The 72,089-nt window shown below is 34.0% G+C and overlaps 1 protein-coding gene across 1 annotated transcript; it reads right to left on the reverse strand.

Annotated features, from left to right (window-relative positions):
- Positions 1-26,254: 26,254 nt before the first annotated feature.
- On the reverse strand, positions 26,255-29,478 carry LOC120354680 (cyclin-dependent kinase 9-like). Its single transcript, XM_039442083.1, has 2 exons — positions 28,726-29,478; positions 26,255-26,336 (listed from the first exon to the last, which is right to left on the reverse strand). The coding sequence occupies exons 1-2, from the start codon at positions 29,476-29,478 to the stop codon at positions 26,316-26,318; spliced, it is 774 nt and encodes a 257-aa protein (XP_039298017.1). The 3' UTR covers positions 26,255-26,315.
- Positions 29,479-72,089: the final 42,611 nt, after the last annotated feature.

Genomic DNA, 72,089 nt, shown 5'->3' on the forward strand with positions numbered 1-72,089 from the left:
CTCAGATCTCAGACTATTGAATTCGAAAACTTGTTCCAAATAAGCATTAGTCTCAGAGCGGGGATCATCAAACCGCTTAATCAATGATTGCCAAATAACTTCATAATTATTAGCAATGGGGGGGCAAATGACGAGCAACAAAAGCAGCTTCTCCTTTCAGCTTACTTACAAGATGTTGCACCTTGTGTTGATCTGAAATCGATTTGTTATCATGGATCATTCATTTGAACATTTCATAAAATAGATACCATTCCGACTGATCACCGTCAAACACAGGAATTTTTATTTTCGGTAAAAGATTTGTAGAATCATTAGTCATTGCAGGTTGAATAAGGTTAGATGCAGGTACGACTTCACTACGTTTTTTCAATTCCCCAACAACAGCCTCAATATATTCATACATTTCGATATTTGAATTACTAAATTTAGGTACAAATGCTGGATCATTTTCCATTTCAAGTTTCTGTATTTCCAGCTCAATTGCCTCATATTGGTTAATACTTGTTAAAGTGGAACTATAAAGAATTAGAAACTGCTTAGCACTTGCTTCTTCTTTCAACGCCCTTTTAGAAAAATCATAAGTATGTTGAATTCGTGTAAAATATTGTTCAAGCTTAGCTCGTTTGAGCTTCAACTTTCTGTCACTCATGATTGGATAATATTTAATTATTTTTATTAATCATAATGAGATTACGATAACAAGAATGTACGATTTAGAACGAGAACGAAATTATAATCATAGTACAACGATTGTACAGAGAAATCAAAAATACAAAGTAAGAATAAGTGATAATTTTATCTGCAGTGCTGAACAATCAGTTTCTGTTGAGCAAACAGATAAGCACTGCTGCTTTGCAAGTAGTTACAACACAAATGCACAGTCCTGTCTGCAATGCAATGACTGGCATGATAACGATACATATTTCAGGATCAATTTTACAATGCAAATTGAATTGAATATATTGAAAAATGAATGCCAAAACAAATGTATTTTACAAGATAAATGAGATGATGCGGTCCGGTTGACCAGAATGGTACATAAATACTGGTTCTTTAGATTTAAATAGCTCAAAATACAAGCTTTAATTACTCTGATGTGGACTGTATAAAACAAATCAAATCTTAGAGCTGAATAATATATCCATTCAGGAAAACTACATACATAGAACATAGAAAATCAGAAAATGTACTCACCAAATTCCAAATCCAATATGTCATAAATCGAATTATTTGCCTACTTCTATTTGAGGTGAAAGGTGGACAGTTGGTTAGGATAGATGAGAGGAAAAAGATAGGTGAGATTATGCAAACCGAAGGGTGACTATTAAAGTTGGTTCCTTGCTGTTTCCCGGTTCTAGGATGGAATTTACTGTCTGGATATTTAACACTAAGATTTGAATATGAATAGAAACAAAAAACTAAACTTGCGTTCTGGCATTCACTTTTCACTAATACGAAACGTGAGTAACTTTTCATGTAAAACGAAAATGTAATTTATGAAATGAAACGAAAAAATTCTTTATTAGGCGGAGTTAGGACTTTCTACCACTCAACCTCAACATAACAGATGCAGTTGAATAAAAAATACAGTGTAACTTAATTTTAATTTTATAAAATAAATAAAAATACATTAAATAATATCGCTACAAAATAGAAACTTAGGTGGAACAAAACAGTCAATCTGCATTTAGACTAAAAATCAATTATATAATTCAAGAAACAATAGTAAAAAAAGGAATTATCAATAATCATTCACACAACATTCACACAGCCCACCAGACCAGTTCCAAGCGCCAACCACACGCTACCCCCGCAGACCCGCCAACAAAATCCGCTTGACATCCACCCCACAGCGAGCACGCCCATCAATGGCCCGGACCGAAGCAGGAAGATTATTCCACAGCCTACAACCAGTGACAGTGAATGATCTCTCAAAAGTCGTTGTTCTATGAATGGGAAAAGCCAGCAGCAAGTTGCCATGCCTTGTTGCACGTTCACCGATCTCAGACAGGAATCTGAAGCTCTTAGACAGATAAGAAGGAGATTTGGTTTTGATTATTGAGTGAAGCAGAGTCAATATGTGCAAAGTACGAAGATCATTCAATTTTAGGAGAGATAGTTGTACATATAAGGTGTAACATGATCAAATCGTCTAGCATTGAAAATAAATTAAATACAATAGTTCTGTGTACACTGCAGTCGGTTAGAGAGCTCAACAGTTATGTCGTTCATGACAGTGTCGCAGTAGCTGAAGTGAGGCAGCACAAGTCTTGATCAGCATGATTTTGATGTTGAGTGGAAGAAACAGGGCAAATCGTTTCAAGCTATGGATGCAAGCAAACACCTTCTTACAAACAATCTCAACCTGATTGAGCCATGAGAGTGTTTTAGAGATAACAAGACCAAGTTTTTAACACTCTCAGAATACTCTAACTCAATGCCATTCAACCACAACCTTGGAACATTCTGAGCTCTGACATATACTATGTGTCTTACCTTCATTCAATCTCAATGCATGATTATATGCCCAGACACTAATAGCATCAATGTCAGAATTCATCTGCTCGACACATGCATCAGACTCTGCAGAAAAATGTTCATAGATCAGAAGGTCATCAGCATACAGGTGAAATTTGCTGTGTTTTATGCATTTTGCGATGTCATCGATGTAGAGAGAGAACAGAAGAGGCACAAGTATAGAGCCTTGGGGGACTCCTTGGGTTACATTTCTCCATGAAGAGACCTCATTATTGGCCCTGACACACCGTTGGCGATTCGACAAGTAAGACTCGATCCATTTTACACAACCCTCTCCAAAACCAATATACCTCAATTTCAGAAGGAGGAGTGGATGATGAACACAGTCAAACGCTTTTGAAAAATCGAATAGTGTCAGAATAGTACCCTGACTATTATCCATAGCTGACCTGATATCCTCAGTAACTTTGAGTGGAGCAGTGGTTGTCCTGTGACATGTGTGGAACCCAGACTGAAAGGTAGACAGAAGATGGAAACGTTCTAGAATAACAGAAAATTGCTGATGAACAAGTTTCTCTAGACATTTAGACAGAGCTGGGAGAATACTGATAGGCCTCAGATCTGATAATGATTTAACTAAAGAGCATTTGGGCAGAGGTGAGACTAAGGCTGATTTCCAAATTGAGGGGAAAAAGGACGATTCCAAAGATTTATTGAAAATTATTGTAAGAATAGGCAAGGTGAAGGGAAGAGTATCTTTGATGAATTTGATAGGTATGCAATCAACTCCAACTGCATTGCTTGTCATTTCCATGATTATCCTCATTACATCAGCTTTAGTCACAGGAGAAAAGAAGAGCTGCTGAGCATGAGCTACATGAGGCGCAGCTCTTAGCCTGTTCAAGTTGTCATAAGCACCAGACAGGTCAACAGGATAATCAGTAAAGTTATCATTGATATCATCTAAATTGAAAGGTATATTATGATGAACATGTGATTTTCCAATACCCAAGTTTTTAAATTTCGACCATACCGTTCTAGTAGGCTGCTTGCCAGAGAGAGTGGTAATAGAACCTGACCTTGGCATTTCTAATCTCCTGCTGATGGGTTTTGTTTCGAAGCCGCTTATACTCAGCCCAATCCACTGCAGATTTTGAGCGTTTGGCTCTACGGAAAACAGCATCTCTCATCTTCTGTAACCTACGAATTTCCTGACTGAATCAGGGTGCAGGCTTTTTATTTACTCTTTTCGTAACCATAGGAGCATGCCTGTCATACAAGAGAAGTAGAAAACTGTTCAACCTGTCGACCATTTCCTCGACATTATCTGTGAGAATGACTTCATGCCAAGGAATAGAGGCAGCATCAAACGTACTCGTATAGACGTAATAGAGGCAGCATAAAAGCACTCATATCCAGGCACCTATAATTTCTATATGTGATAAACTCCTGCTTTGGTTTCAGCGGGTGCAGTCTGTAGGCACAGAACACAAGGTCATATTTGAAGAGCCCAGGAGCCGGGAGTTGATCGTGGTTCGCAAATAGATTCACATCAGTGACAGCAACCACATCTAGCCAAGTTTCTGCAGTTGCTGTATGGTGTGTTGCCTGCATTGGTAAATTGTTATATTACAGCTATTAAACATTGAAATGAAATTTGTACTATTTACAGAAGCTAAATCGAGTAGATTTGTATTGAAGTCACCCATGACAATGACATGTCTATAGTGAGTTATCAAATTCAACTTAGATACCTCAAATTCAGCAAGTGATCAGGAGCTTTATAACAAACACATACAAGCAAATGCACACCACTCACAGAGACATCCAAAAACATGAATTCAAATACATTCGCTACTGAGTTATCAGACACATGTAAAACAGAAACAGGTAGATGAGTTTCCACATAAACCGCCACTCCACCACCTCCCTTATGCAAATGGTCATTCCTGAACAGCGATTTAGTAGCCATTCAATTCCACACTCTTATCACTTATGTGTGGCTTCAGCCAAGTTTCAGATACAAGAATCACATCAATCAGCTGGCAATCAAAAATTGATCTTAATTCATCAATGTGACACAAAAGCGACTGGGCATTTACGTGAGCTACCTTCAGCAAGCCAGAGCAATGTGAGAGAGCTTGAAAGAGATCACAAGCCGCCTGAGACGATGGAGCGCGCCGGCCCGGAGAGGCACTGTCAGGGACCACTGCGACACGTCGCGACGGGACCGCGCCAGCAGCGAGCAGAAGGCAAACACAACAGGCATAGCAAGCTAAACATACACACACATGCATACATAACTATTGAAAATCATCGTAAAGTACAAAAAAAGTAATACTCCAGGGGGTACGTCATATTTGACTCTTAAGTAGACTGAGAATAATTCATGATAATTAGTGAATATCAAGAAAACTATGAAAGTAGAATAGGATAAGCCCAGATTATATTTCCAATATCCTAATGATAAGTTTCCAGATAATGAATTAAATAGTATATACATTATTATACATTAATAGTATATACATTAATAGTATGGTCCAAGTTATTATGTAGAGATGTAATTTGTATTTTGTATTTTGAACTTGTATTTTGTATTGTTTGAATTATGTGGAAATAAACTTATTTATTTATTTATTTACATACATGGATGAATAAAAATATATGAATGACCGACAAAATTACTATGAAATACTCAGACATAGCCTAGCTATAGATGGGTCCTCGATTAATAATAGATATTAATAAATAGATGAATATTATCAAAATAATCCATATATACCTGAAAGAGAAATTGAAATACTATAATCTATATTTATTCCACTTTGAAAGGAATTTGAGAAAATAATACTGATAATAAAATCCTTACAGACAACAATAAATTGATAAGTAGTTTCTGGGCATTAAATAAATATTCAGTAACAAAAAACAACTTTGCAATGACATAAGATCGGAGAACTGATAACGGCCAGAAAAAAAATACGTGAAGAAAGATTGATGAGATAACTTTACTGAATAAAATATGGTAGATCACTGATATCCAAAATAGTCTAGCTGGAATGTTATGAAATAGAACTATGATACGTGAATTGAATAAAAAAAAAATCCTGATCGGTTGTATTAATAAATTGTACAATGAGTCTATCAGCACATATCGTAAAAAACCTAATTTGAATGAAGCAAAGTGCAGAAGAGAATATAGTTACCTAATGTGGAAAAAATTATCTCAATGATGTCAAACTAAGATACGCTATACAACATCAACCGCAAGTTGTCAAGTCTACTCATCATCAGTGCTATCTTCTTTTAATTTATAATTTAAATTTACTTGGAAACAAAATTACATAGATTGTTATAGTAATGAATTGATCACAGTCAGTGTGATTAGGTGAATATTGAAAGAATGCCATTGAAAAAAGATAAAATAAGTACTATTTTTCTGGTTGACCATTGCTACCAAACTCATTAAAACTATAATAGTTGTGTATTGGAAAAACTTTTTCATGCTCTATTGATCGATATATTGCGTGATGCCAGGTATATCAATGTAAATATTATAAAATAAAACAGGAGACCCACGACATAGATAGATTAACCCTTCTACTACTAACGTTTTCCACATTCACGAAATACCAAGTGGGGTAACTGGGTTACCTCAACAAGATTTCTATTTTATATGATTATTTTATATTTTTTCTCATTAATTCATCAATCAGATGCATTTCAAAAGCTTTTAATATAATTTAAAATGAATTTATTTTATTGAAAAATATGTTTTCAATCAAAAACTGACAGGATAACAAAATTGAGCATTCCATCATATTGTTGTAGGAGAAATGTTGTCAAATAATAAAATTATGTTTATAGAGAAGCAGATTTTCTTAATTCAGATTTTAAGTGATCATTATGAATCAGGTTTGGCAAAAAATAGAAATTAAACATTAAATTGATATTTTATGTATTCTGATGATGGCTGAAATATACAAAAAAATTGTATGACATATGGAATACCAAATGGGGTAATAGAGCTACCCCCAGGATAAAATTGCTAATAATTTCAAAAATAAGAGGTATGAAATGATTTTATGAGATAAAATAACTAAAGTGATATGTTTTTAACAAGTACCTCAAAGTTTCAATGAAAAACATTAACATTATAATTCTACAAAAAATAGACAAAATGTGGGTTGGGGTAGTTCAATTATCCCGCTTGGTAGTAGAAGGGTTGAAAATACTGAAAACTTACATTAAAATCGGAAATTTTCGAGGTCCAATTTTCTGTGTCCACTTTCTCGACCGAGCAGAGAGTGTAATGTAAGTTTTTAATCTATCTATGACCTGTGTCTCCTGTTTTAATTTATATTATAAAACTTCAAAGTGTTTTCTGTCATGTGCTACGAATGTAAATAGTATAGTATATACTTATAGTATGTATATCTAATGTAAAAAGATTATTGAGGCCTAGTTCACTTTTAATTTATTCAAAGTCCAAACTATGTCTTATCATTGATGATTAACTTCACCTTTTTCTCCAAAATGGATAAGTTGAAAGATTATTTTTCTTTTTTCAGATACCATTCACAAACAAGATATTGAAGAGAATGTGCAGGAAATGCATATGAATCCTTTTTTGTTGACCAGGATGGAAAAATTCTTTGGAACCCATAGTTAGAATAAGTTAGTTAGGTAAGATCAAATTCCACTTATTTTTTAAACTTTAGGCGATGTCATTTTATACAGTTTCCCATTTTTTTCAAAAAACTTCATCCACTTCGATGTTTTATTATTGATTTGATGTTAGGTATTCAAATAGTAAGACATAACTATGCTATGTGACTAAAATAATTGAAAAACTGACTGAATTTTGAAATCATTAATAGCTTACAGGAAATCTTAATATTTCGAAACTACGTGAAACCACATGAGATCAAGATGGACAGTTGAGAAGAGTGTTTAAAAAACAATGTATTCACTTATCATTCAGGGAATAGAGTTATTCATAATATTTGGGATTCCTTCCATAAAGAAATAATTTATGTAACAATATCTAATAATGTGATAACATTACATCAATAATTTGATGTTAAAATTGTTTTTAAAACAATCTTCTTGATCTTGAGTGAATGTTGACTTCATAAATGACCATACATTAGAACTATGAATAGATGACTTCAAAAATTCACCCAGCAAGTGCTGGTAGAAAACACTGAATAATAGCTTTTAATGACAGTGATTCCACCTTTTAAAATTTATGATTAAATTCATGGATGAAATACCTGCATTGTTTTGAGAGAGATTTATGTATTCACAGTTTGGTATTCGTTTTCAAATCACTTAGTTCTACTTATAATGTTGTAGATAATCATCATTTCAGATTAAGCAATTTATTTATTGATTATTCCCATTTGTTTCATTAAACTTGTTTCTCTAAATATAGAACCAATAATTACTTTATGCAGTACATTTTGGAAGAGTTTAGTAAACCAAACGGTCGAGAAGTAGGCCTATTGACCACAGAATTAAATGAATTGTTCATGGCATCCAAAAATATGTTGTTCACCAACAAGTTCTTTTGACCTTGGGGCACACTGATTAATCCCAATTCCTGCATGGAGATTTATTTATTTATTCAATCAATCATTCAGAATTACACAACTTACAGATTGATGCTAATAATAATTCAACTGATTGTTGGTTTATTGGAATTTCTCATATAATATTATTACTTTGTCATTATTGGGGGTTCCTTCCCAAAAAATATAATTAAAAACTTATACAGATTACAAACAACAATCTCAGAATCCACTTTGCAAAGTTTTTTTCATAATGAATAATAAATTATCTATAACTTCATGATTTCAGGCCTAGTGGTGTACCAGCCAGAAGTAGAGGATGACAAAGAAAATCAACTATAAATAATATTCCATGGATATGATTCATGTATGATGTAGTAGCCTACAGAAGAAAGAGATTGACTAATCTGAGAAATATATTCATTTTTTCAGTACATTTTGATGTGTTTATTTCATGTTATTCATAATAATATCTTCTTTTTCTGATCGCTCCTGCTAACTGCTTCAATCCAGGTAGTTTTGAAGAAAACATCAAGTGACATGAAGCTAATAAAATGAGTTTTGATGGTTTATACTTGAGGGATTTCTAAAACTATATTCAACCCAAAAGCATCGAACTCTTATTAACAACTTTATTGGTTCTGTTTGGCTTCTGCTTTTTTTGGAAATAATATAATTATTTAACATTGCTGACTGGCAAATGCTATAGGTAACATGTACCTAAATAATAGACTAGGTAGTTAAATAATAGACTTGAATTGGATATAAAATAGGGTATCACAATTATGTATTGCATTAAGAATTAAGTAATAGTACTTATGTACTGCATTGAAGGGTTAATAATTCGTTGAATATAAAAAATAACTCAAGCAAAAGTTGAAAATATTATGTTCCAAGCCACATCAAATATAATCATTTTCAATTCTACCTTCTAGGCTATATTTCAAAGGTTTTGATTAAAATTGATAAGCTTTTAGAACATTATAGTAAATAAGGAGTTTGAATGGCTACCTACTCTAATTCTAATTAATACACCAATAAAGTATTAATTTTAATAGGGCAACTCTAGTGTTTAGTTATAGAAAATAACTAGTAGGCCTACCCTAAAATATTCAAAATAAGCATGACCAGTTTCTAATTATGTCATTGTCAAGAGAGTCCTTATTGAACATGTCGAAACTAATCATGTTTCATTTTGGAATATCACAAGGGTACTAGTTACCTTCTATAATTAATAAATATTTATCCATTTTAAAATAGGTTATGTGTTATTTAAAGTACCGTAACATAACCTGTTTATTCTAGCAAGATATACAGGTATCTCAACAATAATTATCAGGATTAGTTCGCCTGTTTGAATACACTTTGTACATGTCATTTGTGTTAATTTTTGTGTCATTTGTGTGATAATTTTTAATATTCGTATAGCTTTTACTGGTGAGGAGTCCCTGATTGAACCTTGTCTGAAAAGGCATATTGATTTAGGCAGTCAATGGTACTCACGATTCTTATATTTTATGTATATTAGCCGGGACCGTACCTATCCAATGATCAAAAAGGGACTGCTAAAATAAAATTGCCCAAAAAACGTTTACAATATTGATTTCTCTTGGTGTAATATAACCCGTAGATTCCAAAAATTCTAGAAGTAAAGCACTTATTTATTAATTTGAATTTTTTTTTTGATAGAGCTTCAATGGGCCTTTGAAGTTGAATACGGTACTCATACAAGTAGGTCGGCCTACCTATACACGATGTGATTCAAAGAACAAACATTGACTCTTTGAAGGCAATTGATTCTAGTTAATAAAATAATTATATTAATATCTTATTAATAATGGAATGCTTCTAGTTAATAAAATAATAAATATATTATTAATAATGAAATACAATCAGTTACTTCAAATTTACCCTTAGCATAGTAAATGAAAAGTTGACTCTTTGATTGACATGCCTATAAAGCATAGAATTTAGCGTAGTTGAAGAAACTAATAATTGTGGAAAAGTTATCTGAGTTATAAAAAGCAATTAATTCACTTTATTGAATTAAATCTCCAATAATCATTCTAGAATTACCTCTTGGATAACCCAAAAAGTTCATTACCCATAACCACAGAGCAAAATTCATGTCAAAGAACTAGTTCTTTGAGTGTTACTGTTTCTGCCCGCTTGGGTGCGCTGCAATCGATTCTGCTTCTGCCCGTTATGAAAACACAGCTTTAGAGATAAATTGATGAGTAATAGATATTATGAAATTATAGAAACTCTCCTGCTATCTGGCAGTCAATGAGCTAATGAATGTAATTTCAAATGGCCACAACACAGACAGTCTCAGGAACTAAAAGTGCCTGTGAGCTGCTATGGCCTACTTGAAGAGAAAATTAAAGTGCTATATGAATTGTTAGATTCTTAGTAAACTGTTCAATTAGACGAATTTGGATATTGTGAACACTGGCTTTATTTCAAAACAGACACACTTAAAGTTGCTACCCAGCATTACAGTTACCGTATGGTACATAATAAAATAAGAATAAGATATACGGTATGTTTATTCTAATTAAATGATTTATTAATATCAATTCGTTCCTGTAGAAAAGACAGCATTATTTTCATTTCATCATGTAGCATTTTTGTTGGGGCACAAATAAATTGAAGAACAGTGTAGACTACCGTTTGACATGAGACATGAGATCATGATAAGCAATGGATGTTCCAAATGACACATTTCTGCTAAATTGCATTTCAAAAAATGTTTTATCAATACCTATTTTATTCAAGCATGATTGAAATTGAATAGGAAATAAATCTGCAGAAAATATTGAAATGCCAACTCACTTACTATGCACTGACTCAAATCCTTTCACTGAATGGCACTGAAGAGGTTTTCTGCATAATAACATTTTCATAATTATTAATTTATTCACCAGTGATATTGTGTTTGCACTGTCCGATACAACTTTCTGACATCCAAAGAGATAAGAGATATTTTAAATAATTTCCTGAGAGGAAACATTGAAATAATAACAAACACCTTCTAAAGTAACTTAATTAATATTTTATTGTCATTACGGTATTTCTAAATTATCCTGAATCAAGATGGCTTGATGGCTTGAATCTTGGTATAAAGCCAAAATAAAAATGTGATTGAAAATCTATAATACTTATTTCTTATTGAGTGGTAACACTCACACTCATAGTGGTAACATGCACTCATGTAAATGTAGACAATTCCACAATTATTATGGATGATTCATGAAAAATATTTTTTTTATAGGTGCATTGTTATAGATAAATGATTCAGTCACGAAAAAAAGCTTGAAGTTGCAGAGGAGCGAGCTTTCTCTTGTAATATAAGTTACGGTATAACTTAGACCATAATGTATTCTTGTATAGACGTTTTTTGTTCTAAGGACTGAACCCAACATTTTTGTCATTTGCCAATATTTGCAAGTGAAGGCCCAACACAATACGGTAGGCCTTCTGGTCAGCCATATCAACAAAACTAGAATTTCAATTTCAATTTTCCTTTACACACATACATAAAATACAAGTAATATTAAATTACAACAAGAATAAACAACTAGCAAAATTAGTACAAAAAAAAAAACAAAAATGTCCGTACAAGATGCTAATTCAGAATTTGGTGTAAAGGGGTGGGATTGAAGCTCTTCCAACTATGGTTACCCATGTACTAGGAAGGCTTTCAATCCTTGAGAGGGAAAATAAAAGATTAGGAAAAAAGGTGAGGTGGGATGATAGGATAGTTAATTTAATAAAGAAAAATAAATAAAAAGGTCCACACTAGATTAGTAAGTGAGCACACAAAAACACTAAGTTCCTCTTTTACTTTGTTTAATTTACAGGTAGAAAAAATAGTTCGTTTTAATTCAAATACTAATATCATGTTTTATTTTTTTAGTCAATTCTGCGCAGCAGATATATTCTTCAGGAATTTTATTTATCAATTTAGTGCTTAAATATATAAGTTGTCTTCTGATGGTTTCAATGTTTGTATTGTACATAAGATACTTATTTGAGGAGGGTCTCAGATTGTACAGGTTATTGATTGTGTTATTTGTGCACGGAAAATTAGCTTTATGTTTGATTATATATTTCGCTACATTTATTACGTACAACTGCCTAACTGTTAACACATTAAACTCTTTGAAAGTCAAGTCGGTTGGGTAAAGTCTGGGTTTATTTAAAATTGTTTTGATTATTGATTTTTGAATTATGAAAAGCTCTTCTAAGTGAGAAGTATAACAGCCCCCCCATACGGATATACCATACTGAATTATGGACTGGACCAGTGCAAAGTAAACCATTTTTAGATGTTTTGAGTTCAGAATTTTTTTTGCTTCGTAGAATTTATAGGATAGATATCTCATTCTTCTGCAAATAAATTTTATGTGTATGTCCCACTTCAAATTTTCATCTATTTGGACACCTAGATATTTGGTACTTTTGACTCTTTTTATAGTAGGGCAGGTGCAGTTATTGTTGCAGTTTGAGTGGAGTTTCAGATTTAAATTCTCATCAGGTTTACCAGTTGTATTGAATGCGAAGGTGATGTAATTGGTTTTTTCAATGTTCAGGCTCAGGGTGTTTCTGTCCAACCAATTTTTTATGAGCAAACAGTTCTGTTCTGCAATTTCATGTACCCCAGTCCAAGATTCCCCATGGAAAATAGCTGCTGTGTCATCTGCGAATGATATAGTTGTGGCGTTTTTTAATTTCAGCTTTAATAAGTCATTGACATATAATATAAAGAGGATTGGTGATAGTACCGTTCCCTGAGGCAAACCGTAGGAGGTCATTTTGGAGACATCAGTAAGTCCGTCGATTGTTAAAGACTGGGTTCTATCTCTCAAGTAGCTCTTTATGAGTTCTAGAAATATTCCCCTAAAGCCATATCTTTCGAGTTTATTGTAAAGAAAACTATGTGGTATAGTATCAAAGGCTTTTTTAATATCCAGGAAAACTGCTATGGATTTGTAATTGGAATTCAAGTTTTGTGAAACAGTATTAGAAAATTCAATTAACGCATCTTCGGTACTTTTCGCAGTCTGGAATCCAAATTGATTCTTATCTATTATTTTATGCTTGTTCAAATACACAACTAATCTCTTCTTTATAATTTTCTCCATGATTTTTGCTAGATTACTAATAAGGCTGATTGGTCTGTAGTTACTTGGGTCCAAGGGATCTCCTTGCTTGAATAAAGGTTTTATCTTGGCGGTTTTGAAATGTTTAGGGAAGTAGCCTTGTTCAAAGCATTTGTTGAAAATCACGGAAAGCGGCTGTGAAATAGTGTGGCTTATATGTTTGAGTACTTTGTTATTGAGATTATCCAAGCCTGGGGTGCAGTTATTTTTCAGCTCTTTTATTGTCGCTTGAACTTCATTGAAGTTTGTCGGTCTCATAAAGAAGGAATTCGGTAGAGGAGTTTCAATTACATCGTTGTTGAAATTGAAATTTGGAGAGCTTGTGGGATCATTGTTTATAGTTTTAGCCTGTCTCTCCCCAACATTGGTGAAAAAGTCATTCAACCTCTTGGCATCAACTCCAATTTTACAACACTCTTTCTTCCCCTCCCCGATAGCCTCATTAATACATCTCCAAAGCTTTGAACTATTGGTGTTACATTGTTCTATTTTATCCCTATAATAGTTATCCTTCGCCTCACTTATGAGCCTATTCAATGTATTACGATAAACTCTGTATGTATTTATCGAATCAGCATCTGCAGGGCCTTTTCTTATTTTATCATGCATTTTATCCCGTATAATAATTGATCTTATTATTCCGTCCGTAATCCAAGGTTTTAAGGGACGCTTTCGGCGAGGAATATACTTCTCAGTTTTACTTGAATCCATAAAACCATTTATACGATCCACAAAATTTTCAACTAGGGTATCTATAGTATCATCATTTCCAAAAATAGTATTCCAATTTTCTTTTTCCGATTTTTCAGCAATTAGGTAGTTTGTAGTTGTATGCAATTTTAACGTTATTTGTAGGCCTGTTTATATGTGAAGTGGTTTCAGGATTTTTCTCATTGCCCAAGTGTAATAGTACAGAATAATGATCAGTTATTGTTGTTTTGAAAATATTTCCAAAAATATAGTTGAATTTGCTGTTATTTTTGAAAAATATGTGATCTATGCACGATTCAGTTGTGGTCGAGACTCTAGTACTCCCATTTATATAAGACTTATAACCTCTGCTCAGTAAAATATGCAGGTATTCCTGAACCTGTGTGCTAGTTGATTGAATATTAATATTTATATCACCAACCATGCAAACAGTTATTGAATTAGGTATATTATCGAGGAAGTTATTTAGACTGCTGATAAAATTCTCAGTGTTTTGATTTCTAGGTGATCTATAAATTCCTATAATTCTAAAAAATTTTTCATCCGACATTTTCAACTCCAAGCACAAAGAGTTGGCATCAACTATGTTACAGGCAATCTCACAGACATCAATATTATCTTTAACATAAATGCACAGACCGTCGCATTTGTTCATCTTTGAGCATTTATTTACTTCGGTGAAACCTGAGATCTTGTAAGTGAATGGCATGTTCTCGGTATGCCAAGTTTCGGTTAGAACAATTACATGTATATCAGTTTTTAAGTTGTTTATACAACAAATGAGCTGGTTGAAATTTGCATGGAGGCTACGGATATTAGTTGAAAAAATATTTAAAAATTAAACATTTTTTCCATTTATGGAAGGAACAAAATTAATGTAGTCATCGATTTCTGGAGTGAAGTTATCAGTTTCCAGTGATGTAAGGATTTCATCGATATCAGCCATGATCAATTTTGTTAGTATTAGCTTCTCCTTTCAACAACCTTTCTCGATTCCATGACAAAAGCTCTTCTCCTGTCCTGTCCTTCACTCTATCAATTATGTCCTGAACTGCATCATTGTAGCCTGTTGTTAGATACCTGAAACTTTCTGTATGCCTGGATATTGCAACAATAGCATGCGGCACACTGTTATAAATTGTATTGTCTCTTGTGTCAATTCTCACTAATACTACATCCTTTGATGTGAGCCCCTGTGCTTCGTGAATTGTGTTAATTCTTTGAGACTTATATTTTTTCATTGAATCACTTAGAATTTGTTTCTCTTTTTGCGTAAATGTCAGTATCAGAGTATCTTCCTTTAGCTGATGAGTTTCGCCGTTTCTGAAAGTTGGAAGTATAGATTTTATTTGGGGGTTTTTTGTGCTGATTTCGTGGTAGAATGATTGAAGGGCAACACAGACATCTACAGGACACCGCTTAGTCATTGTTATATATTCCTCAGGCTCACAGAAATCTGAAATTTTGTTCCACTTGGTAACTACTGGAGATCTTTCTATGTAAGGTATCTGGTTGGAGTCACCTACTACTATAATTTCCGTTGCTCCACTCAATTCTGCAATAAATCCGATGTATCCCGCATGCATCATTAGTCCCTCATCAATGTAAACTTTTTCATATTTTTTGCCCGAATTATTAATTATGTAGGATGCTACTGTCCTATAATCTAATTTAAGCTGGATAGATAAGTTCTCTTTTGTGTAACGTCTTGAGACTGATTCTCTTATATCTTTAATGCTTGCTCTAGTTTGAGTTAATACTAGATCTTTTCCTGGCGTGTGTTCTCTTATGATATATGTAGATTTTCCACAGCCAGGTACTCCTTCTATCCAACTGACTTGTGGGAATAGAGGCTTGTTGATGTGTATTTTATTTATTTTAGTTATTAGCTCGCCATCCAGCATAAGTTCTGTATCTTTAGTGACTAATATGTATTTTTCAGTGGTTTTGAACTTATTTTCGGCTTCTAGGAATTCAACATATTTGCCTCCTTCTTCTAGACTATACCCCATTCTGTAAAAAGTGTTTGTTTTGAATAAAAATTTCTTCATATCATTATCAATATGTTCATATTTTTTCTCTTCACAGCATCAATTGTTTTGTTCGTTACGTCTTTGTATATACTATTGAGAACTTCTTTATATATTTTAGCATTTTCAGCATCCGCCTTTTCAAGGAGATTACGCAGGTCTATCATTGTATTAATATATCTTTCGTACTTTGATATACCCTCAAAAAAACCAGCAGGATACTCAGTATCGCTGTTATTAAATTGACTGGGTATTTCCAAGTAATCAATATTTCTAATCCCTTGATTATAAAATACAAAGCGAAGGGCTTCATTTTCAAGGACAGAACTCAGCATACTTATTGACGGTATATTATCTTGAATTGAATAGTTAAAAATATCAATTCCTATCACTAAAGGGTAATTATCCAAACTCCACCTGTTAAGTAGAGCAAGCATATTATTAAATCTTAGTTGAGCTTGTTTGCTTGTTTCTACAATGAATACAGGACAGTGAGATTCTACAGAAAAGGCCTTAACATATTTTACCTCAGTGTTAGGAAGTTGTAACCATTCGTTAAAATCAATTTTGGAGCATTGTAAGAATTTTGAAAGCCCCTTAGATAACATCATGCTGTCTCCTTCTTTACATGCAAACGAGATAACTAAATCTACATATTCACCATAATTATAAACAAGATTGATTCTACTTTTTGGGGTTTTAACAGTCATGTTGAACATTTTAAATGTATCTAGTGTTTCACATATATTCTTATTGGTAATATTATTTTGTGTAACAATAGAAACTTTTTGTTTACTGAAGTGTTGCAAGGCACCGAGAAAAATCTTTTTAATACCCATAGTCGGTCTTTTCAACAACCTTCCTCAGCGCCTTTTCATACTCCGGACAGTTTTTGTCACTTCTTTGTGGTTAGCTGGATTGTTACGTTTTTTACAGTTTATACATACTGGTTGTTTATTTAGATTTGGACACGACTTGATATCATGATTGGTCTCTGCACAGTGGCTGCATGTGTTGTGTTCCTGGGAACAGAAACGTCCGATGTGGCCAAGTCCATTGCATTTGAAACACCTACTTACTGATACAAAGTCTTTTACATTGCTTGATGACCAGTCTATAAATACTCTTCTCATATTTTTAATTCATTTCTAATATCTGCTGCGCATTCTACAACCCAGTTAACCTGTTTCCTATCTTTTGGGCCTATCTTGAAAATTGGTTTAAAAGAATTTCTGAATTTCTCAAGTGAAATATAATCTTGAAAGTTCCTATTGAAAATATCGCTAACTATTTCTTCTTGACTCCACTCGGCAGGGACATTGTATATTACCAATTTAGGTTTAATTTTAGGTGGCTCACTTACCTCGAATTTAGCATCTTGTAGCGTAGAATCACTAAAAATTTTATTTTTATCTACACTAGAGTCCATCACAAGAAGTACTCCTCCGCCATTCACATTGATTGCTTTTTTAACTTTCAAAGAGTTCTCGATAGACATAGTTTTTTTAATAACTTTTTTCAGGTTCTCGCTGGTCTGTTTTTCCGTTCCCTGGATCTCCTTCGGCTTTATTAGGATAGTCTTATCCTTAGGAACCGGCCGGCTCCTCTGCTCACTGGATTTCTCCTTTGTTTCTCCTGGCTTCTTTTCTTCTTTCTTCTTGGGTAGTTGGACCATCTCGGCGTAGCAAGGCTTCTTGATTGGAGTTGAAACTATCAGACTTGATGAAAGCTTCTCAATTTGTTTTTCAATCATGTTAAGTCTTTCATTTACCTTTGTATTTTGCGCATTTCCCTCACTGCTCACTTCGGTTTTCCCTGCGATTACTGCAAGATCCTCACAAAGCACAAGAAATTCTTTATAGTCTGCTTGACATATTTTTTTCTTATCATACAGCTTTGTGCCCCAATCTTCAAAAGATGCCTTTAGAGTCCAAAGTTGGTTAACCAAATTATTATCTTTATTGGGCTCAATTGATTTTTGAGGATTATCACTTTCACATCTAGTATTTTCACTTTCCTCAAACTCCGATGCTAGAAACTGAGAAAGTTTTTCTGGCGATCCCATTTCATATCGAATCTACAGTATTTAACGTTGTACACAGTTCAATGCTCTGACCTAATTATCACTACTGACGAAATTTTTGTACACTCACACAAGAATTTGCTGACTACACTAAACTACGACGAACAATTAAAACGATGTTCTCTCTACGACTTCTGAATTGCTCTGAACAATTATGAGTGGAAAGTTTCTGCACTTGAGAATATAATAATAATGAATGCTATGTAAGCATCCAAATGAGAATATTTTTTTTCTTTGTTTGAATTGTTTTTTCTACCTTATGTTCTGACTGGGCAATATTTCACTTGCAAGAATTTTTCTAATAATAATTTAAGAAATGTCGTTATTACTAATCAACAATTATTTCACATATTACTGAGCTATGCTTGATTATGTAGTGCTTATCTTATGTGATACAATAAATTCTATTCTATTCATTGTATTTCATCATAATTAGAACACCTCTCAAGAGTGTATAATATATTTTATTTTTCCCTCACGCCATACGCTTATTATACTGCATATCTTACTCTTTTAAGCTAGGTTTACACTATGTAGCAGAACTATATAGCAGAGTTACATGTAGCAGAGCTATATTGCTCTGCTACATGATCAAGAAGTGACACAGGAGATCTGCTATATAGCCCGGCTGTATAGCAGTTTTAAGCCTATTTTCTCAGCTATATAGCAGAAATTGAGCTATCCAAAGTATTCGGTGAACATCAAAGGGAATCAGAGCTACATGTTGCTCTGCTACATATAGTTCTGCTATATGTCAATTTTTACTTTCCTTGCCCTATTACCATAGGTAAGGAAAGTATTGCTTTCCAAAAAAATTAAGGTACCCTAATATCAAGTTTTCTATACGTTTCAAGGTCCCCTGAGTTCAAAAACATGATTTTTGGGTGTGTGTGTGTGTGTGTGTGTGTGTGTGTGTGTGTGTGTGTGTGTGTGTGTGTGTGTGTGTGTGTGTGTGTGTGTGTGTGTGTGTGTGTGTGAGTGTGTGTATGTGTGTATGTCTGTGAACACGATAACTCCATTCCTAATGAACCGATTGACTTGAAATTTTAAACGTAAGGTCCTTATACCATAAGGATTCGACAATAAGAAATTCAATAAAAATGAATTCTAAATGGCGGAAAAAATGGCGGATAATTACTAAAAAACCATGTTTTTCACGGTTTTCTCGAAAACGGATCAACAATTTTCTTCAAATTTATACCATAGATAGCTATTTATAAGCCCTATCAACTGGCATGAGTCTCCTCTCTGGGAAACTAATGGGGGGTCCACCCCATCCTTGAGAAATGGACTTTGTAACCTCCTTCTCGTGCATGAGCTAGGTAGGTAGAGCAGTTCATAAAAAGAACACATAGACGAGATATTTCATCTGTAGAACAGCTGTTTTGACGACTTGAAAAAAAAAATCATCGAATTTCATAATTTACACAAAGGAAAAAGTACTCTGAAAACATTATTATATATACACATATACAGAAGTCTGATCGTAGTTTCAAATATGTTGCCGCCAATCGTCATTACGTTATTCCCCTGAATTATTCACGTTCAAGAATGGGGCTTACAGTTCAATGAGCAAGGAAAGTTGTGTGAGTGTTAACACACCAGATTTTTGTTTATAGCAGAGCTAGATGTAGCTGCTCTGTCCTTGAAGGAAGGCTGCCGCAACTGTTTACTGCTGTTTACAGCTGTTTAGTGCCTCCTGGATTCACACCTGATCTCCTGATGTACTGTACTCATTTGTTGTCAGAGTGCTAGTAGGCTACTGCGCATTACAAGCATTTCTTTCTGATTCATAATAATATTATTGTGCGAAAATGGAGAGTGAATTTGACTGGAATAAAGACAATATTAGAAGAAAGTTATTGAAACTATCATCACAACGAATTTTATAAGTCAAATCGTCTCTATCATACTCATTTCGGTCTTTCAAAAGGTCACTACCACTGTACAGTTTTCTAGCCTAAAGGGAGGGTCTTATCCAAAATCTTCTTTCTCCTCTCTGTGCTGAAAATATCACAGATCACAGTAGCTGCGGTGAAAGCAGCGACTGCTGCAAGAGCTACCTTCTTCTTCGACATCTGGCTGGGAACTGAACAGTGAAATTTATTCCAAATATCTTGCAGAGCTTTATTTAGCTCTGTTAGATAAAATTAGCGTTAAAATCTACTTATAGCAGAGCTACATCTAGCAGAGCTATATGTAGCTCAAATTTTTTATAGCTCTGCTATAGCTCTCCAGCTACATAGTGTAAACGTATAGCTTTAAGCGAGCAGTTTTTTTGTTTGTACGGTATGTATGCTTGCATGTTTATCTATGTTTGTATGTCAGGCAGATCTCGAAAACGGCTCTAACGATTCAGATGAAATTTAGAATAAAGTAGGTTCGTGATACAAAAATCTACCATTTGTTAGCCTTTATAAATAATACTCTTGAGTCATTGTTTATTTCCATCTGTGGTTGATAGAATCATATTTATATTGAATTATTGTCATATCCATGATCATCTACTATACCAGTTCTATAATACATCATTTTCATCTATTGCTGAGGAGCCATGATATCTTCAATTTGAAACGAAAACTTCTTCAATTTGAAAAATATATTCTTTTGGAAAAGGTCTCAACTCTGGGAAAACTCGCTGAAGGTCCTGAAGATGGATTTATTTGTCCTTTGAGTAGTACGGTAGCTGATCGACAGCTATGTGCAAAATTCTATCTGAAGACTGCATACTCAGAATATCATAATTTAAATGAATGGAGACTATTCCATACTATGTTTTCGTGTTTGTGAGATGGAGGCGTTCCCCCTTATGAATAATAGGCCTACTCAATAAAATATGACAACTTTGTTTTCAGTACAGGTACTTCCAGTGATTTTACTATACTGCTTTTCATCACTTCACAAAAATAACAATAAAATATTGATGAATTTGTCTAGCCCTCTAGAATTATTCCATTTCCAACTTGCATGGGACATAATATAGGCAGGTACTAAATGAAACATCGGTTTCTGCCGAATTTCAACAATAATAGTTTGTGAAAAAGCGTTTAAATTGATGCTTTTGAGTGCTTTTTCACAAATAATCTTCTCGAGAATGAAATCCCAACTTAATTTAGGCCCTCTTAGGCATTGCATTAAATAATGGAGGCCCAATTCAAGCCGTAATGTACTCTCTAATGTACTTGGTAAGCCATGAAAAATGTAAATTCTGAGAGAAGGATATATATCTCACTCTCAAAACTGCTCTTACAAAACTGTAAGAAGCAAGTCGAGCTGGCAACGTCGCTGAAATCAGAAGACAATGCAAATCGTATTATCTATTGTATCGGTTACCTTCCTATTTCGTCAAGTCTATGATTTAATGTGTGTAAAGTTTCCCGTATAGACGCGATTTGAGTAACCCCATAGATAATTTTTCAGTAATATGTGTGTGACAAAAAAATTAAATTTGCTTTTCTCTTGTTATAGGTGTATTCATTTATAATTATCGAATGTAGCCTACATATAAAATTTCAAAATGATTCTTGTACTGGATCATGGTTAATCCGTTTAGTGCGTTAATATTTGCCTCCCCGTTCAACCACCGGTGTATGTGAGAGAAAGAGAGAGGGATGGATAAATGGAGATTTATTGATTTGCTATACTAGAGATACCAGAAATGATATAAAAAATTGGATAATTGCAAACTATTTCACTTCAATAGAAAACCTTATTTAAATTAAAATTTATTGTATCCCTTATAATTTATTTACTTTTCTCTTTTCTTAATTCTCAGAAATGACTAAATGATGAGTTTTTTTACTTTCCTTGCCCTATTACCATAGGTAAGGAAAGTATTGCTTTCCAAAAAAATTTAAGGTACCCTAATTTCATGTTTTCTATACGTTTCAAGGTCCCTTGAGTCCAAAAACATGATTTTTGGGTGTTGGTCTGTGTGTGTGTGTATGTGTGTATGTCTGTGAACACGATAACTCCATTCCTAATTAACCGATTGACTTGAAATTTTAAACTTGAGGTCCTTATACCTTGAGGATCCGACAATAAGAAATTCAATAAAATTCAATCCAAGATGGCGGAAAAAATGGCGGATAATTACTAAAAAACCATGGTTTTCACGGTTTTCTCGAAAACGGCTCTAACGATTTCCTTCAAATTCATACCATAGATAGATATTCATAAGCACTATCAACTGGCATGAGTCTCATTTCTGGGAAAATTCCATGAGCTCCGTAATATTCTTGAGAAAAATGGCGGATAGTGACTAAAAAACCATGTTTTTCACGGTTTTCTCGAAAACGACTCTAACGATTTTCTTCAAATTTATACCATGGATAGCTATTCATAAGCCCTATCAAATGAGATGAGTTTTTTTTCTGGGAAAATTGCTGGAGCTCCGTAATATTCTTGAGAAAAATGGCGGATGATTGCTAAAAAACCATGTTTTTCACGATTTTCTCAAAAATAACTTGACCGATTTTTTTTCAAATTCATACTCTGTATAGTTATTTATCAGCTCTATCAACTGGCATAAGTCTCCTCTCTGGGAAACCAATGGAGGGTCCACCCCATCCTTGGGAAATGGACTTAGTAACCTCCTTCTCGTGCATGAGGTAGGTAGGTAGCCCAGTTCATAAAAAGAACACATAGTCGAGATATTTCATCTGTAGAACAACTGTTTTGACGACTTTAAAAAAATGACGACTGAAAAAAAATAATCGAATTTTACAATTCACACAAAGAGAATGTACTCTGAAAACAATTAGGCCCTATATATACACATATACTGACAGAAGTCTGATCGTAGTTTCAAATATGAGCAAGGAAAGTTGTGTGAGTGTACCACACCAGATTTTTTTAAATATTATTATAATATTTTCGATTTGCAACGGTCACCAGCGGGCAAAGTTTATTCTTTTGCTAGTGATGCCATATTAACGCGTAAACTATATATACATACGTAAAGAGATATTTATGATTTTGTATTATTATTTTCTTATTTTTAAGTTAACACTTGTATTTTGTTTAAATTCATTGTTCATCATATTTGATTTGCTATTTATTTGTGATTGTTTTTTTAAAATGGCGAAATAAATGATTTGATTTGATTTGCTGCCTTTATTTCAAGCCTTAGAGGGTGAAGTTAGGGTACAGTCGGCCCTCTCTTTCACTCAACCCTCCAATACAATTCTAGAACAACTAACTATTTAAATGAGATTGAACTAAAAACTAACAAATTGAACAGACTAATTCAAATAGATTATTCACAATATTATGAACAAAAGTTTATAATTCTAATACTTAATCGATTTTAATGTGAAGTTACAGTTTAAGTGAAAGTTAATTGTTATTAACAAACTACCGTAATTCAATAGCATAATTCACAATAATATGAACTGAAGGTAATAATAATTAAGAGAGACAGTAAAATAATAAATTAGCTAAGAAAGACTATTATTAGATACGGTAGGTGGAATAATATGTATCATATTATAAATAATAATTATCAGAGAGGAATGAGAAGGAAGATAATAAGAAGACATGTGAGAAAAGAGGGTTGAAAAGAGAAAGAAGAAGAATTTAAATGAGATGAAAAATAAGAATGAAGAAATAATGGAGAATAGAAATGAAAATCTGCCAATGAGCCTCACTCTAGTTCCAGCCACCCTTACCACTCCTGATCAAACATGTGAACAGCTGCATCAAACCGACGAGTAACGACGACGATTTTGATTGTTGATAAAGATTTGATCTTTTAAACAGTTGATTGACTCTAGTCCATCATGAAAAAGTAGTAGATTAAGCACATGAAGATGATACTGAAAATCACTTGGAGATGTTCGTCCTCACCAATAACATTTGCGATCGCGATACTCGGCTCTCCTTCAGGATCAGGCCTCTCTTCGCCAATTGGAGCTTCTCTTTCAGTTTGTAGGCTGAAATATGAATTTCCCATCCCCGAGGAGCGCTCTGCCGTTGCATTCATTGAAGCTCCTTCAGGGTTTTCTGTATTTTCCTCATCTTCTACTTCCTTTTTTATAGTAGACGTTGTAATTTCCTTACGTGAAGACATCCTAGATACTCAAACACTTGAAACTCAAAAAGCACTGACTGCAGATAAAAAGATCTCTGAGAGACCTACTCCGACAAACTATTAGATTCCATAATGCTCACACCGTACTCGAAAAAACATTCTTTCATTTCTCCACAATTAATCAAGATTCGTTAAACAGTTGAAAATAAGACTCATAACTCAAATAACAGTAGAATTTGATTGAATTCAAGAGTTTGTGATGATTATCAATGGAATATTACTCTTTTGAAGTTCATAGCTATGAACGTCAACATAAATATACCATTTTACAGTATCAAAATGCGGAATAATCACGTATCTTGATAACATTATTACTCCACATCAATATTTCAAAGTGAACTAGACCTCCTTTGGATTGATTTGTCTAGTATTTTATGGCCTAACAATTAGAAAATATCGACTATACTATTATAGATACCAATTCTAATTAAGTACTTGTACAACTAATAATTACTTCTATTCACTCTTACACTGATTTTCATTGGAGTAAATGAAAGTAGGTGAGCTGCCAGAATAAAATATACCGGTAAATAATGCAATAAAGAATCTTCAGTAAAAACATAATAGGCTACATTTGAAACTTATGAGAATAGCTTGTTAAATAAAGTATAGATAAACGACTTTTTATGCTCTAGGAGCAGATATGCCAAAGCGCTTGATGCATCCTACCCACAAATTAAAAAATATGTTGCATGAATAAGTTGAACTAAGTTTTAGTAATTCATTCATTTCATTTAGTATAATTAATGATAATAATACAGAGAAACTTGGTTATAACGTCATTTAAGGGTCCACAAATATGAACACGCTATATCAGAGTGACACTATAAAAGATATTTCAAATCTTAATTTTAAACCAAGGAAAAATTGGAAAAACATATATTTAATATGGAAAACACACTTTCAATAAACGTTTATGGAATACATACTTTAACATAGGCTATATATTATGTATAACTACATCTTATATCTAGAAACTCAAGTTTAATCCAAATAAGCCTATCCGTCTGGCTACGTTGCCTTCTTAGTTCTCGATTGTCCAATTTTCTTGTCATTATAAAACTTCTGACAATTTACTGACGAGTTTTTTACAATGTGAATAACGAATAGTTTGGTGGAATCTATAAATGATCAACCAAGTTATACTGCCATTTAATGACTAAAATACAATCAGTGCTGATGAATAAATAATAAATACTAGGTAAATAATAATAGTTTTTCAGTCTCCTCCAATACCCCCTCCACTAGGCTATTATACTGACAATTTAAAGTAGTTTCTATAAAAAAAACTATCATGGAATACTTTTATCGTTATGAAAAATCAACATAGCCTAGTAGTTGGATTCTAATTTTCATAAACTTACGAGCTAATCAACAACTACTTATAAATTAAAGTTTAATTTATATTCTCATTAAAAAAAGGTTCAAAGTGGAATACAATATTACCAGTTAATTTGGAGAATTTAAAATTTACGATTATCAAAGTTAATTTGAAACGAACACAAGGTTATTCCATCGTATAGGGTTATTAAATTGCTTACAAGTGCTAAAAACAAAATTAAAGCAATCCACCCTGATGCAATTTTCTATCAATTTATCATTTTTATCAACGAGCTTCCTCATCTGGATAACAATAGTTATAGTTCGGAATCTTATGAAAAGATAATAGTAAAATTCGTTTTATAGTTTCCTTAAGGCTACAAAATAAGTCTATTGATTATACTACCTCTATTTCCATATTACTCTGAAACTATCTAAGAAATCCTCAATTGAAAAATAATTCCAAGTTACTACATATCTACGTACCTAGTACCTAGGTACAATTCCATAGTTAATTTTATGCCTTCTCAGTGTAAGTCTAGATACTCAAAACATGGAGCTAATTCCTTAATCTATTATAGTTTATCTTCAACTTTGAACAAGAGGCTCTTTCCTTTTAAATAACTTATGTACGGAAATGGTATTGTCCTATACGGGAATCATTCCTCATATCAAATTAATATACTTCTACCAACCTTCATAGAATAATATTTTCACTATATTATCATAATAATATTGGACAGCCATAATCCAATCGTGGTATGGAAACGCACATCATCGATGAAAAGTAAAAAGAAGGCACGTAGTCCATAGTTGAAAGGCCAGCCCATAGTCCATATTCTCTAGTTGTTTAGGTTCAAAACATCAATGCAGACTTGAAGTTTCCTTGAAATAAAAAGAAAACAGGAATTTATGTCTGGTGAATAATTGATAAACATCAGGGAGTCAGATGCAAGCGCCGTTTGTAAGTAGGATACAAAGGTACAGAAATATAAATTGAGAAGGAAAGAGAAATGTAATTGTAGAAATGTAAGAGTAGTTGATTAAAAACTACCAGTATTGTGCATAATTATAAAACTCATAGATTGGGAAGAAAATCGGAAACAATCAATTAGGAGGTTCAATTTCTGTAAATGAGACAGACTGACTACCGTACCACTACTACTTGATGCTTTTATATATGTACTGTATTATTATGAGCTAATAAATCGTTTGAGACCAGTTACAAAATTGTACTTTCATTAGTTTTAGAAATATCCTTGCAAACCCGAAAAATACAATATTAACGAGATCTTGGTTTATCGCGGATATTAACTTGATGTCGAAGAACTTCCATAAAAATAGTACGTAACCTTATTTCTATTTCAAATTGACCTAACATAATAAAATTGTAATTCCACTCTAAATACCCGTGCTTAATATCTAGAGATTATTATCTAAATAATCCCGTCTTCGATATTTTAAGTCTGGCATTGCTCTACTGAGTACTGTTGGAGTGTATGTCCTTTGCTACTTTCTAAGTTTCATTTTCATTGAACAGTGTTGTTTTCTATTTGAAGTTTTTATTTATTTGCTGTTGCTTTCTGTATTGAGAAACCAGAGTACATATTAAAAAAATATGAGTGTGTCATCCTGCTACTCACTACCAAGACACAAGTTTTTCCTTACATTGCAGAAGGAAAATTAATTTACTAGTTTTATACGAGTATGTATTTTTTCTACAGTATTTTGTACTTTTGTAAATTATAATTTATTTTATTTACACTGTGTAAATCATTCCTACTGTAGTCCTGAATTGTTTTCTCTTGCAATAAATAAATCTCAATTCCATTATAGATCAATGTAAAACACTACATATTTTGTAACTTACCCCATCGTTAGGCGCACATTTAGATCAAATGAACATTATTGAGCCTACATAAATTAATTAGTACCTCATACTTTTAATCAATTTTTTAATGATTGAAAGAAGTTTGCTGTTTTTTTAAGAGAAGCAGAAGGTTTTTTTAGAGGGTTCTATCTTCATTCTATTTTTATCACAAAAATAGAATAGAAAACTTTATTTGTCACACAATACTTTTTTGAAATACAAATTCATGATAAAAATTCTAATATGTTTGTTATCCCTCCAAGTAGCCCTATATATATATATATATATATATATATATATATATATATATATATATATATATATATATATATATATATATATATATATATATATATATATATATAAAATGAAAGCGAAATGGCACTGATTCAGTCACTCACTCACTCACTCACTAAAAATCTACTGGACAAAATGCATGTTCGGTTGACCATCTAGAGGCGCACTAAGAACGGATTTGAAAGAAAATCCAAAATCCAAAGATACGCCCAAAATCTGCGTTTTTCTGATTTTTATCTGCTTTTTTCAATAACTAATTGGCAAAAATGTAATACTTGGTACACAGGCTCAGCTGAGGTATGAAAATGTTGTATTGGAAGTTAAGTTTCGCCTAAAGTTAAGACGCCTCTAAGTTCCGCCCAAGATCGGCTGGTTTGATGTGTTTTTCCTGCGATTTCTAGGCTTTCTCAAGAACGAATAATTGACAGATTATGTCCAGATTTGGTACATACGTTAAGCGAAGGTCTAAAACAAGAATTGAATTGATTACAATTTATATTATTTCTCTTCTTCTTTCTCTTTTTTAGCTTTCATTTCATTTTTATTTCTTCTTTCTCATCTCTCTTATTCTTCTCCTTATTTCATTCTGTCTTCGCTCTTTTTCACAACATTATCTTATTTGTCTTTTTTATAATTATCTTATTATCTTGATTTATATTTTCATTTTTCACAGTTAAAGGTTTTCATTTGCAATACTCGTATTTTGTGTGAAGGTACGTTGTGTTTATTTTCTTTATTTGACAATGTATTGTAATGTTGTTTAGTGCAATGGGTCTATCGAGACCTAGCACGTCGTAATAAAAATAAATCAATCAATGCCTCTCTCTCCCTCTCTCTCTCTCAAACACACACACACACACACACACACACACACACACACACACACACACACACACACACACACACACACACACACACACACACACACACACACACACACACACACACACACACACACACACACACATATTAGAGGTCACACTAAATTATGCATGGTGTTTGTGCATGGTTAAAGCAGTTGAGCAATAACGTTGTGGACTACATTATTTAGAAAATTGCTATCAAATGTTAAATTGAATTATATCATGCATTTTGAAGTTCACTTACCATCGATTTCAGCTTCAACCCATTCATTTTTTTGACAAGGTTCTCTACATTAGGTTCTACTGGCGCTCGTGTGAAGTATTCATGAGTTAGGGCTTGATTTGAGCTGATTCGATCTTTGGGATTCAAGGTAAGTAATTTTGTGAGTAGATCTGCTGCCGATGATTCTCCCTCAGTGATCCGTTGGGCACTATCCACTAAGCGGTTCTCCTTGTAATGATGGTTGAGATTCAACAAAGGGCTGTAGTATTGGTACGTAACTACTTCAGGCCATTCTTGTTCAGTAGGAAAGCTGCAGTATTCAGAGATAGCCGCAACCTGCTTTGTCACAGTCCTACATGCTGGGAGGAAAAGTAGTTTCCTCTGCCACAGTTCAGCCATGCAACAGCCTGAAGCCCACATATCTACTTTTTCATCATATTTTTCATCACCCATCAACAGCTCGATAGCTTTATAGAAAAGCGTTCCTCCGCGAAGACTGTGTTTAACTCCTCTTTCCAAAGGCACTGACAGGCCAAAATCAGTGATTTTGATGATTCCGTCGAAAGAAATCAGGACATTCGAGGGCTTTATATCTCTGTGTATGATTTTGTTGTTATGTATTGCAGAAAGACCTTTGAAAAGTTGGTTTAGTATAGTTCTCTTTTCCTCTTCGTTAATTGGAATCCCTTCATGGTATAATACTTTTTGTAGGTCGGTTTTGGCTCTTTCCATGACAATAATCAAATCATGAGGCTTCCGAATGAGATCAACCATCTTTATGATATGTTCTTCCTGATCAAGGGTCTTCAGAGCGTGTACTTCCATCCTCTCGTTATCCGTGATCGTACAACCTCTAATTTTGACTTTTAAGACAAATCTTTGGGGCTTCTTTGCTTCATTAGACAGGTTCGCGGCATAAACTCTACCAAATCCACCTGAATAAATGGAATGAACAAATTTATCAAAAGATACGAATCTGACATATATATAACAATGCATTTCATAGGGTCTGAATGTGAATTGTATCTTGAGACGAATACAAACACAAATGGATAATTTATCATGCTAAGATAGAGAATAAAAATAATTGTGAATGTGAATACATCAGTAAAGTTAGTGATTGATGCGGTGTGATTAGTGATTAGGCTAATAGACTCATGGAGCTGCAGTATATTATGGAAGTCTGATTAAAAAATACAGTTTGAATGTACCAACTATAAATTAACTGTAATGCTTCAACGTAACAGCTCATCCATTCTTGAAGTACTATTCTTGAGAACCAAAGTCGGAGAGGTACTTTTATTTCCAATGATTAAGTTCATATTAAATTCAAAATTTTACAAGTGAAATGTGTATTTACTTTCCAAAATAATGAATATTATTATCCGAATTTCCAATAATATTCTTCCTATATCCTTCATTAATTTGAAGCCTTTGTTGGTCAACTGATCAGCTGAATGTCTATTCGGAATTATTAACACGACTTGGAAGGTTCTTTTTTCAGGAGAATAGGCTTTCATACATTAAATCCGGATAAATGTGTCGTGTGGAATGATCAAGCACTGGACTGCTAAATTTTTATCTAACTTTTACCACGGACTAATGAACAACGTTCCTCTTTTTATTGTTTCCTTTTCTGAGCTCGTACATACTGTATTCTAATCATACATCTACAATCTCAGATACTCATGCTTCTTCCTACGCCCATATAGGCCTCTTATATCAAATTATCGAAATAATTAGGATTTAAATACTTCGTAGTGTTTTATACTTTCGTAATTTTGACTTAAATTAGAATTCATTTGTTGTGAAAACTATAAGTAAAGCTTTGTGTTGTAATCTCTATAATCTTCCAATAATTTCGTGGAAAGAGGCATGTATACTCAACTTGGGAAAAGTTGAAAAATCTTTTCATGATTGGCTCTTTAAAAATGGATCGTTATGAGAATCCAAATCCATCACAATAACTGTCAAGGGAAACCTGTTTAACACCATTGTAATATGATTTAACAATGTGCATAAAAATTTGATTGGAAATATTGAATATGATTGAAGGTGGAATAAAGCAGTATCAAAGATTCATGAGCGGGTTAAAGTAAATTAGTTTATTACTTCGCATGATGCAAAGTTTTAACTATTAGAGAATGTTTGAAGTGAAGAGGAATGTTGAAAGACGAAACTATAAAGTATACTATCGGTTGTTCCTACAAATTTCACTTCTCAACTGGATAATAGCAGAAACTTATTTTACAAATTCAGCACCTACAGTAGGTAGTTTCAGTGACCGGAAATTTGGGACCAAAAATTTTGGTACCAACTAGGAAATAGAGGAATTTTGGGACCAAATCTGGGGTCTCTACCTGTGAGATGATTAGCAAACAAGTCCTAGTAATAGTCGGCCCTTTCGACAGGTTCACACGCCTCTGTCACTGTATGAACAACCATTCATAGATTCATTTCTAGAAATAGTTCTGAGTAGATAAACTATCTTTTTCACAGACATCTTTAGAAGGCCTATTTTCCAACTTGTTCCTAGAACTCAGTTTCTTGATCTGATGGGAACTATAATTAATTCATATTTTCCTGATCAAGTAGCGGAAATAATAATTCAACTTGAAAATCTGAATGAATAAATATTTATATTAAGTTGATTAGGCCTGCATCTGACTCGCTAATGTTTTCCCCTTCAACGCCATTGTGTTGAAGATCAATGTCTGAAACCACCTGTCGGAGACACCTGATTCTACCTGCGAAGACCCATCCTCTCTTATGTCGGAACACTTAAGTCCCGAAAAGTATTGGTCCCAAAGTTGCTAGCATCTGTAGCTTCTGATGAGGAGAGAAATTAATAACAATGAATTTGAATCACTCATTTACTGAAATAATGATATAATATTATAAAAAACTCGAATGCTAGTACATTTTCTTAGGGATGTGATTGGCTGTACAGTTGGTAGGACATCTTAATCTTTTGAGTGGAGAAGTGATGACGAATAGTCGATACCAAAATTTGATTGGGTAAGCGGTCACCGAAAATCTCCGTTCATGACTTTCACGATCACAAAGCCAGCAACATAGAACTGTGGGTCCACTAAACTCTCATTATTTCTAACTTTATCATCATCAAATTCATATTATCCTTAACATAATGAATAAAATTATTATTATTATTATTAAAAAAAAACATCAGTTATTATGCATGAACAACGAACTAATGTGGGCTTTGAATTCACAAGTAATACTGTACAAAAAGTATTTTAGAAATGTTCAACATCAATTACAAAAATAAATCCATGCACTGTAATAATTAGCGACCGGAGCAGTTGATTACTTCCTTCTCCAATTTTCATTCGACTCAATACTGCATAGTTTTAAAGTGGATTGCCTTCCAAGACGTTGAGTCACTCACGTTGAGTCGATTACAGCGATATGAGGCGATATAATCAATATGACTCATTCAATATCATGGAAAATAATGAATTCGAAAATTTTTATAAATTACTAGATTGGTAAGCGAAAGCAAGGTGAATTCGTTCCAACTTATTCAACCATATAAAAAACTGTTTAAAATGATGATCTTGAACAAATGAACTATCGAGAATGAAAACTAATATAATTATTATTAAATAAAATATGGATGAAAGAACCCTGGAAATTAATAATACGGAATAAGAATGATTGAAAATATACATATTAAGGTAAAAAAAATGATGAATAAATTCACTGTGATAAAGATCACTGGATTCCTACATATCACTATTAGTGTAGGTGTCCGTTACAGTGAAAATGAGTTCCAAATTAGCATTGTGAGGCGAGTTTGAATAGCTTTGCTTTATAGTTTGATTATTGGAACTCAGGGGAATTATAATTCCACTATACCGAACACTTACACTGATATTAATATGTGGGAATCTAAATCTCCGCACACACACATCGATTTTTGTTCGTGCGGTATTTTGTCCTGATAAATTCTATTTGATCAAACAGATGATTTCAAACAGATGTTTGTCAAGTTTCGTTTAATCTGATGAGAGTGTGCGGAGCTTAATACTGACTTTGAATCATAATTTGTTCATGTAAAGTTTTCTAACCAATTTTTGCAAAATTTGCTTGCTATGGGCAACAACTTTAATCATTCAAGTTGAAAGTGAGTTTTCGTATTGTAGCCAAACATATTCCCAATATCTTCAACCGATTATCTATTCTACTCTATTTGTATTTTTGTTTACTTACCACTTTGAATAATTTCTCCCAATTCATATTTATTAAGACTTGCGCTGGGTAGCTCATCAACATACCGCAGGTACTCTGGGACATCAGTGCCACTACAAGCAATCATTTTAAACCGAAAAACTTAAAAATATACTTTGCACTTATTATTTCCACAATCAAAACTTTTCCTGCTAGTCTAATCAAATCTATAACCGAAGAGCTTATAATAACAACTGCGACTGAAGAGCGCACTATCACTAGCAAAATCGCAGCTCGGTGAATCGACGTAAACTGAGCGACGTATTGGAAAGCACTGCACACTACAGTAGTGGCACAACTATGCGCTTCGTGGACTATCAACAGCTGAGTTTGGAGAAACGGTATAATTAAAATAGCATACATTTCAATTGAATTAATCATTTTTGTTAGAAAATCATTTCATTGTTTAAAAATATGGAAATGAATATAGTTTCAGCTACTCTTCTCACTAAATCTACAAAAGACATTACTTGAGCCTAAAGCTATACGATAGGTATAAATCTGAGTACCCTTTTGAATTATTTTGTGACTTTATTTTTAATTATTTTTCATAATTTAAATGGGTACCAGATTTATATTTTCATTTATATTAAAAGTAGCCCTAAAGAAAAAAGACGATAATAAATAATTATACCATAGATTTATTTTTTGCCATGGACTTTTCATAGAAAAACCTCTATTCTCGGAAGTGAATTGTTTACATGACCTATCAAGAGTTTTGAGACAATTTCAAGATAACTTATCCACATTATTTAACATTCATGGACACTATTATTAGTATTTTTTATTTTGCTATTCCGCTCTTTCACCAGTGGCGATCCAGAAGTCTGGTTTGAGGGGGGGCGGCTTTTTTTTGCTGAGTTTGATGCCCACATTAATTGTGTCTTGTGCGTGGGTAGGATAGTAATAAAACTACAGTGATGGGTGGACAGTTCTAGGTGGTTTCCGAACCAAGGGAAGCGATTCTTTTAATACATTTTTGTATTTCCATTCTCTTCATACTTACGGTATTTCCTTAGTCCTTGGTGCTGCAGCTCATAATCTTGACCTCCTTCTGAAAGTCTCTCCATTCGTCTCTATCGGCAGTCTTACATCTCCATCCCCTGATACCCAGCTTTCTAATATTATCCTCCACATCCTCCAGCCAAAGCTTTCGCGGACGTCCTCTGAGACTTCTCCCTCCTGGGTTGTTTCTGAAGACCTTTCTTACAACATTCAATTGTATGATTTTATGAAAATTTACTAATTTAGCATTGCATTGACTGTAGTATAATTGAAACAACCTCCGACTTGGAGAGATATGCGAAGCAAAGAGATGGAGAACCAGTTAAGACAATTAGAGTGATGAAAAAAGAGCGTTTGTCAGGCTCAGTCAATGCAGTGCTTTCAGAAAGGAAACTGATGAGGGGGGGGGGTGAAACATGAGGTGTTGAGCACTCACTAAAGACTTTACTCCGTAAAAAATTACTTCTGACTTGGAGGAATATGCGGCGCATAGAAATGGAGGGAGATCAGTGATGGATAGAGTCATACGTAGAAGCGCAGTTGCCAATTTGTCGATTAGAGTCAGTCGACTGAATGCTTCCAGAGAGGAAACCCTGTAAGTTTAACATGAGCGCTTGAATACTCACTAGAAATTAGAGAATTCTGGCCGGTTCAGAACGGAAACTTCGCCGCCGTTTTATCCCTACCGACTATATGCCTACCGTCCCTATGCGACTGTATGCTTCTCTGCTGCGCATGTCCCTCCAAAGTTCAAAGTAATTTTGTACGAAGTATACAGATCACTGTCCACTCTAGCACGGCAAAATTGCGGTCGCTGTATTCCACTTTTCACTGCAAGTCGCATAATATGTTTCCTTAAGTAAGAAATTTTACTATAGATATACTGAAGTTAATACAGTTTTGTAGGATCCTTTTATTAGATCAAGTTACTAAGTATTACATCCAAAATCTAGTTTTACACAAGAGGTACACACTTTACAAACATATAATTATTGTACTCAAAATTTGTTCACAACAAACTTTATTTTTCGGATGACAATTAGTGAAAACATACTGTCTTTAACAGTACTATCCGAACTATCCGAATCACGGTAGCATAAATGTCACGATAGATACCATATTTATTATTAAGGCTATTATATCTGCCATTCACTGTTCTCCCCTTTGTGATCTCAACCAAGTTTCAACTTTTCTCAACGTAGGAATGAACTCTCAGCATTCAGCACTAGCTATACTGGGTTGAATAGTTAAAACGTGGAGAAGTACAGGAAAAACGAATTTGTCAAATTAAATTTAACTGTTACAAACATTTTCAGGTAGAATTTCCCTGCCATATATTTTTTAAGATTTTGAACTGTTATTGTGTTTTACTAACCTACATTCAAGTTCAACACATCAGAATAAAATAAAGCTCATTTCTGTTCAAATTTCATTATTATAGTCTGGATATAATAACGAGAGATTGGCGAGGGAAAGAATAGAATTGATGAACACAAACAGCTATGAATTACAGAGAACATGAAAAACAATATCATCCAATATTGAAAGAAATATTATGGAATAAATTTAACTATATTTGTCATGCAGTTCATGAGAAGGGGGACAAAATGGAGTGCCGAAACTACAGAGGAAACACCCTACTGAGTATTCTGTACAAAGTCTTTGCCAAAATTCTAGCAAAAAGGATGACACCATTGATAGAATGTAATATTGGAGAGTATCAATGTGGTTACCGGCCAGGAAGATCAACAGTCGACCATATCTTCACAATCAGGCAAATTCTGGAAAAATGCTATGAGTTTGATGTCAACGTGCAACAGATATATATTGATTTCCAACAGGCATATGACACTATCAGTAGGGTGAAAGTGTATGAGGCACTTAGAGAGTTAAATGTCCCCACAAAGCTGATCCGTCTCATAAGTATGACGATGAAAGGAAGCAGAGCTGTGGTCAAGATTGATGGAAGTGTTACAGATGATTTTGAGGTAAGAAGGGGACTGAGGCAAGGAGATGTGCTGTCAACCATGTTATTCAATGCAGTGCTGGAAAATATTATCAGAAAGGTAACCACCAACAACCCCGGGGGCACACTCTTCAACCGGATGTGCCAAATAATGGCTTATGCAGATGACGTGACCATACTAGCAAGAAACAGGAGGGAACTGACAGAGATCTATGAAAAGCTGGAACATGAGGCAAGAGAAGTAGGCCTGGAAATTAATATGCAGAAAACTAAAGTGATGGTTATGTCCAGGAGGCCAGTGAATGATGGAACACAGATACAGTTATCAGGTAGAACCTTTGAGAAAGTGAAATCATTCAAGTATTTGGGCACCCTAATAACGGAAGAGAATAATGTAGCAGAAGAAGTGGATGCTAGGATAATGTCCGGAAATAGGGTGTATTTCGCCCTGCAGAATATCCTGAAGTCCAAAAATGGGTCAAAAAAAGGCAAAATAAAAATTTACACAACAGTTTTAAGACCAATAGTGACATATGGGGCCGAAGCTTGGACATTGACTACACGAGAAGAAGGTCTGCTTCAGAGATGGGAAAGAAAGATTTTAAGAAGAATTTTTGGAGCAACCAAGGAAAATGAAATATGGAGGATGAGAACAAACGAGGAACTAGGAAGATTGTTCGAAGAGACCAGTATTTTATCTGTTGTGAAAAGTATGAGGCTGAGATGGGCTGGTCATGTGTGCAGAACGCCGGAAGGGAGGGTGCCAAGAATGGTGCTGGAAGGCAAACCCGGAGAAAGAAGATTACAAGGAAGACCAAGAAAGCGGTGGGTTGACGATGTGGAAGAGGATTTGCGCAGACTGGGTGTAAGAAGATGGAGAAGAACAGCAGAATGTCGAGAGGGGTGGAAGGATGTGGTTGTGAAGGCTAAGGCTCTACATGGGCTGTAGTGCCAATAATGATGATGATGATGATATTTGTCATGAGTTTTCTTGCTGAAATTCGAGAGTATAACAGTCTATTCATAATTATACCACAGAAAAAAAAGATAGCATGAGAAGATGGGTCATCCAATGGTATAGGGCGATTATGTTACAAATTTCACTGTTAACTCAAGCAGATAGTTCACGTACTTATTTTTCGTAAAGCTATGATGCTGATAGTCTCTCATACTGTGCCATTCTTACACTCTCAACCGGTCAAAAAAGTAATAATAGACAGTAGTCGACAGTGATCTGCTTGAGCTACAAAAAATTAGCTTGAAATTTGGAAGATGAACGACCTAATAATATAATATACCATACGGGATATTTTCTTATGCTATCTTTTCTCTATGGTTATACCTATGCGAATTTGGTTGGAACAGTACACAAATACTCAAAACGAGAACGTTACAATCCACGATGAAATTCCCAATTCAACTCCACACTACCAGGATCACGATTTGAAATAATTCTATCATATTACAATGGATTATCACTGGGTCCCGGGTCTCGGGTTCCGGGGTTCGTAATCAAAAGGGAATTGATAACCAAACATAAAGATGTGGGCGACAGTACTGAGCTCTGAGCTTCTCAGAGTAGAGAAAGAATACAATAAAAAAATGTCTTGTGGAGAGTAGAAAGGACAAAGCGAAAAATGGAAAAGTGCAATACATGGAAAGTAAAATATAGGAGGAATTGCAAGCTTACTTCTAAGTAAATGACAAAATTGATTGCTTTACAGAAGCCAATCGCAATAATTCCTTCTAGAGTTTCATTTGACAAACAAATCACTATATCTACTACCCTTCACTTCTTTATATCACTAGTATGTCACTATCTACTTACTCTCAACATGGAAAATCTAAATTTCTGACCCTCTCACTCACTGGTACAGGTAAACCACAACAGAATGAACTGAAATTACAAGATTGTGCTCCTCCTGGTAACTTGCCCTGCAACTGCCCTTCAATATTGAAAGAAAGAGTTGATAGAGTAAAAAGTTTATGGATTTTAATTGATGATCTTTATCGATGGAGCAGCCACATATCCTATATTGTAACAAAATTAAAAAAACTGGTATTTATATTTGTGAAACTTCGTCGAATCTTGCCTGCTCGAAAACTAAGAACATTATTATTATTTGTTTGAGTCCATTGTTAGATTTACTTATCGGGGAAGTGCATATTACAATTAATAATCTAAATCCACTGATAAAAGTACAAAAACTTACATTAAAATTTATCAACTTCAGACCCAGACTCCACCCAACAGAATATTAGAGACTGTAAAGCTAGTAGAGTTGCGTTCGGCAACTGAACATAAATGTAATACAGTTCTCATTTTCATAATAAAAACCCTCATTTACACGCAATGTAGATCATGCGCACAACACTATAGTAAGGTTCACGTTATAATGGCAGTGGAGAAAGATAGGAGAAAAACGTTGCCTATCCTCTGTATTGTCAATGCCTTCTATATATGGTAGCTGATACCTGGTTTATTGATGTAATATCAACTTCGTTAAAAATAGTCAATGATATTTTATTAACCAAGAAAATATATTTCTAAATAATTTCATAATGAATTTTCATAATTGAGATGAAATATTTTCAATTAATTATTCATTTATTTATTTGTTGATACAATTACAAATCATATGAATATGATCGGGATAGAACAACAGGCATAGCCCAAAACTATTATGTTCCCAAATTTTCATAAATGATAACATATATGTTCGAAAAAATAGGCTATGTTCTTACTGTGGAAAGTTAAAGTTCAATTTCTGCCAAAATTTTGAATTCTATTTATGTCCAATTATGAATTCTACATTTTTAAAAGACGATCTGGCAACAGAGCAAAGCGAGAAAGATAACGCTATCCGCTTTGTTGAATGATAGACAAGGATAGCAATACCGTTGCTCATCAAACACTGCCATTATAACGTGGACCTCACTATAGATCTAGAGATTTATATAGAGTGGTTGTATATTGATAGAAGAAATACAACTCTGGGTCAGAAATCTGTTCTCAATATATGCTGTAAAATTTTCTATTCATTATCAGTTTGTTGAAGTAATGGGAATGAATATTACAAAATTCAAAAAAGTATTGAACATGTGTTAATAAGAGTTGGAGATTGAAGTAGCGAGCAATTATTATAATTATATTAACCAATATTGAATGTTATTTGAACGTCATTCAAATTCATTTTTCCACCATCCAATAATAATGATTTTTATTTTCATTACTATGATTAGTTCTTATTTTAGTCTTTAGCGCTATTTACGGTATTCAATTGGAAGAAATAGCCTGGATTATGGAATGTATTGTATGAATGTATTCAAATTGATACCAATACAGTAACTTAGTTGAATGCTGATTATAAACAATAAAATATATTTTGTGAATATTTGAAGTTTGGTTTTTGTTTTAACGGAAGTTTCATTATCAATCTATCTAAATTTGAAATTCTTTGTTTTATTCTGATTCATAGTTTCAGATTGAAGATTTGGTGTTGAAATTGAAGTGAACATAACCTCCACATAATATTTGGACGATTTGTGACAAAATCAGGAAATTGAAGAAGTTTTGGGCAATAGCCTGTTTTTTCTTTTCCGACTATTGTATTATTCGCTCTATCTAATAAATAAATAAATAAATACTTGAAATATTACATTTAGAATGTTGGACAAAATACATCCCGATACATAGACACTGTAGTGGGATGCTACACGGTAGTTCAAGGAAAATAATCCAAGTATGTAACGGAATTTTTCCCATATTATGAATGTTTTTTCATGTTAAATAAATACCTCTGACATGGGTTACATGACAGAGAAAAAAAATACTATTACTATTATACTATTACTGACTACTACTTTTACTATTCATTTATTCAACTGTGCGTTCATTATGTCGCACACATAAAAATAAACATGCCTGTGAAAAGTAGGGTTTTTATAATAAGTGTAAGGTTTCTACTTTGCTACTGCAAGATAGCATCACTATCCTTTTAAATATAAAACCTTCAAAAATAATACACCAATATAACACCTGAGTGTGGTACACTCCAACATTTCTTACTTACTTTAATTTGGCACTACAGTCCATGATGAACTTTGATCTCCTCAACATGACGCCTCCACGTCTCTATCGTGCTCTCCGCCGCCAGTTTGTCACTCCCAGCACATGTAGATCACCCATCACGTCACCAATCCATCTTCTGCTTGGCCTTCCTCTTCTCCTTGTCCCAATCACTATATCATCCGTTATCCTAACCGGTCCTTTTTCTTCAACCATTGTCACTACAAGATTCAACCATTCGATTCTTCTTGCTTTTATGGAGCGTATAATATTTTCTTCCCCGACTGCTTCATATATTTCACAATATATCTGCCTCTCCATATACCTTTGTCACATATTGGACCCCATATTCTTCTGTACATACCAAAACATGTCTTAGGTTAATTTCTATAAATTTTGATAATTTTCGAAAATTATTTCTGCAGATCTTTCATTTGTTATCTTTCGATAGCCTGATACCACTTGTAATGTTAAGCCACAAAACCATTCTAATGTTATTTCTGACCGTCAATCAATGTTTCATGGATTAAAGCGCTAATACGGCAGCATTAGCGCTCTATCGGGTTATCTGGGCAATGGTACATCCATGCAAGTTATACGAGCGGCATCAAAGCCGACCAGTTCGCGATAATCCGGCAACAGTCATTAGGTATTCTTCTTAGTCAGGTGACCGTTTCAGGCCAGCTCCGCAAATAATAATTTTTGAGCAGAGAGTATAGAATGTTACATTCTTTAGTTAAGAGCTACAAAACTACTTCCTGGTAGTTCAGATCCAACAAGTCATATTTCGCGATGCCGTATCTATGTTTGTTTGGAATAATTTTAATAATCAGTTTTCGCTAAGAATAGTTCATCAATATGACAGTTGAAACAACCCCCCCCCTCACCAATCAGCTATATTGAGGGTTATGTGTAAGAGAGGGCCGACTACACCCTAACGTTGCCCTCCTTGGTCAAAAATAAAGTCATTCTATTCTATTCTATTCTATACCATACTGCAGAAATTTGACTTGATATACCAAATCCAAATTCTGTTTTTTGGTAGAATTAGTAAAATAAATATCTAATTCTTCTACAGACGGACTTTATATGTACATCCCACTTCATTATTATTCCCAAGTATTCAATATTAGTGACTTTTTATAGTCGGACAATCTGAATTTTCTAGGTTTGAATCAGGCGCGGATCCAGGACCCTGACCTGTGGGGGAGGGGGGACGATTTTGTGTTGGTGACCCACAGCTCATTCTTATTGACTCGTCAAGGCGGTTCGAAATCATGCATCATTTCTCTTTAAAAAAAATTAAAAATTTCCATATTCAAAGCTGCGTATCTTGTGAAATACTTCGGATGAAATTTCAAAATCTAGTAAGGATGTGGGATGGTATATCCTCTTTCCATGACAACGAAGGATACTTTCGATTTCATTACCATTACAAAGTTACAGCCTATTTTAAAAATAGCGATTTCAGTTTTCATTTTATTCGCGATTTTTCTGTTAATCAAGAGTCTCTAAAATGAGTCGATACATCGTAGGAACTCATGATTGATTCAAAATTGTAGACAATTTCATCCTCTGCGAGCTTAGTTGCCTAAAATTCATCTTGAATCACTGTTTCCTATCATACCATTGCCTAGACCGTAAAATATGAGTAGAGTATCTTCGATTTCTTGATTTTTTTTAATGTTCGAATCTTACATTACGATCATTTTCTTCCATGAATCGTTCACTGCAACTAAAAGAGGAGATTCTATTATAAGATTGAATATCAAGTTTTTTTATAATAACGGGTTACCGAGATACACAGCTCTAAATAGAAATTGAAAATGTCTCTGTGTATTGAAATACTGGTTAAATTACACTCAAGTCTGAATTTTCTATCTAGGATCGAATTCAACTTCTGATGCATGATTTCGAACCGCCTTGACGAGCCGAGAAGAATGTGGTACAATGAGATCTGATCAGTGTGTCAAAAGTAATGATTGTTCAAAATTTTGTTCTCATAGAATATGATCTAATGAACTTATATCATGGTGCGAAACCTCAATGTGATGACAATGAAAATTGCTGATGATGGTTGAAGCTAAAACCTAGGTGTTTGCCAAAATACAAGGACCATTGTTGTCAGGTGTACCTGGAAATCTATATGAGATAGAGCGCTCTACCTGGTCTCAAATTCTAGATTACAAATTACGCCCATAGGGATTATGACATGTATTATAATTTAAATGGTAACAATTGAAAGATATTATTGATGAAAATCTGGAATTCATCAAAATTGATCATTACTTAAAGTTTTACTCACTTATGAAAAATTGTAACTCAGTAGTTATTGAAGATAACTCATTGAAGATAGAAAGAACCGAATGAACTCATTTTATTAGGAAATTCATGATCTAAAAAAGACGTGAAGGAAATTTCCGTCCGATTACAGGATTTGGCGGAAATAGATGTTAACTGAAAAATGAACCGAAAATATGAGGTTTTTGGGCCATTCTGTATCTAGCACAAGGAAATTTTGCATGAAAAAATTGGATCTGGACTTCTCTTTTGTATACAAACAATATATTGAAAAATCAGAACTACAATATAAATTATTGCAAGCACCAATGAATGTATATAATGACTGGACGGGTAGGCAGTTTTTTCAAACACCACTTGGAAAGTGGAGGGGGGGCGATCGCCCCGGTCACCCCCCCCTGGATCCGCGCCTGGTTTGAATAGAATCTGAGTGGAGCTTCAATTCTCCATTATCAACATGTAGCCCTATTTTATTAACTGAGAAGGTTATGTAGCTAGTTTATCCATATTCAAATATTATGTATTTTTATCTAGCCAATTCGTAATTTGTAATATGTTTTCCTTAGCTATGGTGTGAGCTTCATTCCAAGTTTTACCGTGGAAAATAGTTGCAGTATCATCAGCAAAGGATGTATTAATAAGAGTGGTTTATCATCAAGAAATTTGTTAAATTTATAGCCTACTCCTGGTTTCTTTTATCTATCTTATCAATACTGGTCGCAATTTGTTTCAGTGTAAAGTTGTCAATTACTTGCTAACCTACATAATATTGGAACAATTTGAGACAAAATCAGAAAATTGAAGAAGTTTTGGGCAAAAGCCTGTTTTTTCTTCTCCGACTATTGTATTGTTTGCTCTATCCAAAAAATAAATAAATAAATAAATAAATAAATAGATAAATAAATAAATAAATAAATAAATAATAATAAATAAATAAATAAATAATAAATAAATAAATAAATAAATAAATAAATAAATAAATAAATAAATAAATAAATAAATAAATAAATAATAAATAAATAAATAAATAAATAAATAAATAAATAAATAAATAATAAATAAATAAATATATAAATAAATAAATAAATAATAAATAAATAAATAAATAAATAAATAAATAAATAAATAAATAAATAAATAATTGAATAAACAAAGCTTGTGGAAGTGATTCTAGTATTTTTTTCTATTTTCATACAGTAAACACACTCGCAATATCGCAATAATTCGAGTTCTCATATGATATAGGAGCTCACCAACAAGCGATTTTGAGCTATCTATGTGAAATACTAGGCAATTTCATTTCATCTATTCTATCTATTCCGCCTTGACACTATACGCTAAATGTATAACAGTCGATTGTAGGAAGCAAAGCATTACCAAAATTCTTTACAGTCAAGTTATTGAGTGTCTGGTCTCAAATTGGCATGACCTCGTTCATGGAAACTGATATGGAATAGAAAGAATTAATTATGCATTCCAATTAAATTTTATTGTATCCGATGTTACAATTCGACAGGATGCTCATCAAATTCTCTTTTCAATAATCATCATTCAAGTTGATTTGAATCGATTCACCACTTCTTGACCACTCTAGAATGTGATGAGATGAATAGTTAGAATAGGTCATTCACTTTTATTAGCGCACTTGACAATTTCTATAATTGTGTGATAACAAGTGAAAGAAAGATCCTCCAATTCGATTACTGCGATGATCGCGTATAGAAACATCCAAACATCTGGGAAAAAATCCTAAGTATTTAAAACTATAGAAATAATTAATTGTCCTGCCCTCTGCTTCAGCTTAGAGGACTTAAGTTTTTAGTGTGTTTACTTTCCCCAACTATACTGTAAACAAATCCTTGAGCCCGCGGTTAAAAAAGTGTTCCGTTTCTCAAGTACTCTTTAAAGTATAACCCATTGATTGGACCATTCTCAGCATTCCGTTCGTAGCTGTTTACATTCACATGAAAATCACAGCTCATCAAGTTAAAAGATCTAATCTCAACGCTCTTATTCTCATAATTATTGAGAGAAAAAAAAACATTAATTATTGATTGACTTGATATAATATAAGTGAGTTCCAAGGGGTCAACTCCCCTTGCCGCCTATGAACCATTGTAACTGAATTCGAAATCCGCATCTTGTATCAGATAAGGGGAGTTTTGATAGAGAATGTAGAGCTTGCATGTAGCATGTGGCACGTACCGTATCCCCAGAGCTCAATACGTACCTACTGGAGACAACAGTGAGTGTGAAAGCTATGTTTAATTTAGTATGGCTGGTTTTAATTGGAGCAAAAAATAAAAACAGTTGAAATAAAATCAAAATATCCAGTACAGTACCCTTTTCTATCAATTCCATGATAATTCATGGCTTTGGAAGACTTTAAAAATTTTGAAAATATCACAATACTCCACTTAAAGCTTCTTCTTCTTCTTCTTCTTCTTCTTCTTCTTCTTCTTCTTCTTCTTCTTCTTCTTTTTAGTTCATATTCCTGCCATTTTCAGAACGCACCAAAACAAATACGAATACGTTACAATAATGACTGCGACCACTTAGCCTCTACAGAAGAATCGAGATTAGAAAATTGTGATTGCATGAATTTTCCAATAATTTTGTATTGTACAGGTGGTTGAATTTCATTAATAAATGCCGGCACGTGGAAACAGATTTGTTTCTACATGCTGCCGGTAATCACATGCCAATGTAAAGTACCCATATTTCGATAAATTATATCCTTTCCACTTTTGTGGCAAAAGGTTTGCGCCCAACGATAATATTCTTCAAATTCTTCTGATTTGATAAATAGCTAGAAGATAATTGCACGTGAATCCATATAGCTCTATATTTCACTTGGTATGGGTGAAAAGGCAGAATCAAAATTCGATATCAACGAAAAAGAAAAATACTGAGTTTTTCTTAGCAACTGTTATAATAATAATAATGTTAAATATTTTTCAATAATACAATATACAAGAATACAAATTTATAACATCTTATGCTTGGCTTTTGCTATATTCTCGAGTTGAGATTTTTGTTTTATCCATGAAAAAAAATGCTACCGAATGCGAGCGGAAAGTGTTTTGTTCCATTGTTTTATTCTTATTATTATCTCTTTATGCTTATTTTACTCCAATAGTTGAAATTGTCTATCAAGAGCCAGGAACTGGAAATGCCAAACCACCCAACAAAATTCAACCATCCCCTGCCAATTTCTTTGTTCACTACTTCTAGGTACCGGTACACATTTTCTGAAAGAGTTGATTTACCCAGCCACCTTCCGTCACCATCAGTCACCCACCCACCAAACACAACGCAGTAAAATGACACGTATCCCCTCCTTTCACCGGCATTATACATTGAACACATTCTACTTCTCTCCAACCTCGGTCTGTCATTCAAATTTAACATTTCCCCCATCACTAATATTATTGAATTGACCGAGCTAAGTGAGGTCTAAGATTCAAGTCGACGGTTTTGCATTTCTTTTTATGCTTATATGTTTTTATGTTTATATTCATGTTCCGCATTTACAGCGAAACGCGGCAATAGATTTTCATGAAATTTGACAGGTATATTTCTTTTTTGAATTTCGCGTCGACTTATATATAAGGTTTTTTGAAATTTTGCTTTTCATGGATACTACAAAAGAAAAGGAGTCTCCTTCGAACGCCAATATTACCTTAAAATCAGACTATAGTACTTATTCTTCATAAATCAGCTAACGAGTGGATTATCAATTGCATGCAATTAATAACTAGAATAATATAGTATTTCCTATCGACGTTTCTTTGCTTCCAAGTCGGGCTGACCTGTTGCCAGTATGTCTCGAGGGAGATCAGCTTTTGATGTTAGCATTTTTGATACCAACCCCAACAGCCGTTGGCCATTTTATCTCGCCTACACGACATACAGACAGCATTTACTCTGATGGACAGTATAAGAGGAGGATGTGGTTTATAACTGCTCGAGGTCTACTGTTCACAGAACTACTAGTATACCTGATATCTGACAATCCAAATTCCCTTTTTTAATAATCATCATCTTCTAAATAAAAACCTTCATGAATCATTGTTACTCCTTCATAAATCTTCAATGTTTTTCAATTTACTTGATTCCAAATTTTATTGAGTTCATTTTTCCAAATACTCAGATTGTATAAGCTCGAAACAACATTGGCAACCAGCTCCTTCGACAGCTTGAAATGAATGTCACCATGAATTGATCACGATCCATCGAGTCAATCATAAATTATTTGTAATTTTTAGTTCTTATATAATTTAGAATTCGATCACAAACTGTGATTATCAATTATTTACTAAGAATTTTAGAAATTATAGCCCGAAAATGGCAATCCTGCCGGAATATTTGGAATAGATTTGGGCCAAGCCTGTTGTTCCTTCCTAATCATATTAATATGATTTGTGATTCTGTCCACGAATAAATAAATATCACGTTTTTAAAGTGAGAAAGTTTTAAAAAATAGACTTCTGATTTATAAAGTTTTATCGATTAATCAAATTTATAAAATTTTAAACAAATTAATTAGCTGTGATTATTATTGATTGTACGGCTTTAGGGCATTGCCGAATTAACAAAGATACTCATCACTATTTCGATAAATTCAACTCCTTAGGGCCGGTTTCCGAGCTCGGGATTTAGGTAAGTTCTAGACTTTAACTGGCTTTTAACTCTGGAGTCAGAAAATTGGCTTTCGGAGTCAGAGCGTTAACGTAGTTGAGGACTTAAATAGACCCTGGAATTTAGAGATCACGTTAGACCCTGGAGTTTATAATTTCGCTTTCTGAGTGAAGGGCTTATAAGTCCAGGACTTGAATTAGATTCTCGCCTCTTTCCGAGTCGAGGATTTATCAAAAATCGTTAATCCAGAACTTAAAACAGCGTAATTTTAAACCCTCGACTGGGGTATGGTTTAAATTTAAGTTCAAGACTTAACTGAGCAAATACAATTCAGTTATTGTTTTGGAGCAGATGAAAAGCCAAATATATGTCATGGAATACCTAAATTATTTGGATTAGTCCATCTATATTCATAATTTATAGTTTGCAAGTTTATTTTGCAATAAAATTGTATCAGAATATGCGTACAAAACTAACCTTATTTAACGATGAATGTGACATAACCTGAAAATGTTCAAGAAAAATAATACAAGGATTGCCTTGGAATTTATATTCCAATCTGATTGTTATTAATCAATGTCATATTCAACATATTAATAATAATAATATAACAATAATAAATTATTATTCCAGTTTTTTTTCAAAACAAATAAGTTTTCAAACTCAATACCCCAATGAAATTTTTATTCTAAAATCACTGGTTAGGATCAATTATCGATAATAGCATAACGTAAAATGAAATGTTTATTCATTCACCTTTCAAATGTTTTGCTTTGAATAGGCCTACAAAGAAATCGGAACGTATTTTTACAAAATAGTTTGGAGAGCATGCTCATTTGAATCATCCCGCTGCAATCAGCTGTTTCCGTTTTGCTATAATACCAACAATACAACAGCAAAATATTGTGAATTCCCATAATGTTCACTGCGTTAAAGTCCTGGACTCAGATAAGTCGAGAACTCAATAGACCCCGGAGTTTATAAGATAAAATCGTGACTCAGAAAGTCAATTTAGACCCGAGAGCTTATTTGAGTCGTGGACTCACTCATCTGAACTCGGAAACCGGCCCTTAGTGACTTTGTGGCAGGAGGTTTCCGCCCAACTTTCCCAGTTTTGACATATTTTATGATAATAATATTGTTTTCTTGATTCTCCTTATTTGATAAATAGGAGATAATTACACTTGAGTTTGATTGAACCAACTGAAGATCAAAACATTTGAGTTTTGGTTGTTTCAAACTTTATCAACTTGACAAAGGATCTTCAGTTGTGTTCAATCAAACTTCAAAGTTCAAATATTGAGATGCAACAAGTAAGTGTCAAAACATAGTGGAGCAACGAATGTAAAGTGTACCAAAGAAGGTAGCAGAGAAGGTAGCTGAGAGTCTTGAAAATAATGCATGTATTCAATTATGTCAGAACGTATTGTAACGGTGAAGGGTAGATAGTAGAAGTAGAAGCAAGGGATACATTTAGAATTTTAGATACATGAATTTTATTTAAACACTCTCAGCTACCTTTTCTGATACATCTATCTTCGCTGCACCACTATCTTTTGACCCTCAACAAGGAAGATCAATTTCAATGCCATTTCAGCGCAATGCTCATATGATAAGATGATTCATGATGATTGATCCTCTTCTGTAAAACCACCATTTATCATTGATATGAAATCTAAAAATCAACTGAAGATTCCTTCTCACTTTCATGAATATTGTAGACCTTACCTTTCATGTAAATTTCACAGGTTGACTTTCTCAATTGGTAATGCAATTACCAAATATTAAACCTGTCGACAATCGACAACACATAAATTATAGTACATGGACTTGAAACAAAGAGAATAAAAATTAAGAATATGTATGTAGTTATCAGGAATGTTTGATGAATATGTTATTTGTAATGAAACATAAGAATGTGAGTATTCAGTTAAATTCTCTCTTAATTGATTAGTATAATTGAAATAATCATTAATTCCTGAACCTTCATTATTTAACTGGTTCAATGCACTTCTAATTTGACTCTCTTTTTCTGTGGAATGTTCTCTTAGTATTATTTTTCAGCAAAAATATCTATCCTCCCGTGTTTCTTGTAGCATCATCCTCTTGCTTCATCTCTCTTTGTTGGTACCTTACACTGCGTTTTGTTTCTAGATTCTCCTCCCTTTCTGCAGCATCATTCTTTCCTTTTCCTAGATACAGCCTCTTGATGATATTTAGAATTGGATACTCAAAATCTCATGACGCATTTACGCTAGGATAGTCATCTAATTAAGATCATTTTGTTTAGTTCACGCTTTTCGGCTTTTTCAGATAAGCCTGTTTAGAAGATAGCGTTGATGAGTCCATATATCACCGAAAATGAGTCTCAGTAATGCCTAAACAAACCCACGATTCTGGTACTCTCACACTCTCTATAAAATGGGGCGACTCTTTGTTTAAAATAATTCATTATCAATGACCATGAAGTTCTATCGACTATTTAGAATAAATCGAGAAGATAGTTGATCTGTCACCATTTCACAGTCGCATTTCGAGATAACAGGCTCTCATAGTTATGACTTCTCGCCACAAATATGCTTGAGAGTATTCACTTGGAATAATAAATGGGTGTCTGGCAATTGTCAACTTGACTGCTTTGAATGCTCTATTCTCCGGATAAATCACGATCCACTCATATGCCAACATAAAAACGTCAATGCATTTGGAGAGAAAACCAAAAAACTCAAGCATTTTTCTAAGACTGGACCGGAAATGGAAATTGAGAATAGTTTTCTCAATTATTATTGGTTGAATTATTCAATTAATGAGGTAACACAAAACGTATATCCCGAAGGTAATACAGAATAATGTCAGTTCAGAGAACAAAAAAGGTTTTGTCACATTTACTATTTGCTGAGGCTTGATGAATAATTTGAAAATACCTCAGAGTAATTAGGAATGAAAATCCATTGAGGTTCTTTTTATAAGATGTGTGAGTTCAAAGCCGATGAAAAATACCTTTCCATGATTGAAAAATTCTGTACAACAGAACAATAAAGATCACTATAAACTAAAGCTTCAGAAACTAATCACATACGTTAATGGGAGGTTGAAAATCATATTACTCATACATTACGTTTTTGCAATTTATATAGTTTGGCAATCATGATTCCGCATATGAATAAATCTTAACAATGTAGTTATTGGTGATTCGATTCCCGTTTTTGACTTCGCCATCAAAATCTATTCATGTCAATTCCTTTACTTCACTCTTTTGGATGAAAGTGAGATTGAAGTGAATAATCTATATCTTAACTGATTATACTGATAACTTATTTCCCATCCCGTTCTCAACAAAAGAATTTCTCTTCATTGTTTTTTTATGTTTTCACTTTCACAGACTTCGTCGAATTTGAATTTGAGTTGTGTATTTTTCTCCTTTGCTGCTCAACCCATACTTCAACTCTCTTGAGATAATAATGAAGAATATCATTGTGATGATAAAACAGCTGTAATATTTATAATCTGTTATCTCTGTTACTAAGACACATATTTAATGTCGAATAAAGCTCGTGTTGAGTCCAATTCTATTACAATTTATTCGACATTAAAAATAAAATAAATGGGTCCGAAAAGAAAAACGAGTAAACGTCAAGATTTAGTCAGTGAAGGAGAAAACGATTCGCAAAACCAAATGCTTGGAAAAATACTGAAACCAACAGTTTTATCGATTGACCAAGATTCAGATGAAGCACCGAAAACGTGGAGACATTGGAAGGTAACATTTTTAAACTTCTTAAAAAACAGTTCAATCCCGAAAAAGGATGAATTGAATGTTTTGATCAATTATGTGTCACCGAATATTTTTGAAAGTATTTGCAATTGTATATCATTTGAAGAAGCTATAACAACTCTTGAAGAAAGCTTTATAAAACCTCAAAATGTAGTACATGCACGTTACTGCTTATCTAAAGCAAAACAAACCCATGGAGAATCAATTGATCAATTCTATAATAAACTAAAACGGCTAAGTTTACCATGTAACTTTCAAGCAGTCACGGCTGACGATAACAAAAGTGAATATATCCGAGACGCGTTCATCTCCGGATTAGAATCATCGAAAATCAGACAACATCTTTTCGAAATGAAATCGCTAACTTTGCAAGACGCTATCTCACAAGCACGAATGTTAGAGAATGCTGAAAACATTGCTAAAGAATACGAAACCAGTTCAGAATATGTTAACACAGTCCTAGCAAACGAGAATAAAAATACCGAGAAAACGACTTTAGTCCGTAATTCTTACCAAAAGAAGATTCAATGCAGATTTTGTGGCTATAATAATCATACTGATAATAGCCAATGCCCAGCAAAAGGACAACCATGCCTAACTTGTAATCGAATAGGCCATTTTTCAAAAGTATGCAGAGCACGAAACGATAAAAAAAACCAAATGGTATCTGCCACAGTAATTTCAGCAGCAAATACCAGCACTGACCTCTCAAAATGTCTTGTTCCTATACGTGTTAATGGAATAGATACATTGGCACTATTAGACACTGGGAGCACAGCAAGTTTTATAGATAAGAAACTAGTAGTACAATCGAAGATGAAAACTATGCCATATTCCAATTTGATTACATTTGCTTCAAGTGCCTGCAACACTAAAACAACTGAGTGCGCTTTGAGTGAAATATATTTCCAGAACGAAGAATATAATGATTTTCCTTTGATCGTATTGAACAAATGTTGCGCTAGTGTAATTTTGGGACACGATTTTCTAAAGAACTTTTCATCCATCACTTTTGATTTCGGTGGATCTAAAGCAGCACTACAACTGAATGAAGACAATGACGCAAGAAGGCCTACTTATGAAATTAAAAAGTGTGCTCTAGCCCAAGCTACAGTAGAACCTGTCTCATTGTTTCGTGATCTTCAACCGGACTGTCGGCCTATAATAACTAAATCGAGACGACATTCAGAAGAGGATTACTTGTTTATGATGAATGAAGTCAAACGGCTTAAAGATGCTGATATTATAGAAAATAGTCATTATTCTTGGAGAGCTCAAGCATTTGTTACTTCAAGAGAGAACCAAAAGAAACGTATGGTGATTGACTATTCACAGACCATCAACAAATTCACGAATTTGGATGCCTATCCACTACCACTAATGGAAGAATTAGTCAATAAGGTAGCGCAATATAAAATATTCTCATCTATTGACCTGAAATCTGCCTATCACCAGATACCAATCTTGCCTGAGGAAAGGCATTTCACCGCATTTGAAGTTGGACACAAACTGTATCAATTCAAAAGAATTCCGTTCGGAGTCACGAATGGAGTAGCTGCTTTCCAGAAAGTGATTGATCAAATCATAGAACAAGAAAATTTGACATCATGTTATGCCTATTTAGATGATATTATTGTATGCGGAAGGACCCAAGAAGAACATGATGAAAATTTAGAAAATTTCTGGGGAGCAACAGAAAAATATGGTCTCACGATTAATGAAGAAAAGTGTAAAATATCTATGGAGAATTTAACCTTTCTGGGATTCGAAATTGGTCAGGGTATGATTAAGCCCGATCCAGATCGATTGAAACCACTCCTTGACTTACCAGCTCCAAAAAATCAGAAAGAATTGAAGCGTGTCCTTGGAATGCTTGCACACTATTCCAAATGGATAAAAGAATTTTCAAAAAAGATCCATCCACTTGTGCATAATACTCACTTCCCGTTGAATGAAGAATGCAGAAATATATTTGAATCATTAAAGAAAGAAATAGGATCTGCAGTTCTAGTGCACATTGATGAAAAAGTCCCGTTCACTTTGGAAACTGATGCCTCAGATTACGCTATTGGAGCAGTATTAACACAGAATGAGAGACCAGAGGCGTTTTTCTCAAGAACTCTTTCCACATCTGAAACTAGGCACTCTGCAGTGGAAAAAGAAGCTTATGCCATTGTGGAATCAATCAGGAAATGGCGACATTACTTACTTGGACGAGAATTTACACTTATCACAGACCAGAAATCAGTTTCATTCATGTTTAGTAATAAACAAACCAGCAAGATTAAGAATGACAAAATCCAACGATGGCGCCTTGAATTGTCAGAATATAAGTTCAATATAATTTATAGAGTTGGAAAAGAGAATATACCAGCAGATACACTATCAAGAGTCTGTGCCACTGTTGGATGCCATACAGATACAAAGAAACTGATAAAAATTCATGAGGACCTGTGTCATCCAGGAGTTACTCGACTCCATCATTGGACCAAAACAAAGAACTTACCATATTCAATAGATGATGTAAAAGAAGTATGTTCCAAATGTATTACATGTTCTGAAATGAAACCACGCTATGCCAAAGGAACTGGCCGCCTTATCAAAGCAACTCGACCATTTGAACGTCTTAATATGGATTTCAAAGGCCCACTACAATCAAGTTCAAGGAACAAGTATATTTTAGTTCTTATAGACGAATATTCCAGATTCCCATTTGCCTTCCCTTGTCCTGACATGACTACTAATACAGTAATAAAACACCTTACATCGTTTATGGAACATCGTTTATGTCATCAGCTTTGAAAAATTTCCTACTATCAAAAGGAATTGCCAGCAGCAGAACATCGCCCTATAATCCAGCCGGTAATGGGCAAGTCGAACGGTACAATGGAGTTATATGGAAAAGTGTGATGCTAGCCCTAAAATCGAGAGGTTTGAACAACAGTTACTGGGAACAAGTTCTCCCCGATGCCCTTAACTCTATTCGTTCCCTATTATGCACAAGCACCAACTGCACACCACATGAGCGGATGTTTTTACATGCAAGAAACTCAAGTAATGGAAAACCATTACCAACCTGGCTATTGACACCTGGACAGTATGGTTGAAGAAGATGACAAAAAACTCAAAACAAGAATCGCAAGTTGAAAAAGTTGAATTAATCGAGAGTAACCCTGAATATGCGTTTGTTCGCCACAACGACGGCAGAGAATCGACAGTCTCACTTCGCCAGCTCGCCCCATACCCCACGAGTGCCGATTGATATTAAGGGGGGAAGATTGTGATGATAAAACAGCTGTAATATTTATAATCTGTTATCTCTGTTACTAAGACACATATTTAATGTCGAATAAAGCTCGTGTTGAGTCCAATTCTATTACAATCATATATCTCTAATCATATTATAATGTCTGCACAAACTCATTTTTATTGTATCATTCAATGCTGCATTCAGATGCGGCATGATATTCACCAATAACACATATTATATGGTGAGAGTCACTTTACAAAGTCAGCACCTGATTGGATTGCTACCCTTGTCTGTCATTGCAGAAAGCTGTATTTTTCTTCAATTCAGTACCGTTGCCAATATTTGTAAGCTTTGGAGAAATATAATGGACCGCTAGAATATTTAATCTTAATGCTGTACAAACCTACGATAAGTATCAATTTATACAAAAAAATTGTTGAAGAGTTATAAGACCTGGAAGAGCAAAAAATTGGATACAAATCTGTTATTTCAAAAATTTCACAATTTCAAAAACTTTCACAAAACTCCACTGAATAGACATTGTAGAAAATTTATCAAGATTCATTTTTGCTCTGTTGTTTAGTCATTTCGGTTGAACGCATTGCTCCCAAGATATAAGCGTGGAAGCAGAAAGCTGAAAAATGCAACATTTAAACCATCCTCATACCTTTAGCACATAGGATAGAGATAGGTGGGACTAGTAAGGAGGTTCTAACTAGTCCCAACAAAGCTGCGTAGTCAAAAATTTTGTTCAAAACATTACCTCCAAATTTTTTCGTCAATTGGTCTATTGTTACAAGACTGGAAATTTCACACTAAACACTAAAGCTGCTGCAACAGTGTAGGGGAATACGTAAAAGTGTAAACTTATACATCAAATGGAAGAAAATTTGCTCTATAAGTTCATTATTAACATGGATTTTCCCATCGATTTTTAAAAAGTAATAATAGCAAAAAACTGGAGGCAAACGTGTCTTTTTTCAAAAATTTTACACCTTTAAGAGTGGATATTTTGAAAACTATATAAGATATAGAAAAAGTTGTGAGATGAATATTCTAGAAAAGTATGTATGCTACAATACGATAATTGTATGTACGTACAATTTTGTGAAGAATAGTCATGTCCTTAAGATACGTAGTTTTCTAGTTATATTCGAGAAACCAATATATGGTACATTTGAAACAACCCCCCCTTTAGATCAAGAGGAAGGGGTGGAGAATTTTGATATCTTTATTTTCTTACTATCCTAAACAGAACTGCAAAATTATAAATTGTCTTCCAAATTCTTCCCTCCATACCAATTCCTTGACCGGATAAATAGTGAGAGACAGTACACTACAACCATATGCTAAAATATATCAACTTAAAGATAAGCTAAATAATTTTGGATGGGAATAAAACTAATTATAATATATAATCTTATATGGCTCCTATTGGTCAGGTGTCACTGTAGGGAGTTGAATACCCTTGTCTGAATCTTTAATTTAAGCCGTCAATGATTTGTACTTGGAAAAATATCTGCTTTACTCATATGGCTGGGATATGGAAGAGCGATTCTAGAATAGAAAACAGACTTCATTTATATAAATACTAGATAATATAATATAATATGAAACAAGATAATTCACAATTAATAGCATTTATATTAAATATACTAACCATTGTTTGAATAGAAAGATTCCATTTTAAATTATTAGCTTGAGACTTAGAAACAGTAAAGTCTCTACTCCTACTGGCGAACAAGTGTTTCACTTATGCCAGTAGTTCTTCACCTTCAGCCGTATTTTACATATAGATGATATAGATATTTAGAATAATAATTATTGTTTTTTTTTTTATTGTCACATCTTTGTACTGTTTTTGTGTTTTGGTGAAATAAATTGAATTGAATTGAAAAATATCTAGTAGAGTGATATCCTAGAACAAAAACTAAGATACCTTATTATCGACTACGACTATTAATATTTTCTAGTGTGTGTATTTATAAGAATGTACTACAAGAAATTAGCCATAATTTCAACTATAACTTCATATTATCTCATCAAACTCCAGAATCGATCTGCCATATCCCAGCCATGTGAATCAACAGATATTGTTTACTGCAAACCAAAATTATTTTGGGCAAATACGTGTTTTACATTAGGTACTAATTTAGTACCTAACTATGTCCATTGGTGCTAGCAAAATATATAGTAAATCTGATTATTGAATAGAATATGTTGTTTTTGTACAAAAAAGAAGTTCACAATCAATTTCTGCATGCAAAATTCCCTTGTGCTGAATACAGGATACCTCAAAAACCTCACATTTCTGGTTCCTTTATCAGTTTTCAGCTATATCGGACAAAACTAGTCATCAGTCAGAAAAAAAAAACAATTCTATCTTTTTTTTCAATGATACAATTTTGAGAATAATAAGATCATTCGCAACTCTCTACCTTGAATTAGCACTGAGTTACAAATTTTTTTAAATGAGTAGAATTTTAGGAAAAATTGAATTTTATGAATTTCAGTTTTCAATCAACAATGACTTCTGATTTTTACTATCCTGATGTATAATAAAAGATCTCTAGACGTAATGTTTCGCTCTATAATCTAATACCAGGTGGACCTTTCTTTGTATTCTATCTCAGATAGATTTCCAGGTACACTTGAAAACTCGTTCATAGTGCAGATTTACTGAAAAATTAAGATTATAGGACATTAGAAGAAATTATTCATGATACACAATTCTAAAGGTCTTGAAATGATCTATAACTCTTATCTGAAAGGAATTTGTGGTGCTAGGCTATGTACTATGCATACTAACGCCCTGCGAAAATTCAGCTTCCCTTAATTTGTTGCGTTTCAATGTCTTGGTTGACAATAAGTCAATGAAAAGACGCCCGTAGCTCAGTGAAAGTAATGCATGGTTATTGTTAAATCATTCTTTATTATGAGATACTCGATTAGAAAAATTCTAAAGATGGTCAAGGTTGTCGAGAATTTTCTCTCCTGTCCATTCCAAAAATGGATTTTATTCATGAAATCACTATTGGAAAATTACAGTTAATTGAGAAAATGTTAAATTTCTTTTTTCCATGATTCTACTGTTAATCAACAACCTCTAAATAATAGAGACTGATACATGATAGGAACTTGCGATTGGTTTCAAATTATATAGAATTCTTATCCAGTAGTTGTTTTATTACTATGATGAAATACATTTTTGAGACTGCCATCATGGATATTTTCTTCCTAAACATAATAACGGAGAGATTATTTCCAAGTCTGTACCTTCAAGGAGTCATGAGATACACGTTTTTCTAATTGTTGGGTTTGGCATATGATGGAAAAAACATGTTATCGCTGCATACTGAACTTTTCACTCTTTTTCCGATGACACTCCAGCCGTGGAAAATGGACTAACAGCCTTCAACTAGATGTCATTTTGAAGCTTTGGAAATATTCTACAACACTGTCTGAATGATGTGAGTAAATGTCCACATTGACAGGGTGGAAGATGAAATTTTGCCCCCAATGTATGTTTCAAGTTTTTGAAGTTATTTGGCGGCCATCTTGTTCTCGAGGGTGATTTCGACTTATCATCATTGTGCTCCTGAATATACTATAGTCCTAACGATGGAATTGAGACTGCTTCCACGGTTGTTACCAAAAAATGACTACAGAAGTATATTTGTGCCCAGACTAAATCGGAATATTGTATTTGAATCTAAAATATATAAAAATTGATTTTTCTTTAGAATTAAAGATAGCGAGCTCTAAATAATTTCATTTTTTCAAAATTTCGAGCCAATTCTTCACTCTTCTAAGTCCACTGGCGACCGTATCATTCCACAAGAACCTGGTGATTTTATTTGTGTCCTCTCAATGTTTAAAACCCCATCTGGCGACCGCTACATCTTTTTTGCTTTCAGTCGGTCTCACAGACTAAAGTTGTGGAGGCAATCAAGCGCCTTAAGGGTGCATCTGGGCCGGGACTCGATGGAATTACTGGAGCTATTCAAAAATCTGTTGAGAACTTCGTAGCATCCACTTAAACACATTATTAATAATAGTTTTGAACAAGGAATTTTTCCAGACGTCCTTAAAACAACTGTAGTACGACTGATTTCCGAATGTAAGTTGAAAGAGAAATCACGAATAATAGACCTATAAGTTTACTTTCAAGCTGGGGTATCAGGTGCAAAATGAGGATGGTTTTTTTAGAAAGGTAAGAGTCCTACAATATCAAGGTGAAGCCTCAACCACCTTGATGCTCTTTAAAAGGGTTTCCCACCTCAAAAAAGTATACAATCCTCAATTCATCTTCTGATCAAATGAACGACTGGATTATCCATAGAATAAAACACTGCAAGCTGAATGAATGAGAATTACAATTATTTGTATTATGCTGGAAAGGGCTGGATAATTGGGGTTCTTGAAATCTTCTGTTCATGGTACTGTATTACAATTCGATCACAGAGATAACAATGTATGATACACATTCTGAAGATACAAGTACCTGATTAAATTTAGAAAAATAATGCATGATCATCTTTTGTCCTTTTTTCTTTAGTGCTACTCTTGGATATAAATAAACATTGAAATCAAGTACCCTTTTTAAATTCAAGATTAATATGAATGCTTTTATTAGCTTGACGTACTGCTACAGATAACAGGTTAACCTATGAAAACTATTGTTCGAATCCTTTTATAATATCTAGATACAATCCTCCTAAATTTTCAAATCTTATTTTTTTCAAATCACAACCGAATGGAATCTACTAGTTGATAATCTATTGCTCAGTAAAGTTAAGATTCTTGCGCCTGCTACTCGATGGACGGATCCCAATAATTGAGGAGTCAACTTGGATGAATTTTTCCACTTTGAAAAATTACCTCTCAGTTCTTTGGAGCCTACCTATATAGGTTTACTGTAGTTGTAGTTGTAAGTGCACTAATCTGAGCATACTTCCTATAACACACGTACAAGCCTGAAGCTTCAATCAATCAATCAATTTTCATTCCAAACAACACAATAAAAGAAATACATAAGAGAAATCAGAACACAAAAAAATCACAATCAAAAATAAAATTCCAATGGAATACAAAAACAGGCTTCATGGGCGGGTGTGCTGAAAATAAAGAAAGGAGGAAAAATACCTAGCCAAATATGGTTTCCCATGTAGGCCTAATAGGCAGGTAGAGGGTATAAAAGTAAGGAAAGAAGGGGTGAAGGAGAGAAGAAAAAGAGAAGTATTGGAGAAGATAGTAGAAAAAAAGGAAAAAAGGTGCAAAAATATTGTAAGCGAGTCCACTTTCAACAAATGTATCTAAAAGGAATGGCATTGCAAAGGTTTGAGCAGAAATCTCGAGATTCATATGCTCAAGCATATGAATTCTAGATTTATATCTCGAGCTTATGTTGACATAACCTTAAATATAATATATATTACAAATATTTACATATTTTGATACAAGTCATATAAATAAAAAGTAAATTCGTATGGCTTTTGTTGGGAGTCCCTTGCGGGAAGGTCCCACCGCCTGAATAAATAATTTAAGCCGTCAATGTTCCTTACAACTGTCATACTTCAGCCGGGACCGACAGTTTAATGTTCCCATCCGATAACACGGGAGTGATCTGGTTAAAAAACTTTTGGTATTGAGAGGGTTAGAACCCGGGATCTCTATGCTGCTACGCAAGCACTCTATCCACTAGACCACGGAACACTCCAGTCAAATAAATGAATGATTCTTTCTCATATTGCCTCTTAATAATAAAGTATTCTAATAAAGTATTCTCATATTTCAGGATTTTTTAGAACATTCATTGGAAATAACATTGAATAACAACCAGAATTTATTATCACATCTATTATCCTCATTATAGTATACCTGAATGAACATATGTAGATAATGTTATTATTTGATGTCTAAATTTTGTGACATGTGAAAAAATAATGATTACGCAAACCTTCTGTATGCTTTCATCTGTCAGTAAGTCATGAAATCCACTTTATTTAATCAGGTATACACTGGAAGGTGAATAATATTACACTTTTAGATTACAAGTGAGCGACTTCCATGCGTATTTTCGTGGACATTCTGAAAGCTATTCTGAATTCTAGCGGACTCAACCTGCTAATCATCTTCATATGAGAACTGGATAAGAAACCTATTGACGAAGTCTATGCAAAAAAATGGGTTGTTAAATGCAATGAAACAGTGGAGAATCTCAAATTTTGGGCTTAATTTCGAACCATCCTTGAAACTTTTATTACCCACTTTCACATTTTTTTTTGCTGGACCAGAGAGCTCCAAATTGAAACTATTCATCAGTTTGTACTCCAAGGTCCGTAAGCACAAACAACGTAGCCTGTCAATTAGACGCCATTCAGTTCGAACACGAATTTAACCTGAAGACGGTATTTATGCTGAACAGAAGCTACAGAACCAATCCGAGAATTATGAAGAGCTGGTTGACCTGATCTCTCATATTCAGCTAGAATAGTGAAAGATGACGTGAACACTATGATAATTTTGTTTTTGATTATAAGATTTGTTGAGTATTTGGAAAATAGGAATTAATACATATCAGTAAAAAAAATGATTACACATTTTTCAAGCTCATAAAACATTTTCATCTTGAGAGTCAACACATACTGTCAGCATTGGTTGAATGTGAAGGCATTGATGATATTCATGAGGAGTGCTGACAGTTTAGAAGTGAATCTCATTAGTCAAACAATTCCATTACATTAAGAGTCGTTTGCACAGTGTAAGTTTAAGCTAAAGCTTAAACTGAAGCTAAAGCTTAAACTGAAGCTAAAGCTTAAACCAAATCTGGATTTTTTTTGGTTTAAACTAAACTTCCGTTTGCACAGTATCAGTTTAAACTCTGTGTTGAGTTTAAACTCTTGGAAAGTTTAAACCTCCAAAGCAGGAGGTTTAAACCAAATAATTTGGATTAACTTGTCATCATTCTGTAAAGACTTGATGGGGAAACAGCTGATAGTAAATTATTTTTCAAAGGTTGTTTTTAATGCTTCTGTAGACGATAGTAATTATTATTTAGGTTATAGTGAATCATTTTTTGAATGTAAATATAATATTAATAGAAGAATTGATAGAAGTTTTTGATGCGATTGATAAAGATGACTACAAAGAAATTTTGAAAGAGAAAAATATCAGGCAGAAAACGAATCATTTAAATTTCTTGGATGATAGAACATTTTTTTAACGGTTTTGCTTGAGTAAAGCAACTGCCAATTTAGTATTTGATTAAATACACCACTTGATAGAAAATAAGACAATAATTTTTAACAGTGGTCTTTGATTAGAAAACAATTTCTTAAAACACATAAGAGAGCTATTTTTCTTTCGAAAGATTTTTAATAAACAAGGAAGACCTTAGTAGATTTAAGCGTAACAAAATAACTTTTTCTTACATTCTAAAAAATATTTTTTGGTGCCAACTAAATATAAATTGTATCTAATAGTAATATAGCATTCCATCATTTTATGGAGAACTTCTTGATCGCTTTTCACTTTTATTACCGTATAGCTTACAGCTCTGTGGATTTGGTACGAGGAGATAGTAGCTACATAACCTCAATTTACTGATGTTTAGTAAACAACAAATTTCCTGTAAAATTAGCCTTCCTGATATTATGAACAATGACATTCTATTACCAACTTAACGCTAAACTAGTTTAACTTAAACTGGATTAGTAAATGCTCTGAGAAAACCGATTCAAGTTTAAACTTCCAGATTAACTTGAACTCGATTAACTTAATCGAGTTCAGCAGTCTATAGGCCTACTGTGCAAACTGCCCTAAGGAGTAGTCTTACCGTCCTGCAGCCTGTACTGTTATTTTAGAAATTAAACTCTATACTATCGTGTGGATCATTAATACAATCGTGTAGTTGTTGTAATACATAATTTCTAAAATTTCTGTAATAATAATCTACACGATAGTATAGAGTTTAATTTCTAAAATAATAGTACAGGCTACAGGACGGTGAGACTACTCCTTAATGTAATGGGATTTTATTACTATTAGTCACAATATAAAATTGAGGCTTACTGCTCACCTATGTTCACGCATATTGCTGGTCCAAACCTTCAAATTTGGGTTTCCATTCTAGACCCAGTTTGAATGGCGCTCACAAATTTCTGATGGATTGAGCATAATATAAAAACGGTTTGAGTTTTAACTATTGACAGGCTAGACACAGTTTAGACGCTGTTGTGGCATATGGTGCTGAGAAGCTGAAATGACGTCTTGTGATGAAGTATTGAAACCGCAAAACGACTCTCTCAATAAACGTCAATTTCGGGCATAACTGACAAAATTTGTATCAATACCATTTTTTCTAAATCACACACGCATCGTTGTATTGAAAACATAGTGGAGCCGTGAAGATAGAAGGTAGCGGAGAGCGTACCGTAGAGGGCTCATAACATGTTTATTATTGTCATACAGGTGTGCTAGATCATAATAGTTCAGCGAAGGTTGTTGGATTCTTTGCCTGCACTCTCAGAACTCTCAGCCATGCTCTCCGCTAATCTCTACCGCTTCCAATATGTTATCACTTCTCAGCTAGGTTAGCTCGCGAACTCATCAATACAGTAAATCAAAGGACAGCAACACTCATATTTCTGTGGATGGAAAGTAGAGTAAGCCCATTGTTAATTTCAGATTCATCATCGGTTTTTAGGTAGCTTTGTAGTTTTCTCAGGCTGAATAGTTCACTCTCTATAGATTCAACAGATACTGTAATGGCTTTTCAGCAAGGTGTTAGGGGAAAATACTTGTCATTCAAAGTTTTACTCCCTGTCATGAAACTTGAGTTAGAACTCAGTTAATACTTTCAATAATCACTTATTCTATAGTAAAAATCTGAAATAAAAATACTTTGTCAATATGATAATTTCTTAATGTCTCTACTAATTGTTTTAAATTTCTAGGCCAAATAAGTTATTGTTTTTAGTGTTCTAAATGGATGAGTCCAAATACTAAGAGGCAAGTTATCAGCTAGTAAGCGGCGTTGGTTAGTGATGAAAACTAATAACACATACCCACAGCAGCGTACTCGCCCATCCACAGCTTATGTTGTTACCAACTGTTGATGTTATTTTGCAAAATTCACTCCGGGTACTGTAGTCCGGACGCAAATGTACTACAAGAGGCACTCCGTGGTCATTTTTGGGGGGTAGAAGGTGTCTTAATTTCTTCCTAAGGACTATTATAATGAGAAACGGTATGATTATGACATGAGGACATTATGCTTTTGAGGTGTTTTCCTGTGATTTCGACTAATCATCATCATTGCGTTTCTCATTATACTAGTCTTCAGGAAGAGTTTAAGACATATTTCACAATAAATGAGCATACAGAGTGTTAATGGGACGTTGGTGTGGGGGGGAGATATTTTTCAATAAAAAAAATTTATTGAAAAAAATCTGACTGCTAGTAGTTTTTTTAATAGCAAAAATTGATTTAATAATAAGCAGTTCGTAATGGAAAACAACATTGGAGAATTAAGGCATCTCTCACGAGTGTTACCCGAAAATGACCGCGTAAGTACATTTGCGCCCGGACTATACTATAGCGATTTTAGCGATTTTTAGCGATTTTCTGGTGTTTGTTTCTGAGAGATGGTAACTTTTTCATTCTATATTTCTTCCTTTTAAAAATTATTTTCACATTGAATTTCTATATTTTTATTCTCGTTCATTTAGTACATTTCAAAAATGGGTGAGAATATTTTTTTGAAAGTGGAACACAAGTGATGTTTTAAGAATAGCCTACATGTAGCAAGTAGCACTTTCTGCAATAGAACTCTTTATCCATAAAACATGAGAAGTGATCTCTTATATTCCATCTATTCAAAAAATGTGTAAAAATAATATGTTTGAAAGTAAAACACAGCAGATTTTCTATTGATTATGTAGTATTCACTTAACAAAAAAACAACTTTCCATACAAGGAGCACACGAGGAGAAGTAAAATTTATATGGTAGAAGCAACAGCCAACAGGTGTGTGTCGCGTTCACCACCGATCAACAGAGAGACATATTAATTTTGATCTATCGACTAATGGACAGTTATATATAATCTTCACAACTAGCTACTCTACTATTATGAGTCTGCAAATAGGTTTAGGAATTTTGATCTCCTCGTTAGTTACTGTTTCTGTGCAAGGATCATCATACTGAAATATCCTACTCTAATTTCCTCTCTCCTCCACTAATCTCTTGTAATTTTCTAAATTTTTCTTATTTATGATGATGAATAGCAGCTTTGAGAGTATTATTCATTGTTTTATATTATCTATTGTATTATGAAGTTCTACCATAAGTTACATTGTGGTATTTAGTAGTATGACATAGTGATATTGTGAAATTGAATTTGAGCCTGAGCTTGAGCTCATTATTTTCAATTTTATTCGAAGTACTTCACTATTTTTTGAATGACAAAAATGATACTCTTGTATAGAATTTTTAGGCTCTTTGATTCATCTTGCTATAGATCTATAGGAAGTGTGAAATTAATTTTTCTTTTTGTCTCATGCATTTTAATTTTTGCCTTTTTTTAAATTTCAATATCTCATTTTTCCCTCTAGAATGTCGTAAATATTACAAAATTATATTTTTGTATTAATATCTGGTCTCTTTTTGAAAACATAATCATTCTACTGTTAAGCAAATTAAGTAATTTTTCTTTTCATTTATCTCTGTGATTCTATTTTGCAATTTATTCTGTAATTTGATGTTTGCCATAGGTCTCTTCAGACCTGGCAAAGAGAATAAAATAAATAGATGAATCAATCCTCCTTCTCTTCAAAATGTAAATTTCATTCAAGATTGTAAATGTGAACGACATTAAAACAGCATTGTTAATGTTTTTGTGTATCAGTAGATTTTACAGTCACTCTCAACTGCTCATAAAACTTGGAAAGAAAAGGAATACGCGTATACTGTGAAGGCGTGGCTAGAAACTGCCTCTCACCATTCTAATCACTCATCACCATCCTTGTGAGAAACAGAATATTCGTTATTGAAGAGTTTGACTCATTTATGACCGAACTCAAGTATGTGGCTAACGTCATACTCCAAACTGATTACTGGTGTCAGTGGTGTCACTTTTCAATGCTTTAAACAATCTGGAATGAGTTTTGTTCAAAAATTCAAGGTTATTCAGATATAGTGTGACCGGCGCTTTCTGAGATATATACAAGAATGAAGACCTATTGACCTATCTAGTTCCCTTGACGATATGAGATCTTATATATATATATATATATTATATATATATATATCTTATATCTCATAGATCTTATATCTCATATATATATAAAAAAAAAATATTCAACGGCACAATTCCTCGAAGTTTATTACGCCGCACACGGGGACAATTGTATCCTCTACTAACTTTCCACTAGCTGTCGCAAGAGCACGAAATAGGAAAAACGCCAAGTACATTCCAGTCCCAACTCAGCGATCGTGCGATAGCTAGTAGTCAAATGTATAGTATAATGTCAAGTATTAAGTATAATGTTGTCAAATCAACTCGGAAAAGGGCTCAACATGGAACAAATTTCAACATGAGCGCTTCGTCTTGGTGGAAATGGTAGCTGATAGCTTCCTTTTCAACGTGTAAAAAGTCTACTGCCCAACTCGTGTCGGAAAATTATTGTTGGCCGTGACAAGTTCAATCTCAAATTGAGAAATTGTAATATTTTTCCAATTTTCAATTTCCATGATCTAGCCTACTCGATTCGGTGAGATAACAGGTTTCTAGAACGCAACGTCTATAAAAGACGAAATACTTCTTGGGCCACATTACTGAAAAAACCAGATATCTCTAAAATGTTAAAAAAATTTGGTATCAAACTACATTGGAATTTATGCTCGATAAATTGGGAACAAATCTATTTTGAAACATGAAACTCGAAATATTATATTTTACTGGAAATCAATCAACTTCAACCTGGTTTTGTGCAATACTTTTTCATTCTAATAGTGTGCTAGTTATCTTGAATGTTTGAACACCTGAGCGAAGCACATTGGGTTATCCCCTGTGTATGTCTCTGTATGTCTCTGTATGTCTCTGTATGTCTCTGTATGTCTCTGTATGTCTCTGTATGTCTCTGTATGTCTCTGTATGTCTCTGTATGTCTCTGTATGTCTCTGTATGTCTCTGATGTCTCTGTATGTCTCTGTATGTCTCTGTATGTCTCTGTATGTCTCTGTATGTCTCTGTATGTCTCTGTATGTCTCTGTATGTCTCTGTATGTCTCTGTATGTCTCTGTATGTCTCTGTATGTCTCTGTATGTCTCTGTATGTCTCTGTATGTCTCTGTATGTCTCTGTATGTCTCTGTATGTCTCTGTATGTCTCTGTATGTCTCTGTATGTCTCTGTATGTCTCTGTATGTCTCTGTATGTCTCTGTATGTCTCTGTATGTCTCTGTATGTCTCGTATGTCTCTGTATGTCTCTGTATGTCTCTGTATGTCTCTGTATGTCTCTGTATGTCTCTGTATGTCTCTGTATATCTCTGTATGTCTAATTTTTGATAAATGATTTCAGCACTTGAAATAGGTGAGCTTACCAGCAAGTGTTTCACGAGCAAGTAGCTGATGCACGCATGATGAGAGATTTTTATAACATCAATAGAATCATGAAATATTTCAAGTAGTTTCTTAAAATTTATGAATTCAGGGCTACTTATTTTTATTTAAAAAATAGCATTATAGTACTTTTTTTGAAATTAATATGAAATAATATTGTTCCAATTTGAGTTTCAATTCGTGTTTTTAATCTATTATTTTATAGGAGTTGAGTTTCGGCAGTCGAACCGAACGGGTGTTGTTTTTGTTGCTCCGTTATCGCAAAGATAAATTACGGTCAGTTCGGAAAGTTTGGTTAGAACAAGTGAATATTGAACATTTTTTCACCGAGTTTTTATTACTGGTAATACCTACTTAATCGCGATGGACAAATTTATTTCAACGCAATCGAGAGGTGAAAAACGCGAGCGTGAGTCACCGGATTCGGATCAGCAAACTGCGAAAAAAGGATGTGATTCACGTAACGATGAACTAGTGTTGATTATCGAGTCTACAATGAAAAAACTGTTCGACGAAAAATTTAGTGTTCTGGCAGCTAAAGATGACATTGCAGGACTGAAGTCACTAGTTGTGGGGCTTGAGAAGGAAAATAAACAGCTTAAACAAGAAGTTCAACGCTTGAAGGAGGTGAATGGTCAAATTACTAGCCGTTTGGACAATTATGAAGATCGTTCTCGCCGTAGTAATTTAATATTTAGGGGTTTCAAATACCAAAGGGATACTGACTGTCGTGTTGAAGTGATGAACTTTTGCTCGAATGTACTGAAATGTGACAGGCAAGTACAAGTGAATAGAGCTCACACTCTTGGCCCAAAAAAGGACAATGCGCCAATAATCGCACATATCCCTTCAGATCATGATTTGGAAAATATATTTAAACATGTTAACAAATTGAAAGGTACCGGGTTCAGTGTTCAAAAGGACTTTTCTCTAGCAACCAGAAGGAAAAGAGGCAAGCTACTTGCGGTGAAAAAAGAACTACTAAAGACGAACAATCAACTCAAGTGCGTTCTGAAAGGTGACCAGCTGTGGGTTGAAGAGCGTTCATTTTGGTGGTCTTTGGAAAAAGGACTTCGTTGCGGAAAAGAAGATGGTGCCGAAGAGCTGAGTGCACTGGTGAAGTGCGATTTCAAGGCAATTATCAAAAATATTTTCGAGTCCAGTGAAGAAAACGCTTAGCGGGAGGCCCGCCGTCAGCGATCGAGCGAAGCCGTACCATGTGGAGGGGAGACCAGCACTGACACGCAGGTGATGGAAATTTTGTATTATAATATTTGTGGACTCAAATCAAAGATAAAAGAATTTGTTTTTTTTAACTTTTTGAGTGACTTTGATGTGATTTTCCTATCTGAGACTTTTGTTGAAGATAAAGATGTTAGTGATTGTGAAAATATTTTCCATAACTTTGAAGTAAGGTGGCAAGGCGCAGTCAGGCAATCTCAATTTGGTAGGGCCAGTGGGGGAATGCTGATTGGAATGAATAAATTGTCAATCAACCATAAGGCACTTACTTTCAAATCAATAAATAATCGTTTAGTTGTAAATATTAATTTTCTTTCTAAGGGAGAGATTAACCTGTTGCCTCTTTACTTGAACTGTAATGATTGGAATAATGAATTTGTGAACTTGTTGAATTTTATGTATTCTAATGTAGTGTCTAATTTTATATTGATAGGCGATATGAATGTACGTATTGGAGAAGAGCAGGTTATCCATGATGAGAGTTTACTTAGGGATGATAACGGGAGGTTTGCATACAACAGAGTTTCTAAAGATAAAGATCTAAACAATAGGGGGCGAAGATTTTTAGAACTTTGTGCTGATTATAATTTGATTAATCTTAATGGGAGAACGCCAAGTGATAGGTTGGGTGAATTAACGTTTATTGGAGGTATGGTAGTTGCAGTTAATGATTTGGTTTCGGTTGCAGGAAATGCGTTGGATTTAGTTAATGATTTTAGAGTCAGAAAAGAGCCATACTCAGATCATATGCCACTTGGTTTGCAGCTTGGAAATGTAGCGATAGACTATGAGAGGGACAACTGCGAGATTTTGCCGAAAAAACTTATATGGGGAAGAAATGACGAAAGATTTTATAAGGATAGATTAACAGAAAGTATGCGAGAATCTGGCAATGATATTGATAATAATAATCAGATTGCTATAAGAGAAGTTTGTAATTTCATAGAAAAGGCAGCGAGCTCATCATTCGTTCACGGTCAAGGTCGTGTTAACTTTAAACAGCGTTGGTTCGATAACGACTGTAAAAGAGCACGAGATAAGATGTTTGGCCTCTTGAATTTATGCAGGAAATGTAATACCGCTACTGTGAAGAATATGTATATCGAAGAGAAAAAGATTTACAGAAAATTATGTCAAACTAAACGAGAAACGTATTATGCGAATATTTATGAAGAGTTGATCAATGCCAATGATACGAAGAGATTCTGGAGCGCGATTAAATTATTTAAAAAACCGGTCAGGCGGATAGCAAATAGTATAAGCCCAGACGATTGGGTGAAACATTTTAAAGAGCTACTGAATCCACCAGTCCGATCCAGTCTTGTACGCATAACCGTTGGTACTAAATGATATGCTGGACAAAGATTTCGAATTGGGAGAGTTAAAATCAGTCTTGCGAAAAACGAAAAATAACAAAGCAGCAGGTCAAGATGGTATTCCCTATGAGTTTTATAAAAACGGCACAGATGAATTGTTGATAAGAATAACAAAAATTATCAATAATATCTACATAACGGCAAACGTACCTGATTCTTTTCAAAGATCAATAGTTTTTCCCCTACATAAAAAAGGAGATGTAAATCAAGCAATGAATTTCAGAGGAATAGCTTTTATAGACGCCGTAGCAAAACTCTTTGCAGGAACTTTACTGATGAGGCTAGAGAAGTGGGTACACACGAATAAAATACTGAACGAATATCAGGCTGGCTTCAGGAAGGGATATTGCACGGTAGACAACATTTTCAATTTACTATCGATAGCCAACTTGAAAATTAGTAGAAAACGAGGTAAACTCTTCTGTTTCTATGTCGACTTTTCGGCCGCGTTCGACACGGTGGATAGACGGTCGCTTTTCTACAAACTCTCGTGCATGGGGATATCATCAAAGTTTATAAAGATGATTAGAAATATGTACTGCGGAAATAACGGAACCACTACACGAGTATGGAGTGAGAATGGGCTGACGGAAGAGTTTGGTGCAGGGGTAGGCTTAAAACAGGGTTGTCAGATGAGCCCGCTTTTGTTCTCTCTTTTTTTAAATGATTTGGAGGGAGAATTGGGAGGAGGGGCAAGAGTTGGTAATATTCGAATTAAACTTCTCATGTACGCCGATGATATCGTGTTACTTGCTGAATCGGAAAGAGAACTACAAGATATGATTTCCAGTTTAGAAGTTTACTGCAAACGGTGGAACCTGAGAGTAAACTTAAATAAATCAAAAGTAATGGTTTTCAAAAAAGGTGGAAAACAAGGAAGTCGGGAAAATTGGTTTTTTGAGGGAGATAGGATAGAGAAGGTGAATGAATATAAATAAATACTTGGGAGTATTAATGACACCGGCGCTGACTATGACCCCACATCTGGAAAAAAAACTAAGAAGTGCTAAGGCGGGTTTAAATGCTGGCTGGGAACAGTTAATAAACAATAAGAAGGTTCCGTTATCGGCTAAATGGGCTATATACAGAAGTGTATCACGAGCAATCATGGTATACGCTGCTCAGGTGTGGGGATTCGGAAGATACGAGCAAGTAGAAAAGTTATGGCGTTTCTTCGTTAAGCGGCTGTTTAACTTGCCCTACAATACGCCCAGTTATATTTTATTTTTGGAAACGGGAGAGCCACCACTTCACGAATACACGCTCCGATTACATTTCAATTACATAAAAAAGGTGATGGCAATGCAAGATTGGCGCCTACCAAAGCTGCTAGCAGCGGAAAGTAAAAAGTTGAGTATTCTGGTATAAGAGCTGACTAGATATGGCGCAAGGGCTGAATGCTGATGTCGACCTAAGTCTAAACAATTTGGCTAACTGGAAAAATGAACTCAATAATCTTTGGAAGCTGAGTAAGTTGAAAGATTTGGAGGAGTTCAAAAGTGCAGCAAACACAGCCAGATACCACAGAATTTATAAAAGGCTTAGAAGTGTGAATTTGGAAGATGAAGGCTACCTGAAGGAAGGAATTGCATTGCCAGATATCAGGAGGATAATGAAAGTGAGAGGGGAGATGCTGTACTTGAATGACAGGCCGTGGATAGAGGGAAGGGGTGGAACATGCTCACTGTGCAACTCAGGCGGAAGAGAAGATACGTTCCATTTTATTGCTCGGTGTCTGGTTTTGGGTGAGTTGGGACGAAGGTGGCTGGGTGGTTCAACATTATCTGAGAATGAGTATATAGAAGTTGTGAACGGGGGTAATTGGAGAGGGCTGGTTGAATTTTGTAAGAGCGCCTGGCATTATCGATGATTCCTAATAGAAAATTTCAATTATTAAAAAAAAAACATTAGATATTTTATTGCTCAGTCTGTGTATACATTTATCTTCTCAATCTAGTCTTTATATGTAATAAGTCTTTGGAAATTAACAAAAAATTTTAACATTTATTTTTTAAAATTTATTATAATAATTATGATGAAAGCTTGCCCTCTATTACTCGGTAATAATTGTTTTGCATGTATCAACTCATTGTTAAATATACTCACGCGTTGAAATTTTACTCTCATTGAGGTTTTATTTACGCATGTATGTAAATTATGTCTATTTTATGTATGCAAGTTCAATAGTGATATAATAATATTGTCGGAAAATAAAAACTCAACTCGAGCTGACGGCGAAAGCCAAGCTTTAGATGCTAGAAAATATTTATACTATACAATACTTTGTTACGATTGATTTGAAAATAAAGCATTATTCTATTCTATTCTATTATTTCATTTGTCAAGGAAGTATAATCCTCCATTATTAAAAAATAAATCATCATAATTGAGATGAATTAATACTCTGCTCCTAATATCTCCAAAGAGTGTTTCCGAAATATACCAGAAAACTTCGTAACACCTCACGTTACATCAAAATAAAAAAAAAATAAAAACCACTCATGGGTGCTTAATGCTATGTCACCGAGATAATGATGGCGGAGCATTGCACATTTTTGCTCAAATTTTCAATTGTATAATCATGTGGCGCCCTTAGTCGTCTATGAGGGGACTTGCTTGAATAATCGATCTTCGTGTGAAATGAGCTGAGAAGTTAGTTCTGTTTTCAACTTTGCGCTTTGCGGTCGGAATAGTGTTTTAAGGTTTTTCTCTTTGGTCGAAGGGGTCACTAGAGTGGCCGAGGGTGCTGTTCCTGTCAGCTCGGGAAGTTTTGAATGCTTTGTTCATGAGGTCAGTTGGGCCACTATAACGGTCATGTCGTATTGTGAGTTTACTCGACACTCTTAAACTCGTTTTGCTTCACCAATTCGAAGCCTGTTTTTCCTA

The sequence above is a fragment of the Nilaparvata lugens genome, chromosome X, assembly GCF_014356525.2.
Source record: "Nilaparvata lugens isolate BPH chromosome X, ASM1435652v1, whole genome shotgun sequence".
Lineage (NCBI taxonomy): Eukaryota > Metazoa > Arthropoda > Insecta > Hemiptera > Delphacidae > Nilaparvata > Nilaparvata lugens.

Coding starts and splice junctions, on each gene's coding strand:
- LOC120354680 (XM_039442083.1), bottom strand. CDS start 29,478: ATGGTTGATCTCATTCGGAAGCCTCATGATTTGATTATTGTCATGGAA. Junction 26,337..28,725: donor GGTTGAAGCTGAAATCGATG/GTAAGTGAACTT, acceptor TTTTATTTCAAG/GAAACTTCAAGTCTGCATTG.